This window comes from Chenopodium album, chromosome 26 (assembly GCF_948465745.1).
Source record: "Chenopodium album chromosome 26, dcCheAlbu1.1, whole genome shotgun sequence".
Lineage (NCBI taxonomy): Eukaryota > Viridiplantae > Streptophyta > Magnoliopsida > Caryophyllales > Amaranthaceae > Chenopodium > Chenopodium album.
Window position 1 is genome coordinate 14,680,027 of NC_137859.1, and position 72,089 is coordinate 14,752,115.

Consider the following 72,089-nt stretch of genomic DNA (forward strand, 5'->3'; position numbering starts at 1 on the left):
CAGGCAGCCAAGTTTGTGAACTATACATTTTTAGATCAAGGGGAAACTCTCTAATCTTTTCCACTAGCTTGGCATGTGCTTGATAAATTATAAGGGGCCGTTTGGTTCGCACGAGGGAATCAGAATGGAATGAACAAAGGGAAATGAGGGAGAAGAATGGAATGAAAATACCCTTTTTTTGCTTTGTTGTTTGTTTTTAAAACAAAGGGAATCAATCCCACCACACCACCACCACCACAACACCACACATTTCATCTTTCTCAGCCACCAAACTCCTCGTCGGCCTTCCCCTGCCCCTCGTCGGCTCTCCCCCTCCCCTCGCCGCCCTTCCCCTCCCCTCGCCAACGCTAGCCGCGTGAGCCACGACTTCCCCTCCCCCGAAAAAACCTCCCCTAGCCCCGGAAAACCCTAGCCCCGACCTCCCTTGACCCCGAAAACCGCCACCCAGCCTCCCACCACCCTCGAAACCCTAGCGTCGGTTTATATTGATAACTCATGGTGTTGAAAATTTGTGGTTAAGCAGATAAGAGGGATGCTTTGTATCAATTATTTATGCAAAAAAGGTTGAGAATCAAAACTAACGGCTAGTTTCCTTAAATTTCAAACTAGACGTTGTAATTCTAAAAATAAGGGTATTTTGTTTAATTATTTAACAAAGTTAGGGCATTTGGTGAATTAAATTTTATTGCTAACAGAACTTTAACGTCAAGAGGTCACGGTGTGAATATTAACAAACGTAAGTGGTATTTGGTGAATTTTGAAAAACTTGAGGGCATTTGGTGAATTTTTGAAAAGTTCAAGGGTATTTGGTGACAAAACCATATATTTTATTGATCATAGTCTCCGAATGTCAGGGGCATAAAGATTGCTCCACTTACGGAGTCTACCAACTGACCAGGAGTTACCCATCCCCCGGCAGTTCCAGCACAGTAGACTCATTGGTCGCGGTGGGGTTGGTTCAAACCCAGCTTCGCCATAACATCAACCTGGTATTTCAAGGCCACTAACTTCAATCTCTTTCCATCCTCCACAGCACCCTCTTCTGAGTTAGCAAGCAAGCTATTAGCTCTTTTTTCTGCTCCAGATTTATATTCCCACCCCCACCTTCTGTCCCCACTCCTACTCCAGAAATTCTTTTAAATCCTCTCCCTCCACTAGCCTTAGACAAAATCCCCTGTTCAGCACCAAAAGTAAAGGTCTGGATCGACTCCATTCCCTTATTATCAGATAACCCCTTCTCACGTAACACATTCTCCTCTCCCTCTTTCAACCTCTCCACAACCTCCCCACTCCCCCCTCCTTTCTTAAAAGCTACTTCTTCTTGATTATCCCCTACTAAGGTAAGATACACAACCTGCCCATCTCTTTCTTTAGCTCTGCCCTCTGATAAGTGTCATTTATGTCGCTATTTTTAGGAGTTTTCTAGTTAGTTTTTCATAGTTTTTCTATCTTTTTACTTGGTTTTAATAACGTTTTACTACATTTGTCATGTTTATGTGTGAAATGTCGTTATTGCTCAATTTTGGCTTTTCTTGCATATTTTGGTGGCTTATGACATTAGATTAAACTTTATTGGTTTACTCTTATGTTTAGGAACACTTGGATAAGTTCATTGCTCAAGATTGAAGAAATATAAAACATAAAAGAACAAGTAATGAAGAAATGTGCAATTGATTTGCAAAGATCATACTTCAAACGCCTATATCTTTTGATCTACAAAACATTTTGGGGCGATTTCAATTGGAGATGAAAGCTTATCTTGAGAGATTTCCAACGACAGGTCATATGCTCAATTCCGATGTAAAATGTGGGAGATATGCTCATTTGAAGCTGAGCAGTTTGCCCAGTCCGCAGCCAGGAGCGCCCGCTCCACACAGGGTGTGCAATTTTGAAGTTTGGTAGAAGGTTTGGCAGAAAGTTTGGAGCGCCCGCTCCTAAGGGGGTGCACGCCCGCTCCTCTACGCACTGCTCGACTTTTTGCGGAGCTTCCTAGGCAATTAAGTAAGGGCTATAAATAGATTTTTTGCTCATTTTAGAGGGAATTCATATTTTCAGTAGTTTTAGGTTAGTTAGTTTTAGGTTTTTAGAGAGAGAAACTCTCAAATTTTGGAGAGAGAAAGTGAGAGAAACAATGGTTTTCATGGATTTTGGATAATCAAAGGAGGAATTTGATGATTTGAAGATCTCCATTTTATATCAATGAGCATTTCTTACTCTCTTCTCTCTTTATGCTTTATTAATTGCTTTGTTAATCATGTTTAAGTAGATTTCATTCTACAAGGTGTTGAGTGAAGCTTTGGTATGGTTAATTGAGTTACTTGAGATAAATTTGATGATAATTGTGTGATTAAGTTGATTGAATTGATGATGGCATGTTATTTGCTTTAGATTGGATTGATCTCCCAAGATAGCAAACTTAATTGCATGTTAGTTCTAGTTTGACAAGGGATTGTGAATTAGAATTTATATATTTGATTGCATTTTGGGTAAATTTCTTCTATGCACCTAGTCAATGAGGGATCTAAGCTAGGAATTTGAGAGATTGCTCTTGAGTGTAATTAATTCTCATTTTAATTCTTTCTTTGCATGATTGATTATCAAATCGATTCCCATTAACTTGTTAATTGTTCAAAGTGGATCTTTGCCCCTAGTAGACTTTATAATATCTTGATCTTTATATGTATGTTAGTGTAGTTGTAGTTTCCACTATCCATAAACCGACTTCGGCGTAGCTTAAGCATTAGATCGAGAACAATCCAACATTACCGTTCCTTGTGATTCGACTCCGAACTTACCACTAGACTTGTTTAGGGGTTAGTTTAGGATTATAATAAATTTTGTTTGGCCGTGAGGAGGTTAGTCAACGACCTAATTTCCCCGCGCTCACCCTCACGTTGCACTTCAGCTTCCTTAGTCACGATTAGTTGGCGCTTCCCCTCAGTTATTTTCTCTAGGTCCTCCACCTCTTTAGCTCTTCCCTTTCTAGGAGAGGGTCGAAGGAAGAGCCCCTATCCCAGTCGCTTTTCTTCCTCTTCTTCTAGGACAGCAAGGCAGTCCTTCTCTGAGTGCCCAATTATCCCACAAGAAAAGAAAAAATACGGCAATCGTTCTTATTTGAATTCAACCTTAATCTCATTACCTCCCGTGTCTCGAACTCGCTGGTACCTTCGCAAAGGTCTGTCTACATCAATCATAATACGAACTCTTTTATAGCGATTCAAACCAAGGGCATCCACTTCTAATTTAATTAATTCCCCTAGTCCAGCAACTAGGGTCTTCTCATAATCGTCTAATCGGCAGTTAAAGGGAAGTTTACTCACTCTCACCTAGAAAGGGGTGTATTGCAAATAAACCTCCTAATCGGGTTGTTCATGTAACACCCTAGAAATTCCTTTCCTTTAAATACACATTTTACTCTTTTAAAATACGTTCTAGGAACATCTAAGACATTACCGCCACCGTGAAAACGGCTAAGGCAACTATCAAAGATACACAGCGGAAGACTTATTAATTAAAACTATTTAAATAAATCAATTCAAAAGCCAAACCAACGAAAGTAAAGTTGAAAACCAACAAACCAAAATCAAATGAAATCCACTACAACTTGGAACCATTGAAGGCCCTTATTCAAAACCGTATCAAACCAAACTTTTGCGTTAGTCCATAAAATAAACATCATCAATAATCTAAGCATAAAACTCATCGTAATCTAATGGAAGCTAGCATGGTTCTCTTTTCACTCATGCCCCGCCATGAACATGCTTCAATACCTGAAAAGTGTATCTCTACTTGCCCCCACTACTGTCCATTAAAAATGGGTCATCATAGGGCCAAGATAAAGACATGGCCAAACACACTCAACACACACATTCAGCAAAGTTGAGTACATAAGCGTAATTAAACACACTAACATGCTTTCACCTATCATCACACACTTACCTCAATGCACCTGGTTAAAAGCACACACAACAATCAACCAAACATTTTAACTAGACACTAAATAATTCATTTAGCGTTGATTACGCATCGAACGGATTTCCAACGAAACTATACCTCTCCTAAATAAATTGAGGTTAACTGACACGGGAGCTAACCGTGCTAGCGACAAAACCACTCAAAGGTGGCGGAATTCCTGCGCATAATAATAAAATAAAAAAAGGAATGTGCAGCGTCCGGTACTCCATTAGAAGTTATGGTTAAATATAAAACCCCATAACTCCCCCCATTGTTCATACTCAAGGTGTATACGTTCCTAGAGTTTTGGTGCGTAATCTCTTTCACTTTACGTTATTTACATATTATTAGACTTGGTGATGACTCTCAAAGCATAATAAATTAATCAACAATAATTATTAAATCAATCAAACATACCAATTTAATCCTTCAATAATTAATGACCACATAATATTTAATGTTGAACCCTTTTTAATTCTACCTCAGTGTCAAAGACACCTTAAACGCATAAAGCGCCAAAAATCCTATCCCTCGGTGTTAAAAACACCTTAAGTGCACAAAGGCACCAACATACTATTTATTCCTTGTGTACATAGACACTTACATAGCTCCTTCCTCATGCTTAAAGCATGAATAAAAATTATATGAACCTTAATAAAATTCCTTTTTAATATTCCAAACATAATTAAACAATTAGTTTAATTAAACATGCTCTCTATCATGCATAAATAAACATGTGGTTCATAAACATTATTCCAAACTATTATTTTTCCATTCAATAATCCATCACAAATAAATCATGCTTCACAATTCAATCACTAATAACATCCAAATCACAATTTTCATTGCAAACCTAGCATGATATTATTTATAATAAATCAAACACATTTAGCATGCTACTAAATCAACATAATTATGCTAAGTACGCGAGCGTACCTTGAATACGATCTTAAAATCGCCACGACTAGTAAAAATTGCTTACTTCGAAATCTCCTACACATTAAAATTATAATAGAGCATTAAAATCCACTCTAAACAAATTTCCAGCAATATATATTATTTTAAAACCCCTCTTAAATTAATTAGAGTAAGCTGAAATTATGTGTAAAACACCATAATTAAGTCCCACTCAAAGGGTAATTTAAATTTCCTCCAAAACATAATATTAAGTGCTCTACATAAAATTCCAACACTTTATTTTTAATTAAAACTTGCTGTAATTTAGCTTTAAAACACTTTAATTGAAGATCTAAACATTAATACATCATATACTTTCAATAATTCATAAATCAAGTACCTAGGGTTTCAAAAATTGGGGCTTTTTAATTCAAAACCAAATCTGAAAATTAATTAGCATAATTAAAACAGTCAAACATCAAAATTAAATCCCAAAACTCATAAATTATAATTAGATCTAAGCGTAGATTATATTAAATATATATATATATATATATATATATATATATATATATATATATATATATATATATATATATATATATATATATATATATATTGCTCGAAAAAGGGGGAAAAAGGGGGAAGGAGGAAAACGGCAGCCACCAGCTGCCGGCAGCGGCGGTGGCCACTTGCTGGCAGCGGCGGTGGCCACCTGCCGGTGGCTGCAGCGGTGGGGGGAAAGGGGCAGCCGAAAAAAAATAAGGGGAAGGGGAAAAAGAAAAGAAAGAAAGAAAAAAAAAAATAAAGAGGAGAGAGAGAGAAGTTTACCTTGGGTTTTCTCCACTATGGGCAAAGTTGATTTGTCTTATAAGTGGGATATTTATACCCCTTCTCTACTAACCCTCTTCCTTAAACTTTCCTCTTTTAAATTTCCCTATTTTCTTCCTTAATAAAAGTTGTTAAAATTAAACTTTCTTAAAATAAAACCCCAGCTTTTATAATTAAAATAATTAAATAAACTTTCCTTTTATAATAATCTTAATTAAAATAGGACATTTTGTGGGAAACTACCTAATAAATCCTATATTTTGTGAGAAACTACCTAATAAAAAAAATGTTGTAAGAAACTACCTAATAAAAGATAAAATGTTGTAATATACTACCTTTGATCGAAATTCAGCCGTTGACTTAATTTTAGGATGTTGGCCCACCCTAGAACACCTCCAAAACCACCGTGGAGGTTGGTATTCAAGGTGGTAAGGTTATTTTTCGGGGTGGTTGGAGGATATTCCAAGTTGGTGAGGGTAGACTAGGGCTTCGGGATGGTGGTTTTTAGGGTTAGAGGTGGTGGTTTTGGGGTGAAAGGTGGTTTAGATGTGGTGAAGACGATTTCAAGCAAGTTGTGTTACTTTTGGGAATAAAAACGGTGGTTTTGGGAGTGTTTTGAGGTTGATCAACGGTGAAAATTCGGTATAGATAGTATTTTACAAAATTTTATCTTATTTAGGTAGTTTTTTACAACATTTTACCTTTATTAGGTAGTTTATTACAACATTTTTTTAGGGTTTTTCTACATTATAACCCTCTAACTTTCCGTTTTTTACGATGTGCCCCCTTTTTTGAGAAATCTACACTGTAACCTCAAAATACATTTAGCTTCTATATGGTAACCTTGCCGTTATCTTGCCGTTAACTAATTCCATTAGTGGGGCCCACTCACCAGTTAATAATATTTTTTAATCGATTTGCGTGTTGGAAATGGTCCCATTAATGGTTTTGGGGGCTATTTTGTTCCTAAAGGGCTTAGATTTGACAAAAAAATAACACAAATGGCTCGTTTTGCATATTAAGAAATGTCTCGATTTGTGTGTTTACGTATTTAATACGCAAAACAAGACATTTGTGTTATTTTTTGTCAAATCTGAGCTCAATTTGGACCCTTTAGGGCCAAAATAGCCCCCAAAACCTTTAATGGAACCATTTCCAACACGCAAATCGATAAAAAATATTATTAAGTGGTGAGTGTGCTCCACTAACGGAATTTGTTAACGACAAGGTGACCGTATAGAAGCTAAATGTTTTTTGAGGTTACAGTGTAGATTTCTCAAAAAGGGGGGCACATCGTAGAAATTGAAAAGTTAGAGGGTTATAATGTAGAAAAACCCTTTTTTTATTAGGTAGTTTATCACAAAATATGGGTTTTATTAGGTAGTTTTGACAAAAAGCCCATTAAAATACTATAATTAAAATAATTACACCTATTTAAATATTTTATAAAATACATACTTTAAATAAAATACGTATAAAATACGAGGTATTACAGTTCATCTCCTTGCACTTCATTAAGCACCAGCAGGTGATAATCCCAACATCACGGTCTCCCCTTGAAAACCTTTTCCTTATCCCTCTAATGAAAGAATTAAATGGCATACTTATTAGGGCTCAAAGTTCTAATGATCAGACCCTCAGACGACGCCCAAACCTTTAACATTGTGCACTTGAAGGCCTCGACATTGTAGGGACGAGCAGTACACAATCTCCCTACCAAAGGTAGCACTAGGTTTTCTTCAGTTTTCGTACTATCAATTTCCCCTAAGTCAACCACACTACAATCATCATCGTCCAACCGCAAAGAGGAACATTTTTCAATCATATCCTCTGCCATGATGCCGGAGTGCAATCGTTCTGGATGAAGATCGATCCTTTTTCGCAAGGGAGCAAGCCCTATCTTTCGAGGGAGGTTTTGTTTACTGTTTTTTAGTTAAAAACTTAAAAGTTAAAACACTATGTTTTTTTACTAATCCTCTATCTTTTGTGTGTGTCTTCCATCTTTTTTATTTTTTATTTTCATTTTTTTTATTTTTTATTTTTTGGGATACAGATTGATTAATAAATAAAAAGTCATACGATATGTACAAAGAAAATTTGAGTATAACAAATATATACAGTACATGACAATTGAATCAAATAAAAACATCCTTTCAGCAGAGCTACGATCGTTGTTGCAAATCGGACATTCTTTATACTCCCTCCGTAATTTAATAAGTGTTACACTTATCAATCTGGCCGTATTTTAATAGTTGTTACACTTCCTTTTTTGGCAAAAAGCTCCATTATATTAAAATATTATATCTCTCTCCTCTTATGGACTCTGTTGGTAAAATACCTTTCGATTCCAATGATAAAATAGAGATGATGAAAAGGAAAATACTAGATTGAAGATCTCAAACTCACAGTCGCGTTGTGGAACATAATCCACTGCCTTAGAAGGGAAATACGCCACCACTGGTACAGGTTTCCTGATGACGCAAGCCCCCCAAGTTTGACGCAACTCTCCTTCGTAATTCGTGTATCGGAACCCGAAGAGTCAAATTACTCAAGAACTGTTCAGATCTCAAATGGTAGGTTTTAGTTTATGTGTTTAGGGTATTTCAATAATGTAATTAACATCACTTTGAATAATGGCCAAAGAGTTGTATTTATAGGAGTAATAAGGAAAAGAGACAAGCAGCTTAAGCCTCACGCAAGGCCCATATACTCGGGTGGGCTTGCGAGTAGAGAGCTATAGCTTACTCGGAGGGAGCTCTCGCTCAGACTGCCGCAAGTCAAAGTAAAGGGCGATCTAGCAGCTCGCGCATAGAACAGTTATAGCTCGGATCTGCAGCATGCCAAAGCAATGGTTGAGCTAGTAGCTCGCGCCACTACTAGAAAACACCTCATTTCCGACGGAATTTTTCCGTTGGAAACACCTCAAAATCCGTCGGAAAACACCTTTCCGACGAAATTCCGTCGGAAAAGGTTGTCGAAAAAGGGTTCATAGGAAATAGGGTCTTTTCCGACGAAAATTCCGTCGGAAACACTTTTCCGACGGAATTCTTTCGTCGGAAGGGATTTTCCGGCACCGGAAAATCTGGCGGAAATCTCCCACGGACGCAATTCCGTCGGAGATTTTCGAGGGAAATTCCGTCGGAAAATTCATTTATGAAATTAAAAAAAAATACATCGCGCCACCACCGGCATGGCGTATCACCACCTCCAATCGTGTTTCACCACCACTTCCAACCCTAAACCCACCTAAGCCTAGATCTTAACTATCCTTACATGGCCTAACCCGAAACGGCTAAACCCACCTAAGCCCAAACCACCCCCACAAACACAGACCCAACCTAGCGCCACCCACCACCAACCCACCAAACCCAGATCTAAACCCGAACTACGCCCCACCTAAACCTAGATCTAAACCCACCAACCATTGTCCACCTAAACCCGACCCACCCACCATAGTCCACCTAAACCACCCACCACCGCCCACCTAAACCACCCACCGCAGCACCAAAGCAGCCCCAAGCACCACAAATATAAAAAAAAAAAAAAAAATCGAAAAAAACATCCAACAATTTTTTAAAAAAGAGATACATACCTTATTCCACCTCTTAAACCTCGATATTGGGTTTATGAGGCAAAATTTGACCATAAAAACTCTAGAGAGTTTTCATGGTCGAATTTCGCCTAAAAACCTTCATTATTGCGGCGTTGATGTTCATGTGTGGGTTGTTGTTGATGGTCGATTTTACCATGGTTGATGTTGATGGTCGATTATTCACATCGAGGAAAGAGAAGACAGGAAGGAGCTGTAGGGGTTTATAGGTACTACGCTTACGCAGCGGAAATAACATGAATCATATTCATACAGTACCTAATCCAAGGATCATTGCATAACACATAAAGAACACATAATTATACCTTTGAAGCGTGATTCCACGTGCGATCGAGCAAGAACAAAGGGAGATAAAGAACCCCAAGCGTGATTCCTCTACTTGGTCCACGGGCACAAGTTAAACCTCCACTAATGCTAGTTAGTCGTGACTGAACGCTTCAATCAACCTTCAACGGAGAAGAGAGACACGAGCTAACCATGAACCACCACGACGAACACCACGAGCCACCATGAGTGGCGCCGCACGTACGGACGTGAAGGGGAGAGAAGAGGGCCGTGAGTGAGGAGAGTGTTTTAGGGTTTTTGGGATTGGTTGCCTTGATGTCAAAATTCACAGTGTGTGAATTATGACTGCTTCTTACAAACCCTAGGCATGGATCTTATTTATAGATCTCATCTCTAAATAAGAGCCCATGTCAAAAGCCCAAAACCTAATTCCAATCCAACTATGCTAGCCCAATCCAATTCATGATTAGTTAATTGCTCATGAGGCCCATTAATGGGCCTCTTACTTGCTTAACCCAATACCCTTGTGTGTGACCAATATAGGATCCATTCTAAAGGGCTTTGGACCATTTGACTAGCCCAAAGATCATCTCTCATAGTCTAGCAACATAGGATGACGCCCCAATAGAATGAACTTATTATCTCCATAATAGTGATCCTTGATATATCTAGTAATTGCACTTATCGAAGACACAATTCCTTCAATCTCCCACTTGTCTGAGACAAGTGCGCAATATTCAAATTCCTTAAGTCAATGTGTGTCGATTTGATAATATGATTGCATCTTATGTCGTGATCATATTAATCTACAAATATTTCTTGAAATCTGAGTTAGAATTACAAAACAAATGATTACTATGTAATCCATTTGAGCACGGCCATGCATTTTCTGAATTCTCCCTCTTCAAGGGGCCAGGACACATTCCTAATTAAATAGGTAGACTCAATCCAATCTTATGGCAACCAAAGCTCCCACTCAACTCATGAAGTAACCGGGAAACATCCTTTATAATCTCCAGTTACGGCTAGACGTTTGAATGTACCACAGTTAAAACAATCATTGAATGAGATCAATGTTCCACTCATGTCAAAGGAATCCACTAATATATCCGGAAGCTCTATACTTGAACTTCAAAGTAGGTCTATAGTTCGATCATGCATCATTCATGCATATCCATGTGATTGACCGAGCATCACTACGCTCCTATAGCCCATGAAACTGCGCTATCCAATCAATCTTAACATGCTAGTCCATTATTGGAAATCATTTATGTCCAGTTTAATGATTCCGAACTAGGAACTTAAATAATATATGAATTTAGTTCACCTGTGGGGTTTCATTCAAAAGGTCATCAACCTAGTGAGCCCATCAATTCATAATTATTTTGGACATTTTATTTAATCTTGAAACCACGATTAAATAAGATTGAAACTTTGTTTCAATTGATAAACATAATTCTGCAAGCTAATGTATTTACTTTTGTAATATGCTTTCTCAAAAACATACACAACTAAAATTACATAACTTGCTTCAATCCAAAAACCTTAGTATGACTCTCATACCTTGGTCATGGAAGGGGTTTAGAAAGTAGAGTTCATGAGACATTCTCATAAACATGAATTTTGCAATTTCTAAATCTTATAATCATTTTCATCTCCATACACTAAGAATTTTCCTTCGCCCTTTCGCAAGGAACTTTGGAATTTCTAATTTGTATTCCAACGTTACATTGGATTTCGATTGAAATCTATCATCACTTGTTCTATAAAAACACGTGAATCAAATAGACGAGTATAGTCCATGACATGCATGATGCATCCTTTGCAAATTGCATAAGGATCATCACTCAAAATCTTAATTTCATCAACCTTTCTCAAGGTATTGAATCATTAAGCAACGTGCCATGTCACATGGGATTGAAACTCTTTTCAATATAATGTTGAACCTTATAAGAATCTTATCAATATAAGCTTCTTAACCAAAACTCAAACATCCTTCGAGACCTATCTATATAGATCTTGAATCCCAAATGTACTCATCTACTTCTTCAAGATTTTCATATAAAATGCATTAGCCATTACTTGATCCTTCAATAATTGCATTCTGTACTAGACCAAGAAGACTTCATAGCTCCCACTAAACACCTTGTACATACAAGATCTTTTCTTCATTTTACGAGAACATCAAACGATTTGATTAACTCACAAAATTAAGAACATTAACTCCCTGATGCTAACTTCAATCCATTATGAATCTTTTATGCATCCCTAGGATTATTGGATCTCCAAACTTTTGATTGTATCATATACAAATCTTATTTCATGAACAATTTCAAGAAAGCGTTTAGATATCCATCTACAAAATCTCATAAGGTAGAAATCACTAAAATATCTTTAATAGATCTTTGCAACATGTAAAGGTTTCATCGTAATCATAGTCATACTATGAATTAGTTGAATCCTTTAACAAGTTTTTGCTTTAGTTAGAAAACATTTTTCTTTCTTGTCTGCTTTGCTTACAATGGGTTTCACCCAATATAAGCAAATTATTCAAGTGTCATACACTTGCTTACAGACTTAGAATCTATTTCAGATTTCATGGTTTTAAACCACTTGGAGTCATAACTTGTCATATCATCTTTATTACTTGCATAATCATGATGTTCCAAAATAAATATTTTAGAACTCTTAGTCATTATGAAATCATATTTTGCTAAGTTTTACATATGCTAGTCATCATTGTGGGTTTGATGCAACAATTGAAACTCATACAACAACTTTGTTTAGTTTTCAATGAGAAACGACAATAGAGGATGTGCACTTGGAATGTACTACCTTCGACACATGGTTATTAATCCCATTACACATAATGAGACCACGCGTTGTCATTTGTAACATGAGGTGAATCATGCTCATATTGTTGCTTTTATTCGATAACTTCTCAAATTTCTTCGAGATTTTCGAAATCACTTTTCTTGAACTCTTTCAAGGCTCTCGAACCTTTCGAAATTCTTATACTCCCACTTGCCTTTTGAGGAGGCATATTTAGCATAGGGTGAACCAACCAAGGTTTTGAACCATGTTTGTTTGTTGCTTTTCTCGAACTCTTTTGAGATTTACACTACTCCCACTTGACCTTTTGGAACAATTTCCATAAGGGCACCTACTTGAGCAACAAACATTTTGTGCTAAGTATGGTTGTATAGTAGTACCCCGTGCTCTATGTAGGAATCGAACGTGCATCAAACGGTTTAATACATGTTTTATTCCTTGCTTTGTAGAAAGACTTAATAAGAACTTTTCTTATCCATATCATATATGAAGCCTTTGCTACATTTGATTTGACGTATGTAGTTTGTTTAGTTTTGTAGCTTTTCTTAAAAAGTATATCCCTTGAACAATGGTTGGAAGATAGGTAATTTACATCCATTATCAAATTATATCTCATATAGATTGATAACTTCCTTCATAAACACTTCACAAGGTTTTCTTTCGGAGTTTGTTGTAAAACGATTTCACAACTCTTGGATGTTTGTCAATGTCTTGGCTTAAATTCTCATTATTACGATCATATCGCAATACTTTGAATGTGTTTCCAATACATGTCTCGACTTAAATTTTCACAATTACAATCATATTGTAGTGTAATCATTATCTTGTCAAGTTGATACTGAACTTCATACTGAACATTTTGAACTTTTCAAAATTTTTCACTTCCATGCTTCAACTAAGCATAAATAATGATCGTATCACAAATGAAGTTTCATTGTCTGTCTCTAGCCTTTGAACCTTTGGTTTTCTTACATCGATATGTATTCGACCTTGAGTTCGCATCATTATTTTTCTAAATGGTGACTTTGTCAAAGTTTCAAATTAGAATGATAATTACATATATTAATGGATACATAATTCAATGATATTGAAAGTCCATCCCTTTGGATCTTCCGCATGCAATTTTCATTTTTATTCGAATTAATTGACATTCTAGAGACAACTTATATATATATATATATAGAAATGGTTTAACTATTTTCTATCATATAGAACTTTAAACCTATTTAGCAATTCAAAACACATTATGACTCAATGAAGCATAGAATAACATTTATTTCACGTTTTGAATTTTCGATGTTTAGTCATTACTAATCATTGAATGGTGTTTTGATAATGGCAAGAATGAATAACATTTATTTAATTCTAGCCAATTTATTAGTGGTGAAATACTGGTTCTACTTGTAAAGTTGCAACTTTTGCTTCCAGACTTGTAGATTCTACTTGTGAAGTAGCAACATTTGCTTCTAAACTTGTAGATTTATTCCTCCTTTAGCTATAACTTCTTCCTTTAGTTCAATCACATTGTGCAATGAATGATCTAAACAAGACATCATATGTCCAAGAAGTAGCAATATGCTAAATCAATTTCTATAATATAATTCTTAAATTGGAACATTTCCATTCTTTTAGCTTCCAACTATATGAGGTAGTTTCTAATCAATTGGAATTGGTCCATTTAATTTGAAACATTTGTTGTTCATAACAACTTTTAGCATGTAAGTAGTTTTAGGTTTGAGAAGAAGCAACTTGTTTGCATCTCTTGGCCTATAACATCTTAATGCAATCCTCATATATTCCTAAACCTTTCCATTTGAGCCACTTAGAACATTTCTCTTAGGTTCAAAATGATACTTTGCTTAACTTGTTTAAGCCCTTTTCATGATTCTGCTAAGTTTATTCTATCATTATTTATATTTGAGTTTAATCAAGTATTAAACTCTATATAAAGTAGATGAAGAATACTGTTATTTGATCAACTTTTGATCATAGAGATTTCCAATCACTTTCTTATATTCAATCATATTGAAGATAAGAGATTTTATTGGACTTGTACACTTGTCTTTTGAGGGATTGTACCTCTCATCTCATTATTTCCCTTGAAACATTTTTCAAAATGAAGATGTGTTGGTATTTTACTCAAACATTTTGAATAAAACCAACCTTAGACATGTGACATGAATTTCTAAAACTTGCCTTTTAGAATAATCTTAGCAAAATTGGAATATAGGTTTATGGATTATCTTTTAAACTTTTGAGAATGTTTCTCAACTTTATTTTCAATCGAGGAAATAATATATAATAATAAAATTAGAACGACATGTTACTTATAAGTAAACGCAAAATTCAATTATGTTTATTAAATTTAAAGTACCATAAGCGATTATTAAATTGGTAACTTTAAAACACTCTATTCAATTTAAGTGATCCCATCTTGAATTAAGTGATTCCAAGATCCTTTATTCGTGCAATAATTAACCAGAGTGAGGCTCTGCAATCAACCATTACATTTTCAAGGTGATTAAACTCTTTACTGATTACAACTCTTGTAATTCTTGGTTGAATAATTAACCATCGCATGTTTAATTATTACTCTTAGCTTCAAGGTTTTAAACGCTTTAGGTAACCTTGTTGAATATAACCAATTAAAAGTGTAGATATGCGGTCCTACCCCCACTTCCCCAAGATATATTATGATGCTCTGCTGAGGGCTGACCCATCACAAACGATCAAGGTTTTCGTCGGGTTTTTAATTGGAAAAGCTGCATCAATATTACTGGGATCTAGATTTATTATGTTGTGACTAAATAGTGAACTCTAGCGCATTATCACAAAACATCAATAAAATCTAACATGCATAAAATACTGAATGCATAAATAAGACATAGCATGGCCCCTAATCCTAAGAAAACTAATAAAGCAAATTCTCCCACTTGAATCATCATGGATCGCATCCACCTTGCTCCTTTGGGCCTTCACTTCATGGGCTTCTTGGATTAACTACAACCTGTAATTCTACTCTATTCTATCTACATACGTCTTAAATAAAATAAAATAAAATTACAAAATACTTTATCGGTTCGTAGACCGTACTAAGATTACAAAAATACATCACGATGCGCAGATCGTATTTAGTAATCTACTGGGCCATACTAGTCATTATATAGCAATAAACAACATCATATATTATAAAATTGCCACATAATAAATCACTCATCATGCTTTCCTAAACTACAACATCGAATGTTCACAATTAAGGAAACATGGCATCTAAATATCTCATATTTTAATTAATGTAATTAGATAATATCATATATTATTCATGATCATCAATAAAATATCATATATTCTAAATTAGTCATGAGATAGAATCAAATCTTATTTTAATCCTAAAAGATAAATCATATTTATCCTCAAAGATTATTCTAACAAAGTTAGGAAATTCTATCCTAATTACTAGCCAATCACAATATTTTAAATCAATTATATCCAAAAATAACTATGGGATAATCACATTATTTAAATCAATTATTATCCTTTTGGAATATGCTCAGAATATCCTAACAAATCTTATCCAAAATTAACCACTTTAATTTAGGATAATTACCAATTTAACAACTTAAATATGGATAATATCAAATATAACAACTTTTGAATATTTGATTTTATCCTAAAATAAAAGATCATATTTTCAAAATATTTTAACTTATCCAAAATAAAACCAATTTTATCCCAAAATAATTCGTAATTATCTTGAAATAATTTTTCAAAACAGAAATTTTTTTTTTTTGAAAAACGTGAGCCACCAACGCCGGCCACCGTGGTTGGCTAGCCGAAGCTAGCCACGGTGGCTGGCTGCCATGACAGCAGCCACTGCCGCAAGGGCAGCAGCGTGGCAGCTGCTTCAGCCGGGGCTGCAGGCCACCGTGCGTGGCCAGCCAAAGCTAGCCACGGTGGCTGGCTACGGTTAGCAGCCACTGCCGCGCAAAAGAGGCAGCAGCAGCAGCCCTAACGTGGTTGTGACAGCAGCCGTGCAACTCTTGCACGTTGCTGTCCAGCCACCTTTCGGACCACCTGCCCTCCCTCCCTCCCTCTGGACTGACCACCTGGTCGACAGCCGCCGTGGCTGCGCCACCCAGCTGCGGTTGCCGGCCACAAATTATTAATTTTTTTTTTGTGTTTTAATTTAATTAAAATAACACTTATCGTAATTAAATTAAATCAGTCCATAAAATTAAAATTAAATCACATTCAACTTTAAAATTAGGGTTTATCATAAAATTAATTCCAATTTAATTCTAACGTTTAAAATTAAATCTTTGATCATACATAAAACATTTTTATGCATAAATCAATCCAATTAAAATTATGAAACATAAAACAAAACGAATTAAATCAAAATCAAGCATAAAAATCATATTTTAAGGCTAGAAATTCGAAATTATTCGAAAAATAGGGTTAGGGGGTTCGAAAATTTCGAACACTTTAGGGCTAAATTTCGGTCCTCTTCATGGCTATTTTGAGCATTATTAAATCACATTTAATCAATTCCAAGAGTTAAATCGCATTTAATATAATAATTGACCCATAATTAAATTATTCTCCCTCCTAATTGAATTAAAATTGTGGATTATCAAAGAATTATTGGCAATATGCGTAAATGCAATAGGCTAACTGATACCACTGTAGGGGTTTATAGGTACTACGCAGCGGAAATAACATGAATCATATTCATACAGTACCTAATCCAAGGATCATTGCATAACACATAAAGAACACATAATTATACCTTTGAAGCGTGATTCCACGTGCGATCGAGCAAGAACAAAGGGAGATAAAGAACCCCAAGCACGATTCCTCTACTTGGTCCACGGGCACAAGTTAAACCTCCACTAATGCTAGTTAGTCGTGACTGAACGCTTCAATCAACCTTCAACGGAGAAGAGAGACACGAGCTAACCATGAACCACCACGACGAACACCACGAGCCACCAAGAGGGGCGCCGCACGTACGAACGTGAAGGGGAGAGAAGAGGGTCGTGAGTGAGGAGAGTGTTTTAGGGTTTTTGGGATTGGTTGCCTTGATGTCAAAATTCACAGTGTGTGAATTATGACTGCTTCTTACAAACCCTAGGCATGGATCTTATTTATAGATCTCATCTCTAAATAAGAGCCCATGTCAAAAGCCCAAAACCTAATTCCAATCCAACTATGCTAGCCCAATCCAATTCATGATTAGTTAATTGCTCATGAGGCCCATTAATGGGCCTCTTACTTGCTTAACCCAATACCCTTGTGTGTGACCAATATAGGATCCATTCTAAAGGGCTTTGGACCATTTGACTAGCCCAAAGATCATCTCTCATAGTCTAGCAACATAGGATGACGCCCCAATAGAATGAACTTATTATCTCCATAATAGTGATCCTTGATATATCTAGTAATTGCACTTATCGAAGACACAATTCCTTCAGAAGGACCAAAGGAGAAGACAAAAGAGAAGGGGAAGGACCGAAGGAGAAGAGGAAAAGAGGAGGAGCAGTAGGAAAGGAGAACTGAGAACGAAGGAGAAGAGGAGATGAGAGGAGAGGAGAAGAGGAGAGAGAAAGAGGAGGAGGAGAAAAGAGAAAGAGAGGTAGAACAGTTTTGGGAATTTAGGGCAAGGGAACGCGTTTTAGGTTTAAGTAAAAAAGTTTTTTTTTTTATTTTTAAAATTGTATTCCGACGGAATTTTCGTTAGAAATTTCCGACAGATGTAAATAAATTCGGTCGGAAATTGTAATTCACGACTAGAAAAATCCGTCGGAAAGCACATATATTACGACGGAATTTTTTTCCGTCGGAAATTTCCGACGGATTTCCGATTGATTTGTTAAATTCGTCGAGAATTTCCGCCGAAAAAAAATCCCTCAAAATTTCGCAATTTCCGACGGAATTTCGTGTCCGTCGCAAAGATTCCATCGGTATTCACCAGTTTTCTAGTAGTGCGCGTAGGAGAGCTACAACTCAGATCTGCTAGACGCCACTTTATGGCAGCGAACTCTCGCTTGGCCATGCCGCAGGCATTCCCAGCATTCGAGGTCTAGCTCTCTTGCTAGCTCGGCTTTTGCGCAATCCCCTCGAATTGCGTTCTCTATCTTTCTCTCGTTAACTTTTTGCTCACTCACTTGGTAAAACCCCGGTTTGCATTACTAGAATTGCATTGACTCGAACAATCCCCCACTAATGCAAAACGAACTTGTGATCATGAAATCTGAATAGTAAAATGAAAGGTTTGGTACTTAAGCACTAGTGTTCATAAGGTTTGAACTAATGTCTTAGTGACATAGGTATTCAACACTCTTCTGGTGTGTATCCAAAGGTTTGAACTCCCATATTCGAAGAAGGAACATGTACCACATATTCCACCTTTTGAACTTGAGTAATTCCGCCAATCTTGGCCAACACCTTGGGCTTTCATGAGTACTTCCGTAAAACTACAACACAATTTTCCCTTAAAGGAGGCCACCCCTCGTATTCACGTAGGTGTTCTGTCTGTGCATTACTTACACATTCCCAGCATATCTAGGGTTTTTTCATGCAGGCTTAAAACACATTCAAGAACCTTGCAAACCTAAGATTTTCTATGCAATGGAAAACAAACATTAAGAACGTAAAGTTCAACCCTATCAACTCGTCCGTGCATCTATCTATCCACTACTTAACGAGCGCTTGGGCTAAATGCATTAAGTGATACTCCCAACCTCCGTCATTCTGTACCACTATCGTTCCCTACTCGAGTAATATCAGGGCTAGTGATTCTGATACATTTAAGAATCACTATCGTCCCCTATTCTTGTGCAATTGGGCTAGTAGTATTAAGAGCAAGCAATGCTCAACCTTCCACCTTCGGTGTCAGTATTAATCCTACTCTAAGAGCCACTGGGCTAATGGTGTTAAATTCACTTAATAAGAACCATTATCAATCCCTGATAAAAGAATAAATAGACAAATGACATTAAGAGCCACGTTTAACCTTACTGAATTTACCTGGTCAACAACAAATTAAAACACTTCGGTGTGTCCATGTAAGCTGTCTTAATTGACCACCCAACCTGGGTTTTGGACATATTAAGAGCACCTAAAGCTCAATCTGTAAACAACAAGCAACAAGTCTACCAAAGCATCTCTTAACCATACTGTGGGGAATACTTTTGAAAACCGAAAGAAGTATTTTTATTAAAAACAACAGTATCACAGGACTTTTCACACTTTTTCTTTGTTCGATAATCAATGACGTGAAAGATATTCATCACTGGGTTTGGATTTTATGGAGACACAATCAGGTGTCTACAGAAGCCCCCACTTTGACTGAGTTTGGAGAAACACATGTTTCGAAAACAAAAGTCAAAGTAGCGATAGTTACGGAGAATGATTCAGAACATTCTGCGATCCTAAATCATTCTTGTAACGCCGATACCTGCAAACTAGAGTTAGTTAAACAGATAAAAGAATAAAGAAATGCATATCTTGCACCGTTGAGTACACGCCTCTGGGGAAAGCAATTTTGCATGTTGCTGCATTGTTGTTGTGACGACCTTCCTCAAGCTAGGGGATATCGCCAAAGACCGTTCCGCTTGTCACCGTCTTCATTTTCCGTTGTAATAGTCTTCCACATCTTAGGGAACACCGTCGAAGATAACTCCGCTTGTAGTCATCTCCCGTTTTTTGACAATCTTCCACATCCTAGGGAACATCGTCGAAGATAATTCTGCTTGTAGCCATCTTCAATTGTTTGTGAAAACTCTCCACAACCTAGGCAACGTCGTCGAAGATCATTCTGCTTGTAATGATCCTCAATTTTGTTGTGACAATCTTCCACATCCTAGGGAACATCGTTTATCATTGTTGATACATCACGAGCTATTTTCTTGGATCATGGTGACAACCTTCACAATCATAGCGAAGATCGTTAAAGACCGCCTCATCACGAACCGTTCTTCTCAAATCTAGGTGACAACTTCCACAATCTTAGCGAAAGCTATCGAAGATCGCCTATCTCGTGCTATCTTCTCAAATCAAATGACAACCTTCATAATCATAACAAAAGCCATCGAAGATCTCCCATCTCGTTCCTTCTTCTCAAATCAAATGACAACCTCCACAATCTTAGTGAAAGCCATCGAAGATCGCCCATCTTGTGTCATCTTCTCAAATCTAATGATAACCTCCTCAATCATAGCGAAAACAATCGAAGACTGCTTCATCTTGAAACGTCTTTCTCAAATCCAAGCAAGAGAACCTTCAATCTTAGAGCCCCCTTGTTGAAGACTTCTTTATCTTGAATCTTCAAATTTTCTTGTCCTTACTCCTTAGAAGTAATCAACCTTTCCATATTTGGAAAATTCATCTTAAGAACCATATCTAAGATTCTTATAGTTTTTAAATTGATTAGTGGAAATCTTCATCCTAGGAATTCTTTGTGATCATCGTCAATCACTACTCAAATGTTTTTAATCACTTTTCAAATCTGCTTCATTTGATCGTTATCAGGCCGATCATCCATCAAGTTGTAATCAGGCTGACTAATAATCAAAGGTGTAATTTCAAAGCAACCAATCAAATTTGTGAGACCATCAAAGGTTGACGCAGGCGAATAAGAGCCATCGTGCAGCGACAGGTCCATCGTGTTGCGTTAGGGTACCGGTGTATCTTCGTGCTTGAATCCAAGTCGGAGCTTTTTTAGCTCGTTCATTTGCGCTCAATCAAATTGCCTCTGTTCTAAAAAAAAAAAATCAAATTGCCTCTTATTGTACCTGCATCTATATTCTTAGACTATAGGACTTTGCTCATGGTTGACCTACCTAAGGCTTGGTGTTTTTCTTAGGGTTGACCTAAGACTTGGTGTGCTTGACAATGTAATTGCTTTGACTTGAGGTTGACTCAAGGTTTAGTGTGTTTGACTCATGTGTGATTTAATGTGTTTTCACACATGTCTTAGACTCAACTCGATATGATATGACACGACTTTAACGTACATGACTCGTGTGTGCATTTTATTGTGATGTGTGTGACTCAAAAACGCAAAAACTTTCAGTCATTTTTGTGGAGGATACCGAATTTTTCCCGAAAAAGAAAGACGTGAAAAGAAAGGAGTGAAGTGTTATGATGGTGCACGTTGAATGAGCTTAGTCAAATAATGTATGCGTCGACGTTATATCTCATAGTGCAAGGATTAATTCATCCTAGGCTATCTCAATGATGAAAGTATTTGGGTAACTTAGGCGCAAAGGCTAAGTAATTCATACTTTGTGATGTAATGATGAGTGATGAGTGGTTTTGATATGACAAGGCATGCACGCTTCAACGTTGTGTTAAGATTTTGACAAAAGGTTCCTAAGTATTAGTTGAGACAAACAATACAAGAGGGAGGGGGGAGGGCGGGGGTGAATTGTATGTGAATTCTCAATGACTACTTTTGCGGAATATAAAACAGAATGTAAAGGAACTTGCAACGCACATAGGATTTTACGAGGAAACCTTCCAAGGCCCAACTGGAAGTAAAACCTCGACCCTTCTAAGGGATTTCCAAAACCAAACCACTTCACTATAATAGGGAAAACACACAAGTTACAACCTATTATAATCAGACCTTTACTCACAAGTTCCAGAGTGAACTTGCTACACCGTAGGATCCTATTCTACCCAATCTAAGTCCCACACTTAGATTCACTTGTACTCCCAAAGTACTACCTCACAGCTTCACACTAGAAACTTACACAACTGTATGCAAAGTAAATTTCATACACTCACCTAATAACCCAACCAATACAAAATATAAGACACCTAGTATATGAAAGGCAAGCTATGCATGAATCCCGGAACTAATATGACAAAGTTATAAGCTTGGCAAACTTACACAATTAAAGCACAATGATTTTTTCACGCATAAACTCACAGAAACTATGAAGTGAGATCTCTACTATTTATACAAGTCTAGCTCGTATAGCAAATAGGGTTTTCAAAAGATAAGTATGTAAAATTACCAAATCTTAAAACACGGTAAATCAAGTTTGAAGAAAATATTTTTGGAAATCTTTTCTTAAAAACTAATCTTTTTAACTTTCCAATTTTAATTACATTTTCCAAGCCTTTGTCACGCTTCTAATCAGATTCACGTATAACCTACTTAACATATTTACATCATATCTAAAAGATAAAATCTTAACTAAATTGCTGCGCTGTTATTATGTAATTGTAGACTACTTGGGCTTCACGCAGGCCAGGACTGAGTTCCTACTGTCACTTGCTCTACAGTTCTGAACTGGAACTTCGCAGGCCAAGTTCTTCTAGAACTTGCTGTCTTCAGGTTCCTGTTAGGGAACTTAGTTCTTGTTAGAGAACTCTTCTTCTATTTTGCTTAACCTTTCTTAAAGGTCTCTTCATGTCTTCTTAGTTAGGTTACTCGTCCACCACCATGGTCTACTTCACCTGTTCTAATCACACACCTATACAAACCTTTATTAGTCGAGTTTGCTTGAGTTTAAGTTCATCATCATCAAAATCTTTAAGCTTCAACACTAAGGGAAGGACTGTTTGGTCATGTATCTGTAATATGTGTGAAAGTGACACTAAACTTAGGCCACAATGGCTAAGTGTGCGAAAAGACATTTGAAAAGAGTCAAATTGTGGTGACTCTAAGGCTAGGTAAGCTAATGATGTAGGGATCAAGCCCCTAAGTCTAGCTCTAAGTGAATAGGGATGAGTATTGGAGATCCCTTTATATGATCATGTACGAATGTGAATGTGAATGAATGCATTTTTTATTACGGCCGCACCTCACTGTGAAGTTGCCTACGTATCCGTTAGGAATCAGGCCGAACGTAGCTGTAGCCGAACCTCGCACAAGTGTGTGTATACCACAAAAAGGTCTTTTTAAGGGTTGTAACGTGGTTAGGCTAAAGGTTGAAGAAGAAGGGGATAAAGGTTCAAGACCCTAGATAAGCCCCCAAGGTGTGCAACCTGATTTTTTTATCTTTATATTTTCATGCTTGAGGTTTTCCACTTTTTGATTATCTTTCTTTTATATTTTTGCTCTCTTTTTTGCTTTTGCATTTTTCATATTTGAATCTTTTTCCAATAAGTGTGGGCAATCCCGATCATGTGGTCTATCACTCACTTGGCATTCATGTTTCTCAGCCACGGTACCGAGCACTCGATAAGAGGAGACGTGTTCATATCAAAGACATGTTCATATCAAAGACATTGGAACACTTGCCCTTTTGCATATTTTTATTTTTATTTTTCCTTATTTTTTTGATATTTTTGTAAAACACTCAAGCTTTTTTGGCTTTGAAAATTTCATAAGTTGCACATCATCCAATCCCAAGGTTAGATAGATGTGGGTTGAAAAAGTGAAGGTCTATCATCAGACGAGGCTCAAAGTAGTTTATCAAGAAAGTGATAATTGTACATTTTGAGAGTGATATGATGCGGCTACAAGAGGTGCCTCCATTCATAGGAATACCTTGTGCTTAGTTCGACATTTTATTTTTATTTTTATAATGCAATGCAATGATCATGTGCAAGAAAAGAAATGCTCAATTTATTAAAGGGGAAAACGGAAAAAATCTACAAAAAAAAGTCTACGGAAAATAAGAGGTGCCTATGCTAGACTTATTGGGGAAGAGTTTGAAAAAAGAAGAAGAAATAATGAAATCTTGGTGAGAAGCTTGCCTCGTGTTCTTTTTCATTATTACTCATTTTTTTTTCATGAACCACATGACTCAAACTCGATTCAACATGCATGGATGGGAAGAGATCATGGAAAATTGAGGAGAATGATATGCATGTGGAAAACATGTATTGCGTAGTGAATAGGAAGATGATGTAAGTGGAGAGATATGGAGGAAATTAGAAATAGAATGGATCCGAACTCAAATGAGGGAAAGAACGACTGATGCATGAACCTAAGACATGATCATGGTGACATGTATACAAAGTGTGTGATAATACTTAGTGAGTGTAGGTGACATGTTAAGACTTTTGTCATGACCATGTGGCTAGACTATGTGACTAGAGTTGAACAAAGACTAAGTTAAGACCTCATGTATGTGCACTAAATTGGAAAGGCTGTAGTATTTCAGTCATAACTTTTGATCTGTGACTCTTATTGGGATGAAACCAACGCCTAATGAAAGATAAAACCCGGGGCTATAGATCATAGGTTGAACGACTCGTAGTTCTTCCTAGAACTCCGGATATGACTAAAACAAGTTGACCCTTGTGCAGTATACGAGAATAAAAATCCGGGTTGACTCAAAGGGACTATGACTCGATTTTAGACATATTTATTAGCTCAAATTAATTAATTAATTAAGAAAAGTCCTTTAATCATTGGTTAGTTTATTTAAGCATATTTATAATCACAAGTCAAACCAAACGGTTAGCTTAGTCACATATTAAGTATGCACAAGTAATTAAGAGATGCACAAGTAGTCAAGTATTCACAATATATATGATGCAATGAGTTTGCAACCTAACCATGGTTGTAGTTCTCTAAAGTTTAAGGATAAGGGTTAGTCAAAGAGGGTCCATGGTTATGAGTCCGGATGCATCCCGCGGAAGTCTTACCTTTGTAAGGGTTGACGCGTATGGATGGGACCCCGCAAGTTAAACTTGCTTCCACGGTTTGGTGAATTCACAAAATCGGATGTACCCGTCGTTGCCATGAGCGTTCTAGCATTGCGCAATCCCCTAGACCTACGTTCTCCATCTTTCTCTCGTTAACTCTTTGCTCACTCAGTTAGTAAAACCCCGATTTGCATTACTAGAATTGCATTGACTCCAACCGTCTCCACTTAAACTCCATTACTACTTTTTTTTATTATATATTTCCTCTCACATTCATTACTTTATTTTCAATAAATTATTAACCCCACTATCTTTCTTTTAATTTATTTAAGTCAATTAAATTGTCTAAAACTATATGCCAGTCAAACTGTAACACTTATTAAAACACGGAGGGAGTACCCTCTTTCATATGAAAGCAATACAGCCTTCTTCGACGATGGGGTCTATCGATCTGTTGTACTCGTGAAGAAAATTTCCATCTAATTCATCTGATTGTAATCGAAAGATTAACCTCTTTCTTGATCTCGCACAAATCTTTACCCATGAAACAGCTTGTACCATACTAAACTCAAAAAAACAAAAACAAAAACAAACTAGAACAAAGGCCACTATAGGGGCACTTACTACACTCAAACCCTCTATAGAGGTACTTATTACCATCAGAAAGTGTAGATTTATTGAAATCAGTAACAATAACATAAAAAACTAAAGTAAATGGGTTGGAAATAGCCAAATTTTCAATGAAATTTGACTATTTCTAGCTTATACAACACTTTTTTTTTCTTTTTTTTTTTTTGAAGAACCCTAGAAAGAAAATAATAAAGAGGAAACGGCTGGGGTTTAATTATTTTATCTTCAATCTTATGTAATAATTATCGAATTCAAGGCCATAGGGGTCTTTAATTAGAAAGATAATACAAAGCAATCCTCTGTTCCATATTTCAAGTATTCCATTTGAAACAATAATATTTTAAAGATATTTTTCCATTTTAATATTATAATACTTTCATGGAAATGAAAATGTTGCCATTTATATACTCTTAATACATACAGTATTTGTTAATTCAAAGTTTTACATCAAATCATTTGTTAATTTTATTTATTTAATACTTTCACAAAGTTACAAGTTTTGTAAGAAATATGTAAAACACAATTTCTTTTTCCACCAAATGCCTGTTGTATCAATAATGAAATCAAATTGCGAAAAAAAAATACAAAATTCAAACACAACAATTGAGTTCTCATTTTATTGCAAGGAAAAACATTAGAAGAAATTTAATATATATACAAGTCCAATATTCCAACTAATAGTATATATTAACACGTACCATTGAACCTAAAACAACACTATTCTTCGCTCTCATCTTTTTTCTTACATAGTTGCAAAAGCCGACGAATTATTGCATATTGCTGAAGATTGATATTGAATTTTCTTTGGTAAAAAGCCAAAATTGGACCAATGTATCCTAGATACTGGACAAAGCGAACTCTGAGCATGAGTGCCAACAAGGAAGAGCATAATACCACAGTGTAGATTGCTATCCAAGGTTTAACATTAATTGTCGTAGCGTAAACTCCTGCCATGAAAGTCACAATAGTCGTGTAGAATGATATTAAGAGTATAAAGATGCTAGTATCCAATAACATCATCGAGTGTCGCTTACTCCTAGCAGCCAGGATCCAAAGAAGAAAAAATAAGACCATTGTTGATAGACTCATTGTCAAAATGTCAAATACCATAAAAACCTTAAATGCTGCGTCATTCACAAGAATCGGAGATCCTTTATCTTTTTCCTCTTTGTCTTGGATTGCTCCACCCGGAACAGTAAATGCTGCTGTGAATGTGATTGTCATCAACAATGCTGCTATTACACCAATTGTATTTACATACTCATTCATATCTTTTGTTGCAATACCATACACACTTCGAAAACCTACAAATCTACTGTCTGCCCTCAAAATTTTCTCCAACTGCATCGAAAGGAATGATTGTTTGAGATGGAAAAAAATACCTCAATTTGTGTCACGCACGTAAAACGAGACATTTTCATTGCTAGAACTAATTGGTGATACTAGAATTAAGTGGTGTACTTTATAAAGTGATCTCTCCTTTTTAAGTTGAACACTCACAAGTGAGACTATTTTGACAAAGTAATATACAAGTAGTAGTAATTGTAAATTTAAAAGGTTTGATATAAATAAAGGCAGGTATAAGAACATACCTCTATAGGAATCTCTTCGGAAGATCTTAGTAAATCACTAGGAGTTACAGCGGCATTATTCTTTTTATCAAGAAGTGTCAAAATCATTTTAATCTCCATGCCTTGAAGAAAATGTATTGCATGGCTAAATCGTCCACCTTGAATAGCTAGATGCAATGGCGTGTTTCCCTCATAGTTTTGAAATTTTAGGTGTCCTCTGAAATTTCCAACTGGATGTGTTTTACAAATGTACGAAGTACAATATGGATCATGTTGTATTAATAGGTGCCACATTGTTTGGCCATATTTTTCATCAGACCTCACTGCTGAATCTGGGAAGTACTGTAGCAATTTTAAGATTGTTCTCACATTCCCTCTTTGAGCAGCCCTTAAAAGAGGTATTAGACCATTTTTGTCAAATATATAGGCCGCTTCCTTATATGCCTTCGCCACATCATCTATGATTCCAGTATTACCCTCATCTTGATTCTCGTCTAATATCATCAAATAAGATAATTACTATCAAAGGAAGTTAGGAAGATCAAAATAGTTCAATTCATGTTCAAAAGTGAGGGCAATAATAGCTTATTATTTAAGAAGGGTAAACTCACAAATGAATTAATCATCACAATTTTACGTGCACACAAGCAATGTGAGGGCAGTAATAGCTTATTATTCATATTTCCATTTTAATTAATTGCCTTAATTAGGTTATAATGTGAGTGACGAGAAATCTAATGAGCAGATAAAAGGCTAAAATCAGTAATAGAGTTTCGGTGAGCATAAATTCAAGTAGGGAAAATTCATTATTACATTGATCAGTTAACAGGAAATACAAGTTACTCATCCTGAGTAACAACAAATGTAACTCAAGGGGCACGGATGTAATTTCATGCTTTTAAGTTGGGGGTAAAAACGTCCACAGGAGGTTTTTTTAAAAAAAACAAAAAAATTAATAATAAAAAAAATTTATGTAAAATTACAATATATGCCACTTGAATAACAAATTTCGTTACTCAGGATGAGTAACTGGGGCTTGCTCTTCAGTTAAGAATTTAAGATCACTAAGTTGAAATAAAGTTTGAGCCAAAATATATATACTACATAAGTTAATTATTATGTGCAACTTTAAAATTTGTTACATCTTACAAATAACACCCCAAAGTTACATGTAATAATTTGCAGAGGTAGTATTATTGTTAGAATATATGTAAATATATTCGGTTGACTTTGTATATAACCGTTTTGGTATTGTATTTATCCTAGCCTTATTTGTAGCTAGTTAGTTTCCGTAGATAACCATTGTACATGTGTATTTATACTCAAGATTAATGAATGCAAAGGCAACGATCATAATCTTTCATGGTATCAGTTAGGGTTACGATCCTTCATCCTTCCCCCTAGCAATTCGCCCAGACCTTCCTGCCTTCCTTCTTCCTCTCTGTCTTCACTTCCGCTGCAAATTTCTCATGGCCGAATCAAAATATCACCCTGCTTTGAACGTCACCAACGTCAAATCTCTCATTCCCATCACTCTTGATGCCGACCATGGGATGTATTATTCTTGGGCAGCACTTTTTAAAGTGCTTGTTAGGGTTCATGACCTGTACAACCACATAATTCCTCCTACGGAGGAGAAAGAGCGAGCCGCATATGAAGCCTCCAAAACCGCTGACCTTGCTTTCTGGAAGCGCTTGGACGCTGCGGTCCTAAATTGGATATACAACTCCATCTCTCCAGCTCTTCTCACAGCCATCCTTCTCAAGGATGACACTGCTCAAGGTGCCTGGTCTCGTCTCGAGTCCATGTTTCAAGACAACAAGGCATCTCGGGCCTCCCATCTCGAACAAGAACTTGCCGACCTTGATTTCGAGAATTTCACTTCTATTGACGGATATTGCAACCACATCAAATCCCTCGCCGATCGTCTTGCGGATGTTGATGCTCCAATTCCCGATACCCGTCTTATCCTAAAAATGACAGCAGGCCTTCCCGAAGCTTATGCCGGAACGGTGGATTTTATTCAAAATCAGGAGCCATTACCGTCTTTTGAGAGTTGTCGTTCCCGTTTGAAGCTAGCCGAAAGGACCATTAAAAACCGATTGGCAAAGGAGGGTGGCTCCACCAGAACACCGGCGGCCCTTGTCACCACCACCGGCAACCAGCAGTTCTCGGACTCAAGTGGTTCTGCCTCCAAGTCCAACTCGAAGACTTCCAAGAATTCTAAGAAACAGAATTCCAAGAATTCTGGGAAGCAGACCCGCAATTCAGCAGGCCCAGCCCAACAATCATCACAGGCCTATCCTTCACCATGGGCCGCGTGGAACCCATGGATGGCTCCTTGGCCCAGCCCTCCTTGCCCATACCCCAACTCTTCTTGGGCCAGACCTGCTGCCTCCTCTCCCGCCCATACTCGGCCAGGTGGGCCGGGGATCTTGGGCCAGCATCCTCAAGCCTACAATGCTATGCCGCAAGCTCCTACTGACATTGAGGCAGCCATGCAAATGTTTGCAAATATGGGTAGACCGGATAACAACTATTACATGGACACTGGTGCAACGGCTCACATGACAGCGGATCAAGGTATTCTTTCTTCATATATTAATTCGAGCATTAACAATCGTCATATTGTTGTTGGTAGTGGTGATTTAATTCCAATTATTGGTCATGGTAGTACTAACTTACCCTCTCCATACCCACCTTTTACCTTAAACAATGTTTTACATGCTCCTAAATTAATTAAAAACCTAATATCAGTTCGTAAATTTACCACCGATAACATGGTTTCCATTTCCTTTGATCCTTATGGCTTTTCTGTGCATGATTTACAGACGGGAGCCAAACTAATGAGATGTGACAGTACCGGTGACCTATATCCTCTCTTTCCAAATCAAGCCACCTCTTCAGTCAATCAATCAAATTTCACTGCTATCTCCTCTGATCTTTGGCATAGGCGGTTAGGACATCCCGGCGATGCTATTCTTAGATCTTTAAGTAGTCAAAATTTAATTGATTGTAATAAAGCTTGTAGTTCTTTTTGTTCTTCTTGTCCTCTTGGAAAATTATCCAAATTTCCCTTTAATGATTCTATGTCGCATACTACTTTTCCGTTTGATATTATTCATAGTGATCTATGGACTTCCCCCGTTCTTAGTTCCTCTGGTCATTGCTATTATCTTTTGTTCCTTGATGATTACAGTAAATTTTTATGGACTTATCCAATTGCTAAGAAATCCCAAGTGAAACACTTATTCCAATCTTTTCATAAGATAGTCCAAACACAATTTGAGCGTAATATTAAGACCTTTCAATGTGATAATGGCACTGAGTATGTTAATGGCACACTTAAAGATTTTTTTAATAACCATGGCATGCTTTATCGACTCTCCTGTCCTCACACCTCTCCTCAAAACGGAAAAGCCGAACGCCACATAAAAACCATTAATAACATCATCCGGACTCTTCTTGCACATGCTTCTTTGCCTCTTTCTTTTTGGCATCATGCTTTAGAAATGGCCACCTATCTATTAAACATTCTTCCAACCAAAGTTTTAGGCTATAAGTCTCCAACTCAAGTTCTATATCAACGTGATCCAATATACTCGGAATTACGTGTCTTTGGTTGCTTATGTTTTCCCCTCTTTCCCGCCAATTCTATTCACAAATTGCAAGAACGATCCACCCCTTCTGTCTATCTTGGTCCTGCACCTAGTCATAGAGGTTCTAAGTGTTATGACATGTCAACTGGAAAAATCATTATTTGTCTTCATGTGAAATTCATTGAAACCGAATTCCCGTTTTCTAAACTTCACAAGCCAGCTTACAACGATTATGATTTCTTGGATGAAAATCCAATACATCATATTCCCAATTTGCGTCAAACACCACCCCCTGTCCAGCCCGTGTCTCCAACACAGCCTGGCCCAACTCCTCCTCTAACTAGGCCTGACCCAGCTCACTCTCCAATCTCTCCCTCTCTCGGTACTGTCACGGCCCAACAGCAGCCCCCCTCACAGCGTGCTCCATCTTCCCTTGGGCCCCTAACAGCTACCAGCCCACCAGCCACTTCCTCACGAAGTGCTGGTCAGCCCAACCTGACAACCCACGACTGTCCACCCACCTCTCTAATCAGCCCAACACCTCACCTACAGCATCACCCCATAGACCCCATAGACCAGCAGGCCCCGCACCACATGACCACCCGAGGCAAAGCCGGCATTACCAAGCCTAACCCAAAGTACTTTTCCAACTTAAACACGATGACCACCACCACTATTTCTCCTATCCCAAAGGACCCAGTTAGTGCTATTCGTGACCCAAATTGGAAAAATGCTATGTTAGACGAATATAATGCTCTTATTGATAATCATACATGGGATTTGGTTCCTCGGCCTCCTAATGTGAATGTTATTCGGTCTATGTGGATATTTCGTCATAAACGAAATTCTGATGGTTCATTTGAGAGGTATAAGGCTCGTCTTGTAGCTGATGGTAAGACTCAGCAGCAGGGTATTGATTGTGATGAGACCTTTAGCCCGGTTGTCAAACCGGCCACTATTCGTACTGTTCTTAGCATTGCTATTTCACACTCTTGGCCGATCCATCAGTTGGATGTCAAGAATGCTTTTCTGCATGGGTATCTTAATGAAACAGTTTATATGCATCAGCCTATGGGTTTTCATGACAAAAATCCCCCTGATCATGTTTGTCTTTTACGAGGTTCTCTCTATGGTTTGAAACAGGCTCCACGGGCTTGGTATCAGCGGTTTGCAGATTTTGTCACCTCAATTGGATTTATTAACAGTAAATCTGATACTTCTCTGTTTATTTATAGGCAGGGATCTGATATTGCTTATATTCTGTTATATGTTGATGATATCATTCTTACAGCATCTTCTGACCGTCTCCGGACCAGTATTATGGATCGTTTGAGTTCTGAATTTGCAATGAAGGATTTAGGTCCTTTGAGTTTCTTTTTGGGCATTGCTGGAACCCGTGATGATAATGGTATGTTTTTGTCTCAGACACAGTATGCTTCCTCTATCATTGAAAGGGCCGGCATGTCTAACTGTAGTCCTTGTCCTACACCTGTTGACACGAAGTCAAAACTTAGTGCCTCTCATGACGATCCTTATGAGGATCCCACTCAGTACAGGAGTCTTGCAGGTGCTCTTCAGTATCTGACTTTTACTCGACCCGATATTTCTTATGCTGTTCAACAGGTTTGTCTTCACATGCATGATCCGCGCAATGCGCATATGGGTGCCTTGAAGCGTATTCTGCGCTACTTACAGGGTACCTTGACTTATGGCTTGCATCTGTATAAGTCTTCTATTGATGGACTTGTTTCTTATACTGATGCTGATTGGGGGGGATGCCCCGACACCAGGCGATCCACTTCGGGTTATTGTGTATTTTTAGGGGATAATTTGATTTCCTGGTCTTCTAAACGGCAGCCTACATTATCCAAGTCTAGTGCAGAGGCCGAATATCGTGGGGTTGCTAATGTGGTATCTGATTCTTGTTGGATCAGAAATTTGTTGCTTGAGCTCTATTTTCCTATTCGAAAAGCAACTATTGTTTATTGTGACAATGTGAGTGCCATCTACCTCTCTGGCAATCCGGTGCAACATCAACGCACAAAACACATTGAGATGGACATTCATTTTGTTCGCGAAAAAGTCACTAAGGGCGAGGTACGAGTTTTACATGTTCCTTCTCGTTATCAGATTGCAGATATTTTTACGAAGGGCCTTCCACGTGTTTTATTTGATGACTTTCGTGCCAGTCTTAGCGTCCGTGATGCTCCCGCTACGACTGCGGGGGAGTGTTAGAATATATGTAAATATATTCGGTTGACTTTGTATATAACCGTTTTGGTATTGTATTTATCCTAGCCTTATTTGTAGCTAGTTAGTTTCCGTAGATAACCATTGTACATGTGTATTTATACTCAAGATTAATGAATGCAAAGGCAACGATCATAATCTTTCAATTATATTAAGGCGGTTCAGATAGCAAATTTAGATAAAAGCTAAAACGAATAATAATCATTAGGGACTTACAGTCGAATATTCCAGCTGCAAGATGAAGAGGTGTCTCACTATGCTTGTTTGTTAATCTAGCAACAGTATTGATATCCAACTCCAGCAATTTTACCACCACCTCCAGATCTTGATTTTTACTTAGTGCTTCGTGAAGGGGTGTATTGCCTTCCGAGTTTTGCACCAACCATGGCAGATCATACTGAACTCCTTTCGAGCTAACCTCTTCTTTATATCTATCAAAATACGTGCAACACAGCTCTAATAAGTTCAATACAAGCTTCAATTCCGACAATGATGATACGGTATAGACATTCGACTTGGAATCCGAAACATAACGAATCAAGGTGCCCGGAGAATTTCGCATGAGGATATGTAGCGGAGTGTCCCCGTTAAGGTCTACTTGACCTATGAATGTTGGAAAGCTTTCGAGAACTTCTTGGATGAAATTAACAAAGTCATTAGGTATGACAGGAGTTCCGTTGCTTATGTGCATTAATTTATGAAGGACATTCCTCCTCTGGGAATCTCTTGAGGATAGAAAATTGTTTCCAAAATTATTCAGTTTTCCTCGTAAAAAGCTTATATTTGCCCTGTCTATTGCTTCACATACTTCCACTGTCATTTGATTTTTCTCCACGATTTGCTGCATACCATTTATTAAACATTATCAATAGGTTGTACATGTTGTTACAAGTCTTCCTAAACAGGAACCAAATTAGTGCTTCGATATGCATGTCCATATGACCAAATCTAACGCTCAAAGTATAGTATAAAAAGGAAGTACGTTAGAGTTTTATATTCAATCTGAATTACTTCGAAGTCATTGTACTGTATAGTAGTCATGGTCTGATTAGCTATAGAATAAAAACGACTCAAATTGTATTGTCATGCTCAACTCCCTCTATATTTTATTTCTAGCTTGTTCAATTTCTCCATGTTAAACTTTTAGAAAGAAAAAATAAAAAGTAATAAAATATTTAAAAAGTGGGGTTGTTGGTGGAAGAATAAAGTATGAGAGTTGGAAAGAGATAGAATATGCAAATATTAATGTATAATAGTTGGAGGAGAGAAAAAAAATTTAATACTTATGAAACATTTTTAAAATAGGAAATGGAGCAACTAATAATATACTGCTGTAAAAAGAAAGTTGGGCAAGTAATAAAATATGGACAAAGTAATAAACTAGAGTGGATCAATTAGTACTCCCTGCGTGTTTTTTTAAGTGTTACAGTTTGACCGTCACATTATTTTAGGCAATTTAATTGACTTAAATAAAATAAGAGGTCAATGGCCGGGTAGTTTGAGTATTAAAAAATTGTAAAAAAAAAAATAGTGAGGTTAACAATTTATTAAAAAATAATGAATGTAAGAGGGAATATATAATATATAAAAAAATAAAAAAATAAAAAAATAAAAAAATAAAAAAAAAAAGTAGTTGTGGGTTTAGGTGGGGACCTTGTAAGGATAGAGATATAATATTTTAATGTAAACATTTGCCAAAATAGAAATTAAAATACGGCTAGATTTGATAAGTGTATCACTTTAAAAAACACGAAGAAAGTAATTATATGATCATTATGTGAAAACAAAATATAAAATGATTTTGTTCTTTGAAAATAATTTAAATACTTGGGAGGCTAGCCAGTCCAAGTTATTAGCTATAGTTGGCACCAAATTTTTTAGTTATTTATATTTAATTAGGTAAGATGAATTGCGCTATCAGACTACAACATTTCACAGGCCAACCTAGCTAAGTATGTAGGATAAACACTTATACAATTTAATTAGAAGGAAGCTAGGGTAAGGAAAATCCATGCCCTTAAAGTGCTTGTAGGCTCTAGTAGGGAGGATTAAGTCCCTAACCTTAACTACTTAAGGTTAATTGAAAAGCTCGATCCTTACCATTAGGCCACACTTTGCTTAGTTATAGTTTTATCTTATTGGTATTTACTGGGAAAGGTATGTAATGATACTACTAGGCTACAAGGGCATAACTTAAAAAACTACATCAAAATTCATGCAAATTAGAAGAGTAATACAAAACTTATTGGCAACGATGATTCCTACCTCAAATTGTTCTTGTATTAAGGATGCAGCAGAGACTTCATCTTTATTTCTAATGCTTTGATTGGCAGACGAATCCACGAGAGCTCGCACCATGTTAAGGTTCATATTCATTGCAGCCGTATGTAATGCCGTATTTCCTTCTTTGTCTTGATGATTCATGAGGCCAAATACTTCGGGAAAACTAAGCAAGTCTATGCCTTCTTTGTAGCTTGGTATCGTTTTCAACCGGTGTAAGATTGTCTTCCTTGATGCATCGCGCAACTCCGCAGATTGCGGGCAATGATCAAGTATGAGTTTAATGATTTGCAGATTGTAGGCTGATGTGATTGATGCTGCCCTATGTAAAGGAGTTGCTCCTGTTTTATCACGACTACATGCGATACAACTATCTTTCTCTAACAGAAGTTTTATGGTGTCAAGATAAGCCGAACTTGTAGCTTTCCTCTTCTCAATTGGTACATCTATATATTGAGTCATTACAAAGTAGACATCAACAAAATTTATAAATCTCATAGGCTAAAACAAAAGATTGATTTCTTTATTTATAGTCCAGAGCATAATATATGAAGTTCATTATGTTAAAATAAAGATTTTTTGTCAAATTACTTATTTATAATATATGTCATAAGGGATTAATATATTCTATAATAAGAGTTTTGATATAGTATACTCGTACATATGAATAATAAATTATTGTGAACCAGTTTAACATGAGATTTTTCCATTCAAATATCTTAAAAGTGTTTGTATATTAATAATAAAAGTTCAAAGAAAACAATTTACTTAATTGCCATTAAGTTCTCATTTTATGGCATGAAAAAGTAATTTTAAAAAGTTTAGCAAGGCCGAACTTCAACATTCAAGTCTAATTTTGGATATTTAGTAAACAATGCATGCGAAAATAGTTAAATTAAAGGACGTACATACTTACCACCACTAAAAATAGGTTGGTGTGTAGTTGCAACATGAAGAGGAGTCTCTTCAAAATCGTTGGCAACACCGACCATGTTAGGATGATTCTCTATCAACAATTTAGCAACTTCATATTTGCCATGGATAAGTGCAACATGTAACGGTGTGTTGCCCATTTCATTCTGCCTCATGACAACCGCGTTTCTCTCCTCTTGGACCATCTGCCCGTGCACAAAATCATAGAGTAGCCTAAAAATGTCCATGTTGCCAACCTCAGCGGCAACATGGATAGGGTTGTTTCCATCTTCGTTCGTTTGCTTGATCAGCTCATGAATTGCTTGTTTAGATATTAAGCCCTTTGAAACTACTTCTTCTATGAATTTGAATTGTACTCGTGAAATTGCTAAGTGAAGGATGTTATTTTTGTGGGAGGTTTGCCTAAGAAAATACTCATCAATACCACCACTCTCTAGTTCGTTGTTTCGTGCATCATTTAGGAAGCTTATATTACCTAATAGTGCAGCATTGTAAAGCACATTTTCCATTGTTAACAATAATAACTTAACTTACTTTTGCCCTCTCTTTTATTTTTAAGGTATACCTTAGTTTATAAACATGGTTTCACGTCCACATTTTATAATAAGCGACTACGTAATCATTACTACTTGTTATATAGCTTTGTTCATCACCTTTAATTTCTTTTTTAATGAATAAGCTTCTATTGCTTTAATTTCTATAAAATAAAGTGGTGGAAATGATGTTTTATGTTGTTTTTACGACATACTAGATGCACTAAACAGCAGAATAAAAATAGATAGTTCAAAATCAAGAAACGTGAGGATCGTGAAGCTATATTCTATAATTCATTTTGCGGTAACGAATACTTAAAGAAATTAAAGAATGGTAGGCCGTAATACTAGAGACTTTCAAAAATAAAGACAAAACTTGAATGAGGCTTAACTTCGTTAAATCCAAGAATGTAGGATTGGCATCAATGTGTAGAGAAAAGCAATAGTTAAAGTAAGAGGGGAAAAAAATTGTCACAAGAAAAAAACTAAAAATTTTACAGTAGTCATTTGAAATATGACTACTAAAATATTTAGTTCATAATTGATGTATTCTTTACAAGTAATTAATTATATTACTTTATTAATGATATTAAATACTCTCTTCGTCCCCAAAACTTCGACCCTTTTGGGTTGATTTCGCGGGTATTAAGAAAGTTAAATAAAAAGAAGTAAAATTATATTATAAAGATAAATTTACATGGGGTTTGTAAAAAAGTAAAGAAAGAAAGTAATAAAAATATAGTTAATTTGTAAATTACCACCCAAAAAGGGACCTGTTTTGAAATTACCACCCATTAAAAATTTTATTTTAAATTACCACCCATAAAATTAAAAAAGTTTTCAGATTACCACCTTTTTTGGAATTCCGGTGGAATCTCCGTTTGAAGGCCCTACCCAACGGCTAATAATGGCTACATTGCCTCTTCTGACCGTTTTCCTTCCTGATTTTTTTTTTTATTTTTAAAGTCTCCAACATCTATTCACAATTTTTGCCCCAATTTCAACCAAAATTTCTCAAATTTCAGCAGTTATTGTGTGAAAAATTTATCCAGTGAAGTTCAGACTCTCAATTTGCATCTAAGGTATGAATCCACTATTTCATAATTTTGGGGTTTTCGCCAATTTAGGAAATTAGGGTTCCTGGGGCAATTAAATTGGGGGATTTTTGCAATTAAGCTACCTGTCTGAAATTAATTGGGCGTTTCTTTTAGATTTCTGCTAATTCAACTTGATGGTGTCCAATTTTGTTGAATAATTATTGATTTCTGCTGATTGGGGGTATTTAAATTCGGGGTTTTTCGCCAATTTCTGCTGAATTTTCGCAATTTATCAGCGCCAACAGTACATGTAAGTACAATAATCAATTCAATTTGCAGAAAAAGGATAAGTTAGGGTTTTTAGGGGTTGTTGGAAATTAGACAGAAAATTAATGGAAGAAAGAAGGAAAAAGAAACCTGATGAGGGAAGCTCTCTTTTTTTAGCTTAATACAAAGTCAGAAGGTTAGGTCGAGGGGTAAGAAGGAAAAAAAGGAGGGAAGTTAATATGGTGGGGCTCTCAAACGAAGATTCCACCGGAATTTCAAAAAAAGTGGTAATCTGAAAACTTTTTTGATTTAATGGGTGGTAATTTAAAATAAAATTTTTAATGGGTGGTAATTTCAAAACAGGTCCCCTCTTTGGGTGGTAATTTACAAATTATCCTAAAAATATATGGAAAAACAAAATTTTATATGGGAAAACTAATTTTGCACAAATATCATTGCAAGTTAGTGGGTCGATCATTTTAAGACTAAAATTAGGCCAAAAGAGTCGAAGTTTAGGGGACAGAGGGAGTAGTATTATTATCAACATTTTTTTTAGGGCTTTGATATACATAGGGCTATGCATAAGAATCGACAATTTCATATCATTAATTCTGTTTTGCTTGTTCCAATGGAATCTTATAGTATTGTTAATCCAAAATTAATCCATCCCAAAAATGTAATTAATACTTTTCTAGTTTTCTTACCTACACAATTAATTACCATGAAAATTCTTTTTCCAAAAAAAAAAAGAAAAAAAAAAAAAAAAAGCTCAATATCATCGTCCTCTCTCCAGTCCAATCTATCCTAAGATGGATTCAACTGGTTGTTTGGGTGCCGAAGATATGCGAGATCGTATGTGACACTTCTAGTAAAATACCTTTATTTGATATGTATGAATGAAATATTTTGAACGAATGAAGATTGGCTAGGCATGGAAATAGTACTCCATAGTTTTGTTGGATGGGACATGGGAGTACGTAAAAACAAATTAAAAGCTTGAAAAGGATGATAATAACTAAGTTTATCTTCTAATAAACCAAATCAGGCGTATAAACAATATATTTTTTTAAATAAATAAATAAATATCTTAGCAGCACACTAATATATTGCAGTATTGTCCACTTAGTATTATCTAATAGATGGTTTGGTTGCTATATGTTGTTTCTTGGAAGAATGTGGGTAAAAGATTGACTTGCACGGTGTTTATTTTGGATTTTAATACTACTAAATTTTTTTTCTTTTTACAGTATAAGTTTAATCCTGAAAGGAAAAAATAAAATAAATAAATAGCTTTAATGGGTTAATAAATGCATTTTGATAATAACTTATCCCATAAACAATATTACATTAAATTAATAATAACTTAAATTAATAATACTATAAGATTCCATTGGAACAAGAAAAATAAAATTAATGATATGACATTGTTGATTCTTATGCATAGCCCTAAGGGCTATGTATAGCAAAACCTTTTTTATTTGTCAAATTTATAGTTTCATTTATGTAATTTTATTCTTATTTTATAGTTTCTCAAAAAGTATTTATTTAATGTTGATTCTTATACTACCTCCGTCCCCTTTTGATAGTCCCTTATGGGCAAAAATTAGTCCCAAAATGTTCACCCCATTTGCTTTTTCCAACAACCATTCATATTAATTTTTTACTAAAATTCCCTCCAATTTGCAACAATACTTGTGCAAAATTGTATTTTCATGTAAATTTTGTTTTCCCGTGTACTTTTATTACTTTCTCTCTCTATTTTTTTGCATACCCAATGTCAATTTACTTTTTCAATGTACTTTAACTATTTTTATTTGTGTTTATTAATTCCCGATCAAAAGGGGACGGAGGGAGTATTATAGTTTCTCAAAAAGTATTTATTTAAGGCTAATTGTGGCCATTTTATAGTGTGAAAAAAGTGAACCAATCATGTTATATATCGTTAAAATAATATGGTAATCATATTTCAAACGACTGCTGTAAAATCAATACTCCTGGATGATTCTAGCGTAGTCGTCGACTACGTATGACTACGGACGACTATGCTAAGAGAGTAAATCTAAACCATTTATTATGTATGTTGCTTAATCTTAACCTTTGAATATTACAATTTTTAAAAATTTAAAAAACCTAATTTACACATCATTTAAGTATGACCAGTCATCAACCAGTCAGCTAAGTGTTGTTTGTTTTTCTACTTTTATAGAGTAATTTTTATTATTATTATTATTATCAAATTACAATATTATAAACTACCATCCAAATAAATTATAAAATCGATTGCAAGTTTTTTAGAGGAAAACTCATATTAACAATTTTAACCTTCTTTAATGGTGTACTTCATCTTCATATTGTAACTTTTTCGTCCAAAACCGAATCTTAATTTACCAAAGTATATATAATATCAATAAGATTAATGTATAATCATCATATTTATGTGTCAATATAATATTAATTTATGAGTTTGAAATCAATGTAATTATATGTATACACAATTTGTCATATGATTTTTTGTTAAATTTTGATTAGGGTCTATTCACATTCACTGAACTAAGCTGAACTGAACTGACTGGAGCTGAACTGAACTGAACTGACTGGAGCTGAACTGAACTGACTGGAGGTGAACTGAACTGAACTAAACTAAACTGAAATGAATATTTTATGAGAGAGGGAAATTTGGAGCTGAACTGAACTGAGCTAAACTGAACTGATTGGAGCTGAACTGAACTGAACTGACTGGAGTTGAACTGAACTGAACTGAACTAAACTAAACTGAAATGAATATTTTATGAGAGAGGGAAATTAGGAGCTGAACTGAACTGATTGGAGCTAAACTGAACTGAACTGAAATTAAGTAAATATGAACAGGCCCTTAGTCATATGAACTTTTTAGTAATCCGCCATTGTTAAAGCTTGAATCTACAATGCCATTGTTTAAGTTAGGCGTTTATTTACGTGAAGATGAATTTATTTTATTTTATTTTATTTTTGTACAAAACTAAATAAAAATTAAATTGAAAGACTTCCATGATTTTAGACTTTATATTTGATTGTTTGATTTAGAAAGCATCATTTGGGAGAGGAACATATGAGAAAAAAAATCTTTTCTATATTTAAGACATAATGTAACCAATCTGATTTTTTTAGCTATATCAATACAACCATAGATTAGGAACACGAGAAAAATCTATTCATTCAAAAAAAAAAAAAAATATTCATTTAAAAAAATTAATTGGCCTTCGTTGAAAAAAATTGATAATTTCAGTTTTTTTTTTTTTTAAAGCCAATAATTTCAGTTATTTAGTACATTTAAAAAAGTAAAATAAAAAATTAAAAAATGATTTACCTTCACTTCGTGATTGTGGGGTGGGGGGGTTTAATTAGTAATCTTTGACTAAGACCCCGTTGTAGACACCCATTTGTGTCTCCCCAAAACCAAACCCGGTGATGAATGTCTTGCACGTTGTGTTATTATCGAATTAGGTGAAAGTGATTTGAAAGCCAAGTGTTGCGGTTTAGTTTTAATTAAATTCTTTTCTCTCTATTTTTGAAAATGACTTTATTTATTTGAAAACGTTCAATTCAGTTTATTTTGGTCCATGATAAGGGTTCAATAATGGTATGGATGGATGGGGCTCGAAGAGACCTTTTCAACGATATATTATAAGCCCAATTCCGATGGATATTGAGGAAGTTATGGCCAAAATACTAAACTGGGCCCGGTTATTTATTTTAATACGGCCCAATGATCTAGAGGAGGGCCCAATATTAATTATTATTCCTAAAATTATTAGGATTAATTATAGTTTTCTAGAAGTTTCTAGAAAGTTCCTTTTAATTCTAATATTGTTAGATTTAATAATTAATTATCTTTAAAAGATTTTTTGGAATAAAATATTGTTTTGTTATCTTAAAAATACGTATTTTATCTTCTGTACGGATTCCGTAGATCAAGTTGATTAAAGATCAGATTCCGAGTGAAGGAAAAACGCGCTAATACAGGCTGTCGCCGCACGACAGACATTGTCGCGTCGCGACAGACATTGTCGCGTCGCGACTGAGTGGATTCCTGGCGACAGCGTGGAGTTTTATTCCTTATCAAATTCTATGATTTTCCGGATTATTTTCATTATAAATAGCGTCCGAATTCCTGTTTTCAGAATCATCAATTCTCATTAACTCTTCCTTAATTCTCTCTTTTCTCTCTTGAGCAATATATGCTTTCTTTCTCTCTCTTTTTCTAAACTAGCTTTTTACATACAATATTCCGCATTCATTAGACTTAGAGTCATCTAGCCAAGTTCGAAGTTGCCTTCGCCCTAGACGTGCAAGGTTTGATAATTTCTGAGGGTTTGGTCCAAAACTAGTCTAAACTTTATTTAATTTGATTTCAATTTAATTATTTGATTATTCTTTATTTTCATTGAAGTTTACTAACTTGTGTATTTTGTTATTAGAAAGAGGTACGAGGCTTCAAAGTAAGTAGATTAGCTTACTTCCTATTTCTTTCACAATGTAGATAGCATGCTTATTATTGTTTATGATTCCTAGTATCATGTTAGGATGTTTAATATTCCTAGTATCAAGTTAGGATGTTATTTTATGCTTTCTAGTATCATGTTTAGGGTGCCTTTATCCTTTCTAATATCATGTTAGTACCATGTTAGGTTTAAAGCTTTGATCTTTATTGCTTAGTGACATGCTAGGATTTGTTATTAATCTTGTTAGTATCATGCCTAGGATCTTGTTATTATATTTAAGCTTTATTATGCCTTATCATGCTATTATCATTATTATTATTTATTGATTTATCCTTATGTTGCTTGATTTATATTTTTATTGTTATTGCTTGATTACACCTTTTATGATTGTTAAAGGGAATTTGTACTTGAAATCACGCTTAATAAGATAATTAATAATTTGGTTTAGGCTAATGTGATTTTAATTCAAGTGATCGCCAATAATAGTATTATTTGTGCATTAATATTCAACCAACATAGATAAACAGGGTAGGTTTAATATAATGTCACTACTACAAAAATGGCCTAGGAGACCGGGCAAAATAGGGTTAAGAAACCAGAAAAAGTATGGTGCCTAGGTAGTAGGTCTCTTAGCATAAGAAACTGTATATATTGTCTGGTTTCTTAGATTGATCAAAGAGACCAGTTCTACTTGATAACTGGCTCTTTCGTACTTCAAAAAGCATTAAATTACTAAGACAAAGGCACCATACGTCTTTGGCAGGTTTCTTTGATATATTCTAAGAGACCAGTTTATATAGATAACTGGTCTCTTTGCCCTTTTATTTTTATTAAAAAAAATAAAAAATAAAAAAAAAATTATTGTTGGATCAACTGTTGTTACATCCATAATTACAAAACGCAATAATGGAATATATTGATTACAAAACGCAATATTGGAGTATATTGATTACAAATAATGAATAACTTGAAAATCTCCTTAAAAAAAAATAACTTACAAATCAAACAATAATGGAAAAATTCAAAGCATAATGAAAATGTATAGATCCCTTTCCTAGGAAGTATCACCGATACAAATATAAAAAATAAAAATAAAAAATTTAAAGAGTACATAATTTACTACTCCAATTACAACCTCTACCTTGAAACTAGTCAATCAACTAGTGTTAATCTGCTTCATTTTACTTCTTTCAACTGAACACATACATGATCTTGAGTGCGAATCTTATTCATTTTACTTCCTTCAACAGAACACGTGCATGACCTTGTTGATCGGACTTGGCCATATTCAATGTCATTTCACTGCAAATTAAAGAACATAAAATATATATCAAATAAAAAAAAATGTAGAATCTACAAAATTAAAGCAATATTATACATCTAATAATTGAAAAAAAAATATGCAATCCAACAAAGTTCGATACCGCACTAGTAAAACTGAGTATTTAAGTAATGGTATTTGCCATTTTTTTTTATAATTATTGAAACAAGTGCACAATTTGACAAAAAATACAAAGTAATTGGTTTTAAGTATCCTATTTCACAAATTGAGCGAATTTTAATGGAAAGAAAAATTAATCAATGAAAACTGAATACAATTTAATTAGAGAAATATTCTTACCAAGTTTAGAGGTACTGGTTTAGAGATTGAAAGGACGACGACGACGACGAGGACGAGGAGTAAGTGATGGTGATTGGTGAATTAGTATATATAACCCCACGACGACGAGCAGTGGAGCAGGCGACGATGAGTATGAAGGTGCGATTGATGGTGATGAAGAGGGAGATCTAGAAGATGTGTAATAGTTCGTTGCTTGGACAAAGATCTAAAATTGATGAATAATTAAGTTTTTTGATTGGGAAAAAGATGAGTAAAAAGTTTTATGAAATATAAAGGTGAGAGAGGGAGATCTAGGTATGTTAATGGAAGTTGAGAATTGAGAAGGGAAATGAAGATGAACGGCAGTAGGGAAGTGGGCGGTTTTCAATTTAGGGTTTTATTTTATTTATTTTTTTAATGTCAGATGCTATTATATTCTACTTTTATTTACGTATTATCTAAGAAACCATATATTAAGGTTATGCGGTTTCTCATTTTTACCTAAGAAACCGGATTTCTTTCAAATGAGGTTTCTTTATCTAAGAAACCGTATATTTGAATTATATGGTGCCTTTGGAGTTTTCTTAGGCCATTTTTGTGGTAGTGTGTTTGTATGTTATTCGAAAAGCGCACATGAATACGAGCAGAACAAAGTAGAGGCCTATTTTATAGGGCGGGTCCTTTCTTTTGTAGATTGGATTCGTACCCTCATCCCCGGACCCTGTTTGGTTCAAGACCTTATGGAGTAGTTGATGGTCCTTTTGGATTGTCTTTTGGGTTTACAAGTTCCTAAAACTTGTAGGCGACTCTTTTTGCTCTTTGTCTTTCCCTTTGGAACGCCACCGTACTTTAGTGTATGATCACAGTGGGGTTCAAGTTTGGGGTTATCATAATGCTTGAAATATTCCCTACACCCGTTCTTTAGAGTTGCTCTACTCTGCCCTGCTTTGCTCTGCTCTGCTAAAATCTGCTCTGCTTTTCTCAAATCTGCTTTGCTCTGCCCTGCTTTGCTCAGCTTAAAATTATTACTTCATATTGACTTATTATTATAATAATAATAATAATAATAATTAATTTTATTAATAATAATAATATTAATTAATATTTAATAATAATAATAATAATAATAATATTTAATATTTAATAATAATAATAATTCATATTTAATATTTAATAATAATATTAATAATATTAATAATAGTTAATAATAATAATAATTAATATTTAATAATATTAATAAATAATTAATATTTAATAATAATTAATTTATAATAATAATAATAATAATAATAATAATTAATATTTAATAATAATTGATTTTTGATAATAATTAATTTTTAATAATAATAAATAATTAATATTTAATAATAATAATTAATATTTAATAATAATAGTAGTTATAATAATGATAATAATACTAATAATAATACTTATAACTAATAATATTAAATATTATAATAAAAATAATAATATTAATAATAATAATAATGATGATGATGATGATGAAATCTGCTCGGCTCTGTTCTGCTGAAATCTGCTCTGCTTTGCAAAAGCTCAAAAGAACAGGGCCTAACTCTTTCTTTAATTATCTTTATTTATTCTTTCACAATTTTACAATATATAAAAATATATGATAAATTAATTTTATTTCTTTTGAAGCAAAATATATATTATATTTATTTTTTCTCAAATTAGTGTTGACATTTAATTTTTAAAGATACTTCGTATTTGATTATAAGTATTTAGATTTTGGAATATTCATATTCATGTATAAAGGAAATATGATTTTTAAATGAACCTTGTTATTGTTTATCAATGGCGTTACATTTGATTTTTTTAACCGTTATTCAATTTTCTCTAAACAAGTGGTTAAATATTCTATTAATATTTTTAATTTATAATTACTTATACATTTTGGGATCTCTAATTTTTTTTTTTTTTTTTTTTTTTCAAGTCAAGTATAATTATTTAAGTTAGGATCAACATAGGTCCCTTAAAATAAGGGTAGTGGATCGTTGTTTGCTTGCTTTATTTTTTATGTTTTATGTTTTCGAATAAAAAAAATTAGATTAAAATTAAATTTTGAGTCAAAAAGACATTAATTTAGAAAGGAGTATGATAAGTTTATAACTATGTATTAATAAGGTGGTCTAATTGAATTTAAGATGATTCAAAATCGGGTCAGGTCAACAACAAGTTAGGTACTTAATTAGGACTACTGAGTGCCTTCTTTTTTTAAAAAAAAAAATTTAGACTATTTCCTAATTTGATTGTAGTAACCTTCAAATATTCTTTATTGTGACTTTATAATACTTTATTAAAACTTCCTAAATTGATTATAATACCTCCAAATATTCTTTATTAGGACCCTATAATAGTTAATTGGGACTGCCTAATTTGATTGTAGTAACCTTCAAATATTATTTATTGGGATTCTATAATACGTAATTGGGACTGTCTAATTTGATTATAATACCTCCAAATATTATATATTGGGACTCTATAATATTTAATTAATACTGCCTAATTTGATTATAATAGCATCGAAATATTCTTTATTGTGACTTTAAAATACTTAATTAAAACTTCCTAATTTGATTATAATACCTCCAAATATTCTTTATTAGGTTTGTATAATACTTAATTGGGACTGCCTAAATTAAATATAATAACTTTTAAATATTCTTTATTGGGACTCTATAAAACTTAATTAAAAAAAAAAATGCGGCTACCTAATTTGATATAATAACCTTGAAATATTTTTTATTGAGACTCTATAATACTTATTTTGAATTGGCACTCTCTTCATTATTTAATTATAATAACCTTCAAATATTCTTTATAGGGACTCTATATATAATAAGTATGATAATTAATTAACGCCTAAGAATAATTCGATTAAACAAAAGTCTGATGTTACTTTTAGGTACACTTAACATATAGTTGCGTGACACAAAACAATGACATAATTTGCACATTATAAACTTTTTTTTTTTTGTGTAAAGAGAGCCACAATGACAATGATCGATGTAGATGAGATTGATTTGAAATTAGATTTGTTGAGATATCACCATTTGAGACTTTAACTAACTAAACTATTTAACTATCTTCATAGTAATAACTAATAAGTATTCTATGTGAAGCATAATTTATTTATACAAGTAATGTAAGATAATCAAAATTATTGAGTTTTTTTTTTTAAGAAATCAAAGTTATTGATGTAACAAGTAATTAAAGAAAATATATTGATATCTTCCACTTTATCTTAGTAAAAGACAAATAATAAAAATACTTATCTTACATAATAGAGATATCATCTTTCTTGAAAATCAATGAATATACATGGAATAAAATAAGATAAGGGTTGACGAGGGTGTGTCTATTTCATCTAACTAGCCTTCTGGCCCGTGCAATGCACGGCTTGTTCATAGAAATTGCATTGAGAGATGAGTGAGGAAATACCAATAAATTATTATGATTATTGTAATATATAAATGAAAACAAAATTAAAGAAATAAAAATTTTGGGACTTTAATTTGAAATGAGACTTAATAGAAAGAAGATGGAGGGACTAAAATCAAAGAGAGAAAATAAAAAGGTTGAATTAAAGAGAGGAGATGAAGATGAAGTGTTTAATGAAATAGTTAAGAAAAATTGTATAATTGAACATAAAAAATGTAAAACGACACGTGGCACATTGAGTTGAAGAAGAAGATAGAGAAGTGTAATAGAATGGTGACATATGTCTTTTTTGGTTTGCTTTTTTAAATACTAAGTATAGATATAGATTCTAACTAATTGTTAATAGGATTAAGAAATAATAAAAATACTTGTGTAAGTAGGGTTAGTGGGGGGGGGGGGGGGAAATAATAAACGCAAAACGGTAAGAAAAGTGACATTTACAACGACCTGATTATATTATCACCCGATAAGGCAATAGGTAATCATTTTCTTTAATGACTTAAGTTGTTAATCTTATACCAATTAATAAGCTAACACAAAGTTTAAGGGAAAAAAAATTACAAGATATATATGAATCGAGATCTCTAATAATAAAAAAAAATAAAATAAAAAAAAATGACATGACTTGTATAATAATATAGATGAAACCAAAAATAACTCGAACTGAGATTTACCCGAATTCGAATTACTCGACCCGAAAACCAAAACTAAAATAATAATTCTAATTGAGAATAAGCTAATAATCGAATTGACTAGACTCAAATTTAAAACAAAATTGAATTGATTTGACCGAGATCTAATCGAATCCGAAATGACTCGATCCAAAGTCTAATATACTTCATTCGTGTTTTAGTAACTGTTACACTTACCAAATCCAGCCGTGTTTTAATAAGTGTTACACTTTGTTATTTGGAAAATAAACTACATTAAAATATTATATCTCTCTCCTCTCATGGTCCCCACCCAAACCCATTACTATTTTTTTTATTATATTTTTTCTCTCACATTTATTACTTTTCAATAAACTATTTACCCCACTATCTCTATTTTACAATTTCTATAATACTCCAACTACCCCACTTACCTCTTATTTTTATTTAAGTCAATTAACTAAGCTGGACTGAAATGAACTTACTTGATTGGAGCTGAACTGAACTGAATAGAGCTGAAACGAATATTTTATGAGAGAAGGAAATTAAGAGCTGAATTGAGCTGAACTGAACTGATTGGAGCTAAACTAAATAAAACTTAACTGAAATTAAGCTGAAGTGAACAAGCCCTTATACCCAACTTTGATCTGAACCTAATTAAGCTCTACCCGATTTGATTTGGTCTGTTAGATACTTAGATAGAAATGACCCATCATTGTCCGACCCACCACTGGTCAACCCAAACTCCATCTGGGTACCCTATTTGACACCTCTAAGCCTAATCAAATCAGTTTCCAAAATTGAAATGTCTTAATTATAGATTTTAAAAGACACTCAAAAGAAAACGACAAGTAATTCAAAATAAGATTAACATAATCACATTATTTCAAAATAAACAAAAACAATAATGTTTGGAAGATTGAACTATTTGCATTTGTGCATATTGTACCATCTTGTAATGGAATAGTAGGCATTATCTCAAATAAAAAATAATCAAGTGGTTAAAAGAAACAAAAATACAATTGTATTACCAAAATAATAATAATAATAATAATATTGAAACCTACGGATTTCCACTTTTCCTTTATTTTTCCTTTATTTTATTTTATTTTTTTTCTTGAGACAAATCCACTTTTCCTTAAATCATGTTAATTTTTATTTTTTTACTAATTCTATCGTTAATTATCTTTATAATTTATTACAGTATTTTATTTTATTTTATGTTTTTTTTTTTTTTGAATAGATTTGTTACAATCTATACTATCTATACTATTATACTAAAGCAATCCCCATAGTTATCCCCTAAGTACACGTGTCACCACCTTATACAAAATTTTCCCGCCAAATTTTTTATTTATTTATTTATCTTTATTTATTTTTTTGTTATTTGTCATTGACAGAAGTTTGTTGCTATATGTTAGGGAGAAGTTTTAGCATTATATTTATTATGGAATGACGCTAAACAGTACTGATTCAAATTACAAAATATAATGTTAAAGAATAAGAAATGCTATGTAATAATATAAAATACTCTACTTAGGATATTATCAAAAAGTTTTTTTTTTTTTTATCTCCTTTCATCTTACGTACATTAATTATACTACAAATTCACAATGTTTATTGTAATTTTTTTTATTTATGTTTTTTTTTGTAGTTATAATGATTTCATTTTGTACAGTTTCTATTAAATGATTAATGAAATACTATTGCAAAACCGTGCATAGCACGGGTTTTGAACTAATTTCTTAGTATAACATTCAAAATCAAAGGATTAATTTTTGCCAAATTTTTGTATTTAATAACATTAAAAATTATGCAACGGAGGATCAACCGATCAACATATACAAATTAATTTATATATATACATGAGAATATTAAAGTTTTTGCCTCATCAAAAAAAAAAAAAAAAAAAAAAAAAATTGTCAATTACTTTGATGAGTCTTTTATGTAAGTATGGAAGAAATATACAAATTATATATTATAAATGATAATCCCTAAAAGGTTGGAGTAATACTCCATACAATTTTCTAGCCTTCTTGTTACGCATCATATGATTAATACTTAAGTTTTGTTATTGTTTATTAGCTAATATAGTATTATTATTATTATTCAATTGCAATATATATATATATATATATATATATATATATATATATATATATATATATATATATATATATATATATATATATATATATATATATATATACATATATATACACATATACATATATATATATACACATATAAATATACATATACATACATATATATATATATATATATATAGGGAGAGACTCATGTGAGAACACCTCTCTTATGTGAGAAAACTTTATATGTGAGAGCACATCTATGTTCTAATATGTTAAGGTAGATGTTCTAAAAATAAATTAAACCCATCATCTTCAACCTCAACATTCTCTCTCCTCTCCTCACCAACACTATCCAATCTCTAGTTCCTCTATCACCACCACCGCCTATTTCATAACCTTTATACCGTCACCTCCACCACCATCACTCTTTCTCTTCTCCCCGACATCATGGCCAACATTCTCTCTCCTCTTCACGATAACCACCATCACCACATGCTCAAGAATTTCATGTGTTTTGTATCAACTTTTGAACAATTGTAATCAAGAATTCAAGTTGTGAAGCTTAATCAAAGGTAAACCAAGCTTAATTGACAGTTTAATATGTGAAATCAAAAATTTTTCATCCAAATCAATCAAATTGGGCAAATTATAGAGTTTGAAATTTCAAGGAATTTTAATTAAATATAAGAAACTAAACAACAATTTATATGTTTTTGTTACCTTGGCAATCAAGAATAAACTGATGTCGAATCAATTCGTTGTAAAAATCGAATTTCAATTCGTGTTCAATATTAACGAATTATAATCTAAAAAATTCAAGTATGTTCTAAAAACTGTTACATACTTCCTCCGTTTTCTTTTAAATGCAACACACACTTTTTCACGGTATTTAAGAAATGTGGGGTTTCACATGATATAATACAATTTAAAATAGGATGAGTGGTTGTTAGGAGTGTAATTTAGTGGGCCATGTGCTTTAAATGAGGGAAATAGTATAATGTTTCCCTAAAGTAACTTTCCTTTTATAGTGTGTTGTAAGTATTGTGACATTTCCTTTTTAGGGAAGTGTTGCAAGTAAAAGAAAACGGAGGAAGTATGTTCTAAAATATATTGCAAGTGTTCTAAAAAATATTGCATATATGTTCAGATTTGTTTTTGAGTTCAAGGTTTTAAAATTTGAGTATCATGTTCCAATTAAACTATATTTTGTAAAGCAAAGTTTTTTTTCTAAGGACTACTACATATGTTAAGAATCATTGAGTCTAGGTTCTAAATTTCTTGGCATTTTGTTCTAAACGCTATGCTACAGAAAGTTAAGTACGTATGATGTTCTAGGGCCTGTTCTCATTGACTGAACTCAGCTGAACTGAATTGAACTGAACTGAACTGAAATGAATATTTTATAAGAGAAGGAAATTAGGAGCTGAACTGAACTGAACTGAACTGAACTAAATTGAGCTGAACTGAACTGAACTGAACTCAGCTGAACTGAACTGAACTGAACTGAATTTCAACGTAAGAGAACAGGCCCTAAATTTTTACTCACATGTTCTAATTTTTAAATCAGATGTTCTAAATTATTACTCATGTGTTCTAATTTTAATTTGAGACATATGTTCTAAATTTTTACTCGTATGTTCTAAATTTTTACTCACATGTTCTAAATTTAAAATCAGTTCTCATCATATAAGTATGAATTCTCACCGGATCCGTCCCCTATATATATATATAGGGGAGGGATCCCATGAGAATAGCTCTTTATATGAGAAATCTATCATATATGAGAATACATCACAACCATTCAATAAAACATGATCCAACAGCTAAGATCACTCCAAGAGTAATGGCAAAAATGTAAATTTATGCTCAAATATAAACCCCTCACAAACCTAAAACCCACGCATTCAACTCTGCTCAAATTACCAGCTTCTCTCTCCATAAGCTTGACTTTCTCTCTCCTCTTGTTCTTAGGTAAGTAATTCAATTCTTATGATTCAGTTCTTTAAATTCTTAAGCGATTTTTATGCTATTTTTGTCAATTTTGAAGTGATTTTTTGCTTCGATTATGCGATTTTTCGATTTTTTTGCTTCAATTTTTTGCTGTGATTTTGTTTGATTATGTTTGCTGCGATTTTGTTCGATTTACTCTATGATTTTGTTTGATTATGTTTGCTGCAATTTTAATTCTTATGATTTTGTTTGCTATGATTTTGTTCAATTTTTGATTATGTTTGCTTTATGTTTGATTATGTTCGATTTTCATCAAGCATTTGTTTGCTTTATGTTTGATTATGTGGAGTGCTTTTTTCTTTGATATGGAATTTATTAAACTTAATTGCTTGGATTGAATTTATTTTTGTAGGTTTATTATATTAGGTTGACAATTATGGATGAACAAGCAAATAATGAAGCAGGTTTTTTTTTTATTAACTTGGATGTTTTTATGTACAACATGTTCCAAAATCGTAGAACATGGTTGAAAATTTTAGAACATGTGTGTATAAAATTAGAACATGTGTGTATAAAATTAGAACATCTTGGTAGGAAAGCAAGGGAAAGTAATAAATGAGAATGTAGATGAGTGAAATTTGATAAATAGTTTGGATCATTTGAAAAATAATATAATTTAGAACAAATGAGTAAAATTTTGGAACATGTTTTGATTTTTCTAATGGGATGTCTAAAATCATGTGTTCTAAATATTTGATCATGTGTTCTAAAGTTTTAGTCTAATGTTCCAAATTATGCTGTAAATAATTAAGTAAACTTTAGTCTTAAATCTATGCTCTAAATAATGTCTTCTGTTCTGATTTACTTATGGTTTCTAAATATTAAATCATATGTTCTAAAATTTTATTCATTTGTTCTAAAATTTTTGTAACTTGTTAAAATTACTTTTGTGCAGAAATTATTAACAACAACGAACAACTTGATAATGTTTCTAATGCCAATGCAAGTGTGCCAAGTACTACTCCTACAGTAGTACCTATATTAACTCCCGGAGGAACAAAAGAATGGTTTCCTATGTGCCGCAATGAGTTAAAACCTGCAATAGGAATGAAATTTAATAGTGTTGATGAGGGTGTTGAATTTTATAAATCATATGCACTTGCTGCTGGTTTTAACACTAGGAAGTCTACCAGTAAGAGGCATACAGAGAAAAAATTGGCATTCCAATATGTCTTATGCAACAAACAGGGTTTCAAGGAGAAGAAAAAGCCTATTGTTGAGAGTATTCTAAATGATAAAGAAGTACAAAGCAAGGAAGGCAAGATTTCAATAACAAGAAAAAGATTAGTCACTCATGTTGGGTGGAGAGCTCTTATGGTTCTAAAACATTGTGAAGATGAAAAGTATATAGTGACACAGTTTCACGAAGGACATACTCATCCCCTCTACACAACAAGTTGTAATCTATTTCAAAAAGAAGGAAGAAAGATGAACATTTTGCACAAAAAAAATGATTGTTGATAACTCTAAGGTATCTCTTTCATAAATTTTTACAGTGCGTTCTAAACTTTTACTCATATATATGTTCTAAAATATTATTCACATGTTCCAAAAGTTTCTTAACACTACACCAAAAACTAGAATAAGAAACGCAAGATAGAGAACGGTTAACTTAGATAGGCGATCTCTAGGATTTTATACAACGCCTATCTAACCTAACCATTTTATTTGATTTTTTAATTATTTTTTTTAAATTGTGACTTTGCTATATAGAACGCCTTTCTTAGTTAACTTTCTTAGTTAACCGTTCTATTTGATTTTAACATATTAAAAAAAAAATAGCAAAACCCTATTCCTTGTGGGCCGGTTTGAACGCCCATCATATTTCTCTCAAGTCTCAACTCCCATAAGCCGTTCATGGCTTCTCTCTTCCCTCTCTTTAAAAATTTCCTCTATCTCTTTCTTTCTCCCTCTCTCCCTACTCAGATCTAGTTTAAAGCTTTTCCATTGCTCTTACCCTAACTCCAATTAACACTATCTCATCTCTATCACCTTCTCTACTTGGAAAACAACCTTAATTTGGAGCTTCAACAATGGCAAGACAACAAGCAATTAAGAGAAAACTCATCGAATTCTCTCTTCCTTGACAACTATGGCTGCCTAATTTTCATCAAGCAAGTCAACTTCTATCTCTTCTCTTTAATTTCATATGAGCCTTAATTTCTTTATAATTAGATTTGATTGTCGAATTCATATGAGCATCAATTTTCATTTGAATCTGTGATTGTGAGGGTTGTGGTTTTAGGATCGATGGATTTCTATAGTTTATTATTAACCGTTTATGTCTTATTTGTTGTTCTTCTTTTCCCAGATCTGTTTTAATGTTTTGGTTTTCATTTTGTTGATAGTTCATTTGACCGATTAATGTCAGATTATATGAATTGAATTTATGATTTTTGTGTTTGTGATGATTAGTTTTGAAATGATGGTGATGATCTACAATTTTGTGTTTAAATGTTTTGTTTTATTGTCGGCAAAGTATGATTGAATATATTATTGTTAAACATGAATTATTTTTATGGTCAATGACTTATATAAATATCTACTTTTAACTTTTATTTTGTGTTGTATTATATTTTTTTTTTGTTTATTTCAACAGATTACTCGGACGTAAAGGACAAGAAATTCTTAAAGATCATGGATTCATTTTCCAGTATCATGTTCTTCGTTTTTGTATTTGAATTGTATCAAAAGTACTTGAGATGTAACTAATTAAATACAAAGGATAATAAAGTTTGTTTTCATTTGGTTCTCGGTTTTTTACTTCAACAATTTCAATATTTATTGATTGGTGATGTTTATAGTTTAGTAGATATTCAACCTCATTCGTAGTTCAAAATTAAATATTATGATTTTGGTTAATTTTATTATACTACGTAGTAAAATCTATGTTGTACATACAGGATCATGAATTTATATTATACTGGAAAATAGAGGAATAATACAGTAGCAAGAAAGTATATGGCCGGATTTATTATTATTTTTTTAAAAAAAAAAATACATTAGAGAACTGTTATCTAACTTGACAGTTCTATATTGTAATGCAATATAGAACGGTTAAGTAGCCTAAACCGTTCTTTTTTCCTTCCTTAGTTTACGTTTTAAAGAAGGGAAAAGAGAACGGTTGTGACTAACAACCGTTTTCTATTAGTTAGTATATAAAACGCCTCACTGACCCGTTCTATATACTTTATAGATCGCTTAGCAGAAGAACGCCTCTAAGGCGATCTATAATGCCTATTATAACAGTTCTCTAAGGCCTTTTTTGTAGTAGTGTAATATGTTCTAAAACTTTTTTGTGCCTATAATAGGTGAATATTGGCCCTGTAAAAACTTTTCGAATGATGAAGGAAATACTTGGAGGTTATGATAATGTTGGAGGTTATTAATTATGATTTGTAGAGACTTCAAATGTTGAAACGAGATCTGTAGAGACTTCAAATGTTGAAACAAGATCTGGAAGTGGGAAAAGACTAAAGTGGGACAAAGAAAAGGCAGTAGAACGAAATCAGAAAAAAAAAAGAGGCTATGCAAAGGTTGTGGGGAATTGAGTCACCACGATATTCGAAATTGTCTAAAAAAAGTTAGATGATACTTAATAATTTTGGAACATTTTTTTGAATTTGTGTATTGAATAACACTTTTTTGTATTATAGAAATGATTACAGTTTGAAACTTGTGAGTTTAATTTAGAACATATGTATTAAAATTTAGAACATATGACTAAAAAGTTAGAATATATGAGTTATAATTGGTAATCCTGTGTGGTGTATGGTTCCAATGCGATTTCAAAATATTGATTTAGACCATATGATTAACATTAATCACTTAAATTCTTAGTTCTTAAATACATGAGTAATATTTTGACAATAGTATTTAGAGCATATGATTAAAAATTTAGAACATATGACTAAAAATTTAGAACATATGAATAAAAATTGGAATATATGAGTTTTAATATAAAAAAATGAGTTATAATTTAAAACATATATAAACATATAATTTAGAACATAAGGTTAAAATTTTAAAACATATGAGTAATAATTTAGAACATATGTATAAAAATTTAGAACTTATGGGCTCATGGGTAAGAAAATTAGAACATATGACTAATAGTTTACAATAACATGCTATTGTTTTTTTCTAAGAGGATTTCTAAATAACAATTTAGAAAATAAAAATTTATATAACATTATATATTTTGACATTAATATTTAGAGCATATGGGTAAAATTTTGGAACATATGAGTATTAATATATAATAAATTGTATTTGCACAGCCATGAAGTAGATCACAAGAAAGACAAGACAAACTTATATATTCAAATACAACCTTTTGAAAAACAGTTCGAGTGAAGGCACAATTTAAAATATAATTATACTATATAAAATTTTACATGCTATTTCTAAAATTATATTACAAAATATTTTCTTTCGCCCATTTCCGTGATCTTGAAGTAATCTCTTGATGTAGCTCATTTTCCTTGTGTGATAATATTTTAGCACAAAAATCTACCCTCAATTTCTTCATTTGATCGATCTGCAATATAATAAGATAAAAGACTTTAATAACCACTATCCTACTTTTTACAACCTTATAAAAAATTTTTTAAAAAAAAAAATTAGATATACACAACTTACATGATTCAATTTAATCTGCTACTTACATCATACAATTTGGAACTTATGAGTTTAAATTTAGAACATATGTACAAAAATTTAGAACATATGAACATGCGTAATACTATAAAACAAACTTACATCATTCAATTTTGATCCACTATCCCACTTGGTATATCTTTCTCACCATGATATGTTTCCATGTGTTTAAGCAAAAACACGCCGCAATTATCATTGTTACCATTGGTTCTTTAACTCATTTTTTTAATGTCCTAGTTTTGAAACTAGAAACCTCTTGATCGCATTTTGATCTCTTGGTTGACAAGAACACGGCAAAAGCCCTCAACTAAAAATTAAACATTAAAAAAAGTATTAGAAAATGACATACGGAGTACAATTCCAAAAAAACTGGTAAATATTAAGAATGTATAAGTAAACATGTTAAGAGCATAAGTACTATTTGGAACATGAATTTTTTTTAAAGCAACTGATTTAGAACATATGAGTATAATTTTAGTACATGTGATATAAGATTTAGAACATTGAAATAAATGTTTAGAATATCTGATTCTAAGCACAAGTAAATGAGACAGATAGATATTACCAAATTTTTCGGTTTGTTGTTGTATTTGTGCCAAAAAGAATTTTTATATTCTAAATATCGGTTGTCAATCATGCCGAGAGTCTTGCTTAGGAAATTCACACAAAGCACATCGAGAATATTCACCGAAAAGAGATTTATCAAACAATAAAATGTTTCCATTTGAGTATAATTAATTATAAAGATAGAATCAAATTTATCCAAACCTAATTTACATAAACAAACACAAATCCACTAATTTCAGAACATGAAACCAAATATTTAGAACATCAAAAATATAAAAATGTGAAATTAATTAAATAATTTCCTGAACATCCATTAATGCCTGGAAATTATCTATAACTCATAAATCGAATGAAGAATTGAACACATCAAACTAAAAAGATAATGTTAAAAAATTAAATAATTGAAAAGTAGACCCAAATTTGAAATTATACATATTGATTTAAACCCTAGATTGTGAAATTGATTTATGATGATTACCTTAATTAGAAGTGGCTTCAATGGAGGAGGGATAGCTTAGAGCGAAGCTCCTTCAATGGAGGAAAGAAAGCTTAAAAGCTCCTTCAATGGAGGAGAGAGAGAGACAACCAAAGAGGTATATGAAATAGGAGTATGTAGAGGGAGAGAGAGAAAAAGCTGCTGAAATTTTTAGAGAGAGAATGAACAACATGAAAGAGGAAGGAGGAGGGTTCAGCAAACGAAATTACGAAATTGCCATTACTAATGGCATGTTTTTTGCGGTTGGATTATATCTAATCAACGACCCAGATTTATTCTCACATAAGAGAGAGTTCTCACATAAGGGAGGTGTTCTCACAAGAGCCCTCCCCTATATATATATATATATATATATATATATGTTGTTGATTATGTTTCCGTCTTTTAATAATTTTCAAATCTAACATGAGGGGCATACACAATTGAATGTTGGTGCACCATTCAATTCAATCATGAGAGTCAACACACCTAATATAATAATTTATCACCACTTTAAATTCTAACTATATACAAACATTCTTGTCCTAAAGATCAACTAAACATAAAAATGGCAGAAGTTGATGATCTTATAAACAAGATTGAAGAAACAACCATAAATGCCAAACGCTACCAACAAGAGACTCTTGCTACCATCCTTAGAACTAACGGTAGAGTTGGATACCTCCAACGTTACCTCGGCAACACCTATGATCATTTTGATGCGGAGACTTTCCGGCGGCTTGTGCCGCTGTCTACATACGATGACTACGCCGATCACATCAATCGGATGGCCGAGGGTATCATTGATGACGATGTTGATGGATGGCATTTTCTTTCATTTGATCCAATTATATGTTTCTTTTTAAGGTAAACATTCTATGATCCATCTTTATTTAATTAATTCCGTCTTTATCCTGTCTTAAAATAAACAACTTTTTATTACCCTTGATTTATTTATATTTGTTTTAAATATTTCATTTGACCGGAGAAATTTAAAATAGAATATAAGAATATTTATCGTTGATAGATTAAACATGATTAGTGGGGATGGTAATGAACTCGTGTAGATCAAATAGTAACGCGGTAGTACATTAATTTAGTAATAAAACTAGTCTCTTATCAGACGGACTGATCAAACGTTTTATTTGGATGATAAAAAGCTCAGGGACAAGTGGAATGAAGCAAAAATTGATACCATATTACGATTCAGCATCTTCCAAAGCCGCCTCCTTTTTAGCTCATTACGGCAGCTCTGCCATCCAGCGCAGGTATACCTATTGCGACTTTGCGACTGCTTTTTCTTTTTTTATTTTTTTTAAATTATAAAAAACAAAATACGAAGAAACAAACTACTTGTACATAAAATACACTATAGTACTATGATTCGTTTGTCTGCCTTTGTTTGATTTATACATTATGCAATACAGTAATTGGTTTGGTTTATGTCCTTTTCGAAGCAAGTTCATTAAACTTTATTTTTAGGAGTATTATTTTTTTATTTTTACAATGCGTCAATGCTTACGGCTTACCTAAAATAAATTAATACGGAGTAGTAATTATTTTTTATTGCATGCGACGCATTTAACGTTATCAAATTTATATCTTAATTTTAGACTACTCTCCCTTCACAAAAAACGAGAGAGTGAGAAAGCGATTATGGATACAAATTAATTCTATTTAAGATATTCATAAAAGAAAAACATTTTCAAGATTAATATATATATTATCATAATTCATAAGATATCTCTTACTATCACTAATCTACTTAAGGGCTTGACCAGTTCCCTTCAGCATAATTTCATTTCACTTCAGTTTAGTTCAACTTCAATCAGTTATGTTAAGATCCGTTCCTAATTTCCTCCTCTCATAAACAATTTATTTCAACTCTATTCAGTTCAGTTCAGTTCAGCCCAGCTCTGTAAATCAAAACACGCTTTAAGTGTAAAAGAATATCAATTCAAGCAAATAGAGAGAACTTATTATTACAAGAAGTGAATCAATTTCCAAAGGACATTGTCAATAAAAAGTGGCTAGTTCATTCGCAATAAAGTCCACTACCCAATGTATATGTAATTCTTGATAACTCATATCACATCGAAATACTCCCTCCATCCCTAAATTACATTCGTCTTTGGAAATATACACGGGAATTAAGGAGGGAAGGGTAAGACAAATACAATAATTACTTAATTAGATAATGCAATGGGAAGTACAAATATTGAGTAGTTATTACTTATGACATGTCATCAATCCTTTGTAAAAAAAAAGGACCAATCATATGCTCCTAATTGAAAATTTTTAACCAATCATATTCATTGTAATTTGGCACAAGGATTATGAGTGAGATTAGGTAAGGATGAGTGAGAAAGCATTAAATATAAAACAGAAAAAGAGAGTTGATTAACTAAAAACACTTACCAAAAATAGAAAGGAGGAATGTAATTTAGAATACCAAAAATAGAAAGGAGGAATGTAATTTAGGGACGGAGGGAGCATTGTTTTCTGAAAGGATTATGGTTATCTTTGACAGATACTGATTGACCGTATTGACATATACTTCCTAGAAGTCATAATATATTCATATGACCATGTTCTCTTCCCCAATAATATTTAATATGGTGTAAAATAATTGTAGTGTACTAAAAAAAGTCAATTATTAAAAATAAGTTAAATTCAACATAAATCCAATTTAGTAAAAGTGAATTCTATTTAGGCTCTATTCTCTTCACCTTAAAAAAATAATATTAAGTAAAAATAATTTCAGTTCAGTAAAAATAAGTTCAATTAAGCAAAAATAATTTCAGTTCAGTAAAAATAATTTCAGTTCAGTAAAAATCAGTAATTTCAAAGAAGAAATACAATATGGAATCAGTAAAATTAATTTCAGTTCAGCAAAAATAATTTCCCTTCAATAAAATTAATTTCAGTTCAACAAAAATAATTGGGATATTCTCTCTGGTAACCACTAACTTTTATTTTTTCTTATTGGTAAAGTCTGAAACTTTTAATTATCAATGGTAATCACGAATTAAAATCATTAAGCAAATGGTAATGTTAATGATAATAAATCATCATTAAACGATTAACTTAGGTTAATTTTGATTAAATAACAATGAATTTACAATAATACCCTTCAACTAATTAAAAAAAAAAATCAGAAAAAGAAAATCTAAAACCCCTCCCCCGCCAGAGACCCCACCACCGACACCATCTCTCTTCTCTCATCACCACCAAAACCGTAAATCGAGGGTTCATCCACCTGCAAACCCACCACGAAGCTCACCCCTTCTGGCCAGAAAATTTGGACTGCCGCCAGACCCGCTAACAGTAGCATCACCCTTCTCGAACTCTCCTCCTTTCCCTCCATTGATGAACACCTCACCTTTAGCCCTTAGTATGGTGTAGGAAACAACCTTAGCAACCACCAGATTCGCCGTCAACTCCACTTGACCTCCACCATAACTACCATTTTGGCCATTATCGGTCTGCGCCCATCCCATCAGCGTTTCCGACGAGCCTTCCTCGTCCAGTAGAGGGACCACCGTGAGAACCGCCATAACTTAGGGTAAAACCCCTTATGCTTCACCACGTCCTCCTCCTTCTCCAGGGCCGTCTTTAGACATGTTTTTTCTCATACACGTAACAGGGCCCCCCAAAATCAGGGCCCCATAATTTAAAAAAATAAAAATTATAACCTTACAAATTCACCTTTTTCCTCGTAAAAGACCATCATTTTCAAACTTAAACCTAAAAATTCATCTTTGATTATGAAGATATATTTGTGGATTTTGCTTCAAAAAATATTAAAAGGATGACACTTTTTAAATAAAAAGTTTTTGTTTGTTGTTTTATTGAATTGCTTTTAAACTTATTACTATGAATATTTAAGCTCTATAATGATTTGTATTACTGTACTCGAAAAAAAAAGCCATTTTATATTAATAATATTTTTAACCTTTTAAAATAGTCCTCCAAAATTGAAGGGCCCAATTTTAAAAGTTAGAACAGGGCCACCAAATTGTCGGAGACGGCCCTGTCCTTCTCTTTCTCTGCTACCCTTGAATCTACTTCAAGGTCCTTTTCCTCCATCTTCTAGATAATTTCATGGCTGCTAACTAACAATCAAATTGGAGCTTAATTTAAATTAATTTTAAGGGGTTTTTTTTTGTGTTGTGTTAGTAAATTAGGCCGGGGGATGCGGGGAAGGGAGGTGGGTTGCGGCGGGGGATGAGGGGAAGGGAGGTGGACAGTGGTGGGGTGCAAGAAACGGAGTCGGCAAGGGCGGGGGTGGCTGGAAATGGAAGTGCAGCGGGGAGGAATAAGAAATAATCATGGAGGGAAAAGAGAAAGGAAGAAGAAAATAATTTTAATGGGGGCATTTGTGTCTTTTTGTAGTCCAATATCTTAACTATGGTTAAGAAATTAACAAATTGTTTAACTCAAATTACCATTTGCTTAGTAATATTAATTTGTGATTACCATTGATAATCAAAAGTTTCAGACTTTACCAAAAAGAAAAAATAATAGTTAGTGGTTACCAGAGAGAATTTCCCAAAATAATTTAAGTTTAGCAAAAATAATTTCAGTTCAGCAAAAATAAGGTGAAGAGAACGGGGCCTTAGTATTGTAATAATTAGTAACCTCAAAAAATAGATATCAGCATAAAATAAAGTGAAACCGAACTATAAAAAAGCTTCTGCTAATCTCCAAATTAGTACCCTTACACATGAATAGTTCGCTTATTAGGACTAGTTAACCCGAATTAGTGGCTTCGGTTTTTTCACCAAATGCCCTTGAACTTTTCAAAAATTCACCAAATACCCTCAAGTTTTTCAAAATTCACCAAATACCACTGACGTTTGTTAATATTCACACTATGACCTCCTGACGTTAAAGTTCCGTTAGCAATAAAATTTAATTCACGAAATGCCCTAACTTTGTTAAATAATTACACAAAATACCCTTATTTTTAGAAGTACAACGTCTAGCTAGTTTGAAATTTAAGGAAACTAGCCGTTAGTTTTGATTCTCAACCTTTTTTTGCATAAATACTGGATACAAAGCATCCCTCTTATTTACTTAACCACAAATTTTTAACGCCATGAGTTATCAATATAAATCCCCCACCTTAATGTATAAGTACTTTTGTGTAAGAGAGGGATATTTTGTATCGAGTATTTATGCAAAAAAAGGTTGAGAATCAAAACTAACGGCTAGTTTCCTTAAATTTCAAACTAGCTAGACGTTGTACTTCTAAAAATAAGGGTATTTTGTGTAATTATTTAACAAAGTTAGGGTATTTGGTGAATTAAATTTTATTGCTAACGGAACTTTAACGTCATGAGGTCATGGTGTGAATATTAACAAACGTCAGTGGTATTTGGTGAATTTTGAAAAACTTGAGCGTATTTGGTGAATTTTAGAAAAGTTCAATGACATTTGGTGAAAAAACCGTAGTGGCTTAATCACTATCTCATGATAAACTAATTTTTTATATAATGCTTCCTCCATATACTTTCCATAGACCTAATGATTACTTGATTGAATGCCTATTAAATCTATGGATGAATCTCTTCATTGTAATTTAAAGGTTACATCCAATTTCTTTCCCACTCTCACAAGATACAAGCACATGGACACGTAAATAACCTTAGTTGTACCATGCATAAGGTACAAGCGTACAACCGGTTCAATCTAAAAACTTGCCAAAGATCGATCACAATATACAACTTTGTACTATTCCGTATTTGATATTTTAATGTATGCAACCGAGAGCACGTACATGTTATGATGTGCAAATAATCCAAGCAGAGGTCCATTGATTAAAACTAGTCAAAATCGGGCAATTTTTTACTCTTCTAAGGAAAATTAAAACTGCAACCTATTGGCTGGGAATTTTTAGCTTAAATTTTGGTAGAGTGTTGGAGACATATAGTTCTAGCTTTTCGCAAATTTTTAGCTGTTTTTTGAGATGTTTTGATGGGGTTTTGGTCCTCACACTTTCGATTAATTTTCTTGACTGATTTTGTGTTTTCTCATCCACTTTATCATGGAAAATCAAAGTTTATTTGAAGCAATTATGGATGAAATAAAGTAATTCAATGACTGCTTGGACATAATTGACGCACGTTTCCAAAGGCGTGATGAGAAATGTAGTTTACAAGATATATCTTGTGAGAGAGAGAAAGTATAGCAACCTATTGTTGTTGAGGAAAAGATTGTATCTTTACCAAGTGATCATCTTACAAATCCAGTTTTAGAGCAATCTCATGAGCAACTAGTGGAAGAAAAAGAAATTATGGAGCACAAAAGTGTATATTTGTCTAGTTTCATTGACGAGGAGGTTACATTTGTGGTATGTAAGTTCGAATCAAAAAGTATAAGTTCCTTTGATGGTGATAATTGAAGGAGTTATGTCTTCGTCGTGTGCAATTACTAGATATATAATTGGATCAAATTATGGAGATAATTAAGTCCGGACATTTGGGTCGTCGTTTTGCCATAGCTAGAGGTACTTACGATCTTTGGACTAGTAAAATAGGCCAAAGCCCAATTGGACGGATCCTATAAGGTCACACAAAGGGGCTAGATCGAGCATTAGAGGACGAGGCCCATCATGGGCCTCATCTCTCTAGGTGGCCGGCCATGTAGGGGCTTTGAGAGGCTATTGGGCTTCGTGCCCTAGTCTAATTATAATGAGATTATAAATAGACTAGGTGTCTAGGTTTGCATGTAAGGAATTAACTGATCATTTAGATCAAACCCTAATTAGCAAACACGAAACCAACCCCCTCTCATACTCCCTCTCTCACGGCTCTCTCCTCCTCCCGGCGCACGGTGGTGTCTCGTGGTGGTGGTGGTTCGTGCGGTGGTGATCGCGGTTTTCCTCAATCACTCGACCAATCTAGTATTGGTGGACGGCTCGTTCGAATCTCGTGGACTAAGTAGAGGAGCAACACTTGGGGCTCTATTCTCTCCCTGATTTGCCTGTCGAATAGCTTCGTGGAATTCACGCTTCAAAGGTATGATTATGTGTCTTGTGTGTTATGCATGTGATTCTTGGGATTAGGTACTTTATTGAATATGATTCATATATGTTATTTCCGCTGCGTAGTACCTATAAACTCCTACAATAATTGGGATGCAAATATTTTCACGGATAATTTCAATAATTTAAATTGCATTGACAAAGGTGTGTCATCAATTATGTTCTTGGCTCATTCGATTGAACATCGTGGTGCATTATATGTGTTGTGATTGGATAAACTAGACGCAATCTTTTGGTTCATGTTCGATTGATTTGGATGATATCTTGGTTCCATGACTTGCTAAAACTTGGGACAAGTTTTTTTCAAGAGGAGGAGTATGATGCATATCTAGAGGATACGTATAAGAACCATTAAAATTATAACTTTTGTTAATAATAAGGAAATTTTGCATTAAACCACCTTTTATAACCATTTTTTTTTTTTGCAGGAAACCACCTTATAATTTTTTTTTGCAAAAACATACCTTAATCTAAATTTTTTTGCAAGGCAACACCTTTGGCCAGAAAATAGACTTTGACCTTGTATTCCGGGGTTGACCCAACCACGTGCCTCGCACGTGACACCCTAAAACCACTAACCCTCCCTTTTCCCCCAACCACTCACTTCCAGTTGGCTGGCGACCACCTCCTTCCTTCGTCGCTGGCGACAGCATCCCCTCCCTTTCCCCATTCCCGTCCTTAAACCCAACCCTCAAGCCCTAAACCCAATTTTCGAACCCATTCCTGTACCTTCGTGAAGTGCAACATCCATGGCGGTTGACGAACGGCGGAGTTTGGTTCTGGGTCATTAAATTGAACGACGGTGTGTTAGGAGGAAGAGGAGGAGAGAGAATTCGTGGTTGGTGCTTTAGGAAAGTGGGTGGTGGTGGATCTTGGGGTTCGGGTGGTGAGAGTGAAGGAAGTGATGGTGGTTAGCTGGAAGAAGATGAGAGAGAATTCGTAGGTTGGGGGAAAGGAAAGGGAGCAAGATCACCGGCGCAAAGCTAGGGAGGTGGTCCCCGGTGCCGACAGTGGGTGGGGAAATTGGTTGGGTGCCGGAAAAGGGAGGGTTAGTGGTTTTAGAGCATCAAGTGTGAGGCACGTGGTCGAGTCTACCCCGGAATACAAGGTCAAAGTCGATTTTCCGACTAAAGGTGTGGCTTTGCAAAAAAATTTCAGATTAAGGTGTGTTTTTGCGAAAAAAATTTTATAAGGTGGTTTCCTGCAAAAAAAATGGTTATAAAAGGTGGTTTAATGCAAAATTTCCAAATAAGTAATAATCTATCTATTATTATGATAGATTTAGTTTTAAAATCAGTTTATCTTTTGTTTTTAAAACGTTCCATCGTTTATTTTGTCTATATAAAGGGCTTTAGGTTGTAACGTTTTCAAGAGAGATTTGAGTTTTGATTATCATATGAAAAACGTGAGCTTAGCCTTCAAGTATTGCCTCTCAACCGAGCCTTGGGAGTTCTATCATTATATCACAAATATTCTTTTAACTCATTTTTCCTCAAGAAAAACGAATACATACAACTATAATCATATAATAAATCCAAGAAAGGTTTAAAGATTGTTTCTTTTATTCAAGAAACTCAAATAAGCTACGTAATTACGCATCATCCATTGCACCCTTAATATTTGTCATCGGATTGTTTTCATATTAACTTGGAGCACAATTCCAAAATGCATATGGTTACGTACTTACACTACTGAATCTGATTGAACAAGATGCAATTGAATAGACATTAGTTTTACATACTCGTTTCTATGTAGGATGTACAAAAATGATCTAATATCGATCGAGCATTTACAGGTTGTTTCCCCCAAGGCCATCGATCAATAAAAGCCTCTGGTTTTTATATGCTGGAAATATCACGTTAACTAAAAGTGGGTTCAAAGCAATGGCTGCATCTTCAACACCTTTGTCAGGCAGTAAAGAAAGCCAGACTCAGTTTCTTTCTACGTGTATCGCCCCTGCTGAAGTTGTTAAGGGTTCAAATCTACAACAGCAGGTGTACTGTCATCTACTATGTGGCCTAAGGAAGTTTGAGGTAATCGATTCCATTCGAGCAGCATATGCTATATCTTTGATTAAGGCCTTCTCACTTCTACAGACCAAGTGGGAGCAGCTTTGTAATGATATTGAATCAGGGACTGTAAGTTCTGAAATTACTGATATCGCGATGAGGGACTCTGTTAATGAACTTCTCTGTCGGCCTGAGGAAGAAATCGCAAATAGAGTTCGATCAGTTTGTCAAGAAAAGAATTGGGAAGGAGTTATTGGTAAGTTATGGCCAAATGCTAGATTTGTCAGGTGTATTACTACAGGAAGTATGCAACAGTATTACACGAAACTGAAATATTTTGCAGGAGATGTTCCGTTGTTAGGTGGAGAGTATTTTGCTTCAGAATGTTGTGTAGGTATCAACATGGATATTATGCAACCCCCTGAGCTTACACGTTTCGTTATTATTGGGGATATCCTAGTATATCTAGGATATTATTGTTATGATATTATTGTGCATATTTTAGGAAAATATATCTTCTGAAAAGATATGATAGAATATAGGGTATTATTATCCTAGTATTATATATACATGTATTGAAGCTATGGTGATGAATGAAATACACAGTAAATACTATTGATGAATTTGTGCTTGGTTTAACATGGTATCAAGAGCCTAGTTAAGGTCTAATTTTTTCTTTTGTACGTTTAATTTTCATAATTAACGCACGATTGTTTTTTGAGAGTTTGTGAGAGTATCTTCTCGTTCATTTTTTTTTTCCCACTTTCATTGAGTTGTGAGTGATGTCGGGTGACTCCGGTGCTGGCGGCTCTGGTGGTGATGGTGGTGGAAAAATTAAGATGGACATGGCTTATCACCTAGGTTCAAGTGATGGACCCGGGAACATTATTACTCTGGTTCAACTCCGGGGTGAGAATTATGATGAGTGGGCGAGGGCTATTCGAACCTCATTGAAGGCTAAGCGCAAATATGGTTTTGTTGATGGAAGTATCAAGAAACCTCAAGACAGTGACAAACTGGAAGATTGGGAGGCTATTCACTCGATGTTGGTCTCGTGGATCACAAATACGTTGGACCCTTCGGTAAGGGCAACGATTGGGGAGTATGATGATGCTCATCTATTGTGGAACAACTTGAAAAGTCGTTTTTGTGTGGTGAGTGGCACTCGAATTTGCCAATTGAAGATGTCCCTGGGTGAATGCAAGCAGGGCAAGACTGATTCGGTGGCTACTTATTTCGGCAGAATTGCAAAGCTTTGGGATGAGTTACACACGTATATTACCGTACCTTCTTGCTCATGTGGTGCGTGTAAGTGTAATATTGTGGCTCAAGTTGAAAAATTGAGGCAGGAAGATTTCCTTCATCAGTTTTTAATTGGGTTAGATGATCCTTATGGCTCGATTAGGGGTCAATTATTGGCTCAGGATCCTTTACCGTCGGTTGATAAGGCGTATCAACAAGTTATTCAAGCCGAGCGCTTACGAGGAGGTGAGGTTCGTGAGAGTCCAGTGGCTTTCAAACTTCAACATGACACTACTACTAAACCGCAACGCTCAACGAGTGGCTCCGATAAATTATGCAATCATTGCAATCGAGCAGGACACGATGAGACGGACTGCTATCAACTCAATGGCTACCCACCTTGGTGGGGTGATCGTCCTCGTGGAAGTAGGGGTCGGGGTCGTGGTGACTCGGCTTCTGGCAGAGGTGGAGGCAGAGCAGGGGGTCGAGGAGCTGCTGCTGGCCAGCAGGTGCGTGCCAACAAGACTGTTGGGCAGTCGTCCTCCAACTCCACACAAGGCGGAAGTGCTACGGCTCACGATGGGGCTGCTATTGCGGGTGTTTCCTCTACCCAAATTCAGCAACTTATTGACCATTTGAACAGTATGAAACCAAAATTGCAGGGTAAGGATGAATTAGGTTGGATCGTTGATACCGGCGCATCCAACCATGTGACTTGTGACTTGACTTTGATGACGAATGTGGTTAATGTGCAACATTGTCCGGTTGGGCTTCCGGATGGGAAGAGTGCTAATGCATCTAAGATTGGCACGGTTATTTTACAAGGGGGATTGAAAATTAATAATGTTTTATTTGTGCCCCAATTGAATTGCAATCTGATTTCTGCAACTCAATTATGTGATGAATTGAATTGCACTTTGCAATTTACTAACAAAATTTGTGTTATACAGGACCTCATGACGAGGAAGGTGATTGGAGCGGGTGAGCGCGTGGATGGACTTTATTATTTCCGTGGTGTTCCCGAGGCGAAGGCTTTGAAGATAGATGGTGTTCAGTCGACAGAGTTGTGGCATCAACGAATGGGACATCCGTCGGAAAAAGTATTGCAACATCTTCCGGTTGTGAGTAGTTCTACTAGAAGTTCTAAAAATAAATCCTGTGATGTATGCCCTAGAGCAAAACAACATAGGAGTAGTTTTCCCATTAGCAATAATAAAGCTAGTCGTATTTTTGAACTTATTCATATTGATTTATGGGGTCCTTACAAGACTCAATCGACTTGTGGCTCTCATTATTTTTTAACTATAGTTGATGATTTTTCAAGAGGTGTGTGGACGTATCTAATACGGAATAAAACTGAGGTTGAATACATGTTTCTCAATTTTGTTGCTTTGGTAAAGCGTCAATTTGATTGTGAAATTAAAGTGGTCCGTAGTGATAATGGAACAGAGTTTAATTCCTTGAAAAATTATTTTTTGTCTAATGGGATCATATTTGAAACTTCTTGTGTGGGTACACCTCAACAAAATGGGCGTGTTGAGCGGAAACATCAACATATTCTTAATGTAGCTCGTGCCTTGCGGTTTCAAGCTAATTTACCTCGTAAATTTTGGGGGGAATGTGTGCAAGCGGCATGTTATTTGATAAATAGAACTCCCTCTAGATTGCTTGATTACAAAACCCCGTTTGAGATCTTGTTTGGTAAACAACCTTTATATGATTCTATTAAAGTATTTGGGTGTTTGTGTTATGCTCACAATCAACAAAGCAAGGGTGACAAGTTCGCTAGTAGGAGTAGAAGATGTGTATTCTTGGGATACCCGTTTGGGAAGAAAGGTTGGAAGGTGTATGATTTGGAAACTACGGAGAGTTTTGTCTCACGTGATGTGCAATTTGTTGAGGGTGAATTTCCGTGGTCTAACCTTGCTCTAGACAATACTCCTAGCTATACCCATGTGCGAGCTTCGGAGTTTGTGGGAATTGATGGTGCAGGGGGGAGCGATGAGAGGAGTGTGTGTGAGGAGGTTGATGAGCAGCCCCGGGCAGAGAAGGCCACAGGTGGCTTGCGGCAGCAGCAGCAGCACCGCAGCCAGCCTGTGGCAGGGCCTGCCGAGGCTGCCCAGGGCGCTGGAATCCCAGCGGCAGCTGGGTATGAGCAGCCCAGCACTGCCGAGGCTGCTGGAATTCCAGCGGCAGCTGGGTGCGAGGACAGCAGCACTGCCCAGGCTGCTGGAATTCCAGCGGCAGCTGGGGGTGATCCTCATGGCAGTGAGCAGGCAGCAGCTCCGGAGGGTACGAGTGTGAGTGACCTTGAGACTCTCGAGCATGCTGAAAATACAGAAAATATGGGTAAAGGCAAGCGTCAAAAATTCAAGTCGAGCAAATACCGTGATTTTGTGACACACACCATTCGGAATAACAGTCCATCTCCACCTCATCGTTCACCTGCGACACCTTCCTCAGGTACTGTTTATCCCATAACACATTTTGTTGACTCTCACCGGTTTTCTGTAAAACATAGAACATACATTGCAGCAATTACAGGTGGCAATGAGCCGAAAAATTTTAAAGAAGCTATGAAGCATGAAGGTTGGAGGAAGGCGATGGCCGATGAGATTCGAGCACTTGAAGAGCAAGGCACCTGGGTTTTGGAAGATTTACCTCGTGGTAAAAAGGCACTTGGGAGTAAATGGGTCTACAAAGAGAAGTACGACGAGCATGGGAATCTCGTAAGATTGAAGGCTAGACTTGTGATATTTGGCAATCATCAAGTTGAAGGTTTAGATTACAACGAGACATTTGCTCCCGTGGCAAAAATGGTGACTGTTAGAACATTTCTTGCGGTTGCAGCAGTGAAGAATTGGGAAGTTCATCAAATGGACGTTCATAATGCCTTTTTACATGGTGACTTGGAGGAAGAGGTGTACATGCGAATTCCACCTGGTTTTGACAAAAATAATTCCGGGAAAGTATTTAGAATGACGAAGTCGTTGTATGGCTTGAAGCAAGCTCCTCGGTGTTGGTTTGCAAAACTGACAACAGCTTTGAAGAAATATGGCTTTAAACAGTCATATTATGATTATTCCCTTTTTACTCTGACAAGGGGGGAAATGCAACTTAACGTACTTATTTATGTTGATGATTTGATTGTTGCAGGGAATGATAAATCTGCTTTGTTATCATTCAAAACATATTTAGGGAATTGCTTCAAGATGAAAGACTTGGGTGTTTTGAAATATTTTTTGGGGATAGAGATAGCCCGTAGCAAGCAGGGTATTTTCATGTGCCAGAGAAAATATGCCTTAGACATTATTACAGAGACAGGGTTGCTTGACGCAAAACCAGCAGATTTTCCCATGGAGCAGAACCACAGGTTAGCTCTGGCAAATGGGGATTTTTTGGGTGATGTAGAGAAGTATAGACGTCTTATAGGACGTTTAATCTATTTAGCTGTCACTAGGCCAGACTTGGCCTACTCTGTGCATATTTTGTCTCAGTTTATGCAGAGTCCTAGGGTAGAGCACTGGGATGCTGCCCTGCGAGTTGTGAGATACTTGAAGAAGAGTCCAGGTCAGGGGATCCTGCTGAGGTCTGATAGTGCTCTACAGTTAGAAGGATGGTGTGATTCGGATTGGGCGAGTTGTCCGTTGTCTCGGCGTTCGTTGACTGGTT

At 34.5% G+C, this 72,089-nt stretch overlaps 2 protein-coding genes and 1 long non-coding RNA gene across 3 annotated transcripts in view; 2 read left to right on the forward strand and 1 right to left on the reverse strand.

Moving 5' to 3' along the window:
* Nucleotides 1-26,317: 26,317 nt before the first annotated feature.
* On the reverse strand, nt 26,318-36,807 carry LOC145618451 (uncharacterized). The gene is made up of 5 exons (XM_081673220.1): nt 36,268-36,807; nt 35,337-35,797; nt 33,288-33,912; nt 27,244-27,716; nt 26,318-26,992 (listed from the first exon to the last, which is right to left on the reverse strand). The coding sequence occupies exons 1-5, from the start codon at nt 36,791-36,793 to the stop codon at nt 26,369-26,371; spliced, it is 2,709 nt and encodes a 902-aa protein (XP_081529346.1). The 5' UTR covers nt 36,794-36,807; the 3' UTR covers nt 26,318-26,368.
* Nucleotides 36,808-54,175: 17,368 nt separating this feature from the next.
* Nucleotides 54,176-55,170, forward strand: LOC145618426 (uncharacterized). The gene is made up of 2 exons (XR_014107912.1): nt 54,176-54,531; nt 55,017-55,170. It is a non-coding gene; the product is annotated as an uncharacterized LOC145618426 (long non-coding RNA).
* A 3,516-nt stretch (nt 55,171-58,686) lies between these two features.
* Nucleotides 58,687-72,089, forward strand: part of LOC145616367 (putative indole-3-acetic acid-amido synthetase GH3.6) — a 14,713-nt gene continuing 1,310 nt past the window's right edge. Inside the window, exons 1-3 of the mRNA XM_081671078.1 lie at nt 58,687-58,985; nt 59,279-59,386; nt 66,962-67,621. Coding sequence (XP_081527204.1) covers nt 58,687-58,985; nt 59,279-59,386; nt 66,962-67,621 — 1,067 coding nt within the window. The remainder of the gene's footprint in view (nt 58,986-59,278; nt 59,387-66,961; nt 67,622-72,089) is intronic.

Coding starts and splice junctions, on each gene's coding strand:
- LOC145618451 (XM_081673220.1), bottom strand. CDS start 36,793: ATGGAAAATGTGCTTTACAATGCTGCACTATTAGGTAATATAAGCTTC. Junction 27,717..33,287: donor TGCAGCTGGAATATTCGACT/GTAAGTCCCTAA, acceptor TGATGATATTAG/ACGAGAATCAAGATGAGGGT. Junction 26,993..27,243: donor CCGAAGAGATTCCTATAGAG/GTATGTTCTTAT, acceptor CTTTCGATGCAG/TTGGAGAAAATTTTGAGGGC.